This window comes from Peromyscus maniculatus, chromosome 22 (genome assembly GCF_049852395.1).
Source record: "Peromyscus maniculatus bairdii isolate BWxNUB_F1_BW_parent chromosome 22, HU_Pman_BW_mat_3.1, whole genome shotgun sequence".
In the NCBI taxonomy this organism is placed as follows: domain Eukaryota; kingdom Metazoa; phylum Chordata; class Mammalia; order Rodentia; family Cricetidae; genus Peromyscus; species Peromyscus maniculatus.
In genome coordinates, this window is record NC_134873.1 from 24,704,787 (window position 1) to 24,776,875 (window position 72,089).

General features: G+C 39.5%; 2 long non-coding RNA genes across 2 annotated transcripts; both read left to right on the forward strand.

The window, feature by feature from the left end:
* The first annotated feature begins 37,156 nt into the window (after positions 1-37,156).
* On the forward strand, positions 37,157-39,536 carry LOC121825159 (uncharacterized). The gene is made up of 3 exons (XR_006067299.2): positions 37,157-37,368; positions 38,019-38,133; positions 38,804-39,536. It is a non-coding gene; the product is annotated as an uncharacterized LOC121825159 (long non-coding RNA).
* A 4,840-nt stretch (positions 39,537-44,376) lies between these two features.
* Positions 44,377-49,259, forward strand: LOC121825087 (uncharacterized). The gene is made up of 3 exons (XR_006067175.2): positions 44,377-44,616; positions 48,519-48,565; positions 48,985-49,259. It is a non-coding gene; the product is annotated as an uncharacterized LOC121825087 (long non-coding RNA).
* The last annotated feature ends 22,830 nt before the right edge of the window (positions 49,260-72,089 follow it).

A 72,089-nucleotide genomic window follows, 5' to 3' on the forward strand; every position in this document is an offset into this window, starting at 1 on the left:
TGATCTTTTATAGATGCCTTGGTGGACTAAATCAGGAGATAAGGCAGAATTCCAACATGATCAATGTTGGTATTACACGTAAGTCTTTCTGCTCAAAGAAAAGTAAGATTTTTACAGTATACAGAATATAATCATCTTCTATTTTTTTAATAATCTATGTTCATTACATTACTGCATTATAAATGTATTTAAAGTTCTTTTTCTTCTTTTATCATTGTATTATATTTGAATATCTTAAGTATGTATATTAACACCTTACTCATCTGCAAATCACCCAGCTAAAAATGCCACTGTATATGGAAGAAGATACAATTTCTGCTTTTGGTAATGTAGCTAGAGGATGCATTTTCTTTAAGGACAAATTAATTATATGCTTGCCTATCTGTAGCATTTAGTATTCCATACCAGAGGTAATTGTTTCCTTAAAATGAAAAGGATTTGCTGCAAAACTATATCTAAGCTTGTTTGTTCTCTCCTTTGGACTTTTGCTTGTCTATCACATAAAAAGGATCAGTCTTTTTCTGAGAAATAAAACACATCTCAATAATCTACACTGAGGGTAACCCTACATATAGAGTCATTGGCAAATGTCATTCAGAAGGTCCACAACATCTTTCGAACCTCAACAAAATGGATATCCTAAATAGTCTCCCCAGAAGTTCAATTTCTCTAGCACAAAATGAGAGATTTCAATGACATAATCTTAAATCCACTTTCAGTCCTAATATTTTGACACGGTCTTTTATTATTCATTTGGATTCTGTAAGATCCAATCTTACAATCTTCTTAGCCATTGTTCTACTTATGTGAAGAGACACTATGACCATGGCAAGTTTTATAAAAAGAAATCATTTAACTGGAGGCTTGTTACATTTCAAAGCTTTATAATTCATTATCAACATGGCATTTGAGCAGTAGCTGAGAGCTACATCCAGATCTTCAGGCAAAAGGCAAAGAGAGGAAAGGAGGGAGGGAGGGGGTGAGGGCATGAGAGAGAGAGAGAGAGAGGGAGAGAGAGAGAGAGAGATTGGGCTTTTGAAATGTTAAAGCCTACTTCCAGTAACAGGCTTCCTCCAACAAGGCCACACTTACTCCAACAAGGTCATACCTAATCCTTCTCAATAGTGCCACTTCCTGGTGACTAAATAGTGCTGGAGTCCTAGGAAGGCTCCAACAGCAAAGCCCCCTTTTCTTACAAAGGTCTGTATACAGAAGATAAGGGGGTCAGCTGTTTGTGAAGGCAGAGAACTTCAGAGATGGGTCTATCAAGGTCACCAAAGTTTCTAGGCAGATAAAGATCTGCCTATAGGTCCTGAAACAGAGTCAGTCCTTACTGAGGAAAATTCCTCCTTCTCTTCTCCTTCTCTTCTCTCCTAAACCTTCCAGTTTACACTAACTTCATCGCACATAATCTGTTTTTGTATTCACTTTATATTTTCATGTACTCCCTAAAATTCCAACTTAGGTACTCATCCATGGGAGCCATTGGATTCCGGCATGCACCTCATGACTATTAAGAGCATGGGACATAAAATATTCTAAGCCAGGGCTGGAGAAATGGCTCAGTGGTTAAGAGTACTGACTATTCTTCCAGAAGACCTGGGTTCAATTCCTAGTACCCACATGGCAGCTCACAACTGTCTGTAACTCCAGTTCTAGGGTACCAAAACACCAATGTACATGAAATAAAGAAAGATATTCTAAGCAGATTCCTGACTCTGGTCAGAGAGAAGGATGCATACACCTTCAGTGCTCAGAAAATAGACTGAAATTTCCTGTCTCCTTGCACACATAAAACAAAACTAGCAGTTTCTTTACCTTCAGACCACAGGGTAGATTTTGTGATAGTCCCCCTGCATCTGTGTCTTGTCTTGTAGCATCCACCATGCTGGAGCAGAGCTTTGCCGGTCTGCATTCCACATGTGCCCTCTATCAAGGAGGTAGGGCTCATAACACTCAGCAATGTCTTATGAGGCTTTTTCTAAAGACCGTGCACATCCCAAAATTAGCAGAGGCAAATCTGCTTCTCATTATCCTGATAGTCAATGATTTATACTCTCATACTGGGGGGAGGGGAAGAGTTCTGAAGAAGGCCAGCCATGTGGCATGTTATTAACCCTTCTCAGAGAATGTGCTTCCAGCCTTCTCTGGAGTCAGTTAGGTCACCCTTCGGAGCCTCCCAGCCTAGGGAACTGCTCCCTTTCTTGGGTAAACACATTTGTTTCATTTTCTTGAACTCCTGACACCGTGACTATAGGTATCGATGGAAACACACTCCCCAGCCCACCGCTTAGCAACCTAAACCATCTTCCTCTACTGAGTCTCATTATATGAGCTTTACTTCCCCCCCCCATTACTGAAAAATGTCTAAGACTTTCTCTTATTCATGCACCCATTCAAGAATCAGTCAGCTGGAGCTGGTGGATGGCTTGTTTGGTAGCGATTGCCATGCAAGCACCAGACCCTGAGTTCAGATCCCCAGAAGACATGTAAAAGGCTCTGTATTGTAGAGTAATCCTGTAATCTCAACAAAGGGGGGTGGAAACAAGAGGACTCCTGATTCATATTGGGTCACCATTTATCCGAATCAGTGAACTTCAGATCTAGTGATGGACTCCATGGAAGATATACTATGTCAACTTCTGGTCTTCATAAGCACAGGCAGTCACACACCCACATATTACATGCATGAGAACATACATACAAATACAAGTACTCAAAATTAGTTGAGTGACACATAGGTAGTCTCTTTAATGAAAAAAAATTCTCATAACAGGAATCTGTCATTTAAAAATGCTACCTATTCTACATGTCAGAAAGTATTTCCTATTATAAAATGTCTGTCTTGAGGTTTTAAGGATATCAGGAAGCATAGGATATTTGTGGGGGATAAATATGTATGAGAGAAAGATTTGGAAACAGAGATTGGGGTAATTAGGAGAGAGCTAAGGAAAGATTGTTTTTCCTCAGTGTACATTAGCCAAAACACAGAACATAGAGGATTTTTGTGTAACTTAAAAATCTTATAGTGACACAGGTATGGAGACTCCTGCTCATTTCAGATGCAAATCAAGGTAGTTTGGAGTATTCATCAACAATAAGATCCTTGGAAAATAAAGCTCTTTTGATGATGAACAAATCATCTCTTGCTCACTAGGGGTTTAACAGGACTTTTGGCCCTGAGAACACCTCAGATACTAGAAGCCACCATGATGTGGCTTCTATGTAGTGTTGGATCCAGGGAAAGAAACTGTGTAAATGAAACCTCTAGAGCCTGCTGGATTAGGGTTCAGTGATTGACCCAAACTTGCCCAACTTCAGGCCTCCCCTGTAGGCGTGGCAGTTGCCAGAGTCTCAGTGGGGGTTGGAACTTCCAGATCCAAACTGGAATGGCTACCCACTACAGTTGACGCTACCACAGACACTTTGGAGACTCAGTATAATAGGAACAGGGATGCACGGGAGCTTTACCAATCTCAGCAGCCTCTGCTACATGGTTTCTACAGTGACCCCTGCTGTTCAGTTGCATCAGCATGGGGAACCTCACAGTGTCTGTATGACATGGGATATGGTTATGCTTATGTGTGAGTGCCAGACTTTGACTATGTGGGAGCATGGAAAGACACTTAAAGCCTTCTAAAGAAGTAGCCTAGGGACTTGTTCACTTGGATACATATAGCAGTATCATGAGCAAATTTTGGTCTGTCCATATTACTACTGTTATGGCTCTACCCTTGATCCTAGAATCCACAGAACAGTTGTTATTATAGTCAGTCATAAGCAAACAGGTACAGCTTTTGAAGATCTTCATTATGGCAGTTGGCCTGGTAGTAGTAATATTCTTCCCAACAGAAGTGATACCATCTTCCAGTATAAACGTGAGTCTTTTAATTAATAAGATAAGGAAAGAATAAGCAAGACTCATCTATCAGATGGCATGCAGTCACCCACAAAATCCTAGACAAAGAAATAAGAGCAGGAGGCTGAGAAAATAGATCTCATGTTTACTTAGGCATTCAAAACCCTGAGTATTGCTCTTTGGATACTATTGCCTAAATTTACAATGACAACACATTAATACCTAAAGTGGTAAATTGAGAGATTCTAGTTGTATTTTATTTCTTCTATTAATATCACAATTTACTACAGACCAGTGCCTTCAATTTTACATATTTGCTTTCTTGCAATGTAGGAAGTCAGAAATCTAAGCTCAAAGTAATCACGAAGATGTTGATGAATTCCATCTCTATCTTTCTAGTTTATTGAGACTGCATGTTCCTTGGCCTGTATCTTCTTTCCTCCATATTCACCATGGGCAGTGGAAGGGGGAGCCCCTGACACACACACACAGCAAGTCGGGACTTTTGTGTTTCCTTTTCCATTTTAAAAACTTTTGTGGGTATATCAGATCCATTTTTAAAAAGCCAGAATAATCTCACTTGTTTAAAATCAGAGGATTAACAATCTTAACTCTATCTTATAGCTCTTTCCTGTGACTCCTAATATATCCATGGGTTTCAAGAATGAGGACATGAATATCTTCAAGAGTGGAGAAGATATTCCTTTGATTCCAACTAAGCATTTATTTCATGAGGTTAGACATTAGATACACAAAAGAAATAAATCTCAAAGCCTTCCTAGTCTAGTGGATAGGCAAAACAGAATAGATTAATGTGTGAGAGAATAAGGAACAGCTTAAAATTAGATCACTAATTACAACCCCTGTTGGATACAGATGACACACTGGAAGGGTTTCTTCTGGAAGGTGATTTTTGGTGTTTGTCCATCATAAAGCAATAGGGATCTACCAAGAAGAGGGAATTCTAGCTTCCCCACTTTCCTAACTTGCCCAAATATAGCAATGTTCCTTCTGTAAGAGGACTGATGAAATCTGATAACTACAGGACGCAATTAATAGTAGCAGAATGGGGAACTTATATGCATTTGCTAGATCTTGTTGACAGCCTAGCCATCAAAATTGCAGTGATGAGCGACACACACATAAGCCTCCTATCATTTTGGTGCTTACAGGTCTGCAGCGGAAGCATGGAGACACGCATGTGCAAAACTACTCCTTGTACATGAGGCTTGTGAATCTGTCCAGACAGATGATACTTTTCAGATCCCAAAGCCTACAGGAAGAGAACAAATCTTCCATCTCCCCAAATTCCTGATGAACAACAGACACTCCTGAACAGTGTCATCACAAACCAAAGTGATGGAAAATCTGTAGTTCAACAACTTGGGTGTAGTTCTGGCAAAAGAGAATCTAGGCTGTGACAGAGCTCCTAGAATTGACAGACACCACTGTCATACCCTGTCTGTGACCTCAGATCCTGACATGGCACCTCCCCAGGAAACAGCCAGCTATTGGCCCTGGTCCTGCTGCCGGTACTAATTGCTATTCCACAGCTAAGGAGTGCTACATGCTCTTACAAGTTGCTCCAGAAGGCTGGGCATTGTTCTCACCTTGTTTGTATTAGAAAAATATTCCATAAATGGCTTTTAACCAAAGTCTCATTTTTCTAGACTATAAGCATTGACAATTAAGAAAATTCTGTAGGGCTTCAAAGCCTATTTCCTATAGGAAAAAAAAAGCACATTACAAAGAAAAGTCACAGTGAGAATAATAAGAATGATAATTCCTTTAGTCTAATGAATCTTTATACTTTAAGATGATTAATTAATCTTTCAAGAGAGGTGTTATGTGTATGTATATTTAAAACATGAGAATATGGAGGCATAGTGAGATGGAGGCTGTGGCCAGACAATGCTTCAGAGAGACAGGTATTTGATACCCTCAAAACCTACTCTCACATCTCAGCTCTGAGAGAGCCTGTGGCTCCTTCTACAGCACCAAGGTCCTTTCCCCCAGGCCTTCGGGGCACTCTTAGAGTAATGGACATGTGTACAATTCATATCTTATTGTGTGTACCATCCTAGAATTAGGCATCTTCAAGGCCCAGCTTTATGCTTGTCTCTAGATGGTGGATCCTTCTCCTTCTAAACCAGGAGAGCACTATCTCTGTCTGTGTTTCTGCATTGCCGTTTTTTTTTTTTAGGGATGAATAGAACCTTGCCTTTCCAATTGTGGTTTCTCCATGAAGATTGTGGCTACATTTGACTTGTTTATCCTTACGGCCTTTCCAAGTTATAGCATAACATAGGTGCTTCATAAAAATTAAAGTACACATACATGACTCACCTGAAGACAATATTCATACCTTACAATTGTTGGTAATCCAGTGTTATTTACTCAGAATCTGTTTTGTATATTTTGAATGAGTGAATGAACATGGATGCAAATGAGTAAATGTCCAATCTAGGGAGTGGCAAATTAAATAAATGAGACATGCAGATTTTCTTGAGATTAAGGATTCAGCCAGGAGTTGCTCCTGTGATCAAGAACAGCTTGATATATTTATTTAAGAAGGCTCCAGCTACTGAGGTCACTGGAATTTAATCATGAGCATGTCCCTCCATTTGATACATTTACTTATCAGTGCTCTGGAATACTGAGATTCACACCTGTGTTGTAGAAATTTTGTGTATGAATGGAAGATATTTGCATATCAAAAGAGCCTACAATTGTTTTTGCTTGATAACATCTACTATTATATACCCAATAACCAGGTATACTTGCAGCAAGGAAAATGGGAAATAAAAATAACAAGTTCTTGGAAGTCCATTAATCTCTACTCTAAGCCAGCTTTCCCTTTACTTCCAAGATGATCATGGATGAGCAACTTGAACTCACCACATACCAACATCTGTACTTTGAAAGAATGTTCATGCTGTCAAACTCTTGGGATTATTATAAACACTAAAGGAATGGTGCATGGAGCCACAGGGCTCTATGCCTGGGAGAAAGGAGACATAGAAGAAGCCTTTAGCTCAAGAGTCTTTGAGTTTATGTTGCTATGACATCACTGGTTTCATGACTCTTTTGTTACTGAACGGGGACCTATTTCCAAAAATGAGTTATAAACCTCCTTGTCTAATGCTAATGGCATTGGAATGTAGACAAGAATGCCATATGCTTATACTTTGCCCTCTAATATATAGAAAATAACTGGTACTCAGCATTTCCATTGAGTTAGTAGGAAGGGGGTGAGTATAAAGAGAAGAATTTCAGAAAACTTCTTGTGAAGCTGCTCTCTTCTAAGTAATATGGGCCCCAACGTGGGGGAAACAGATGCTTTTCCCACAGCAATGGTGTTCAGTTGTACTGAATACAATTCAGAAATATGAATTATTATGTATTATAATCATAAAGGATAGCACATTCATACTGATGGGTCAGCCTCTGCTAAATAACAATACGTATTTCTACAACAGAGGCCCTTAAGTTATTCTAACACACACAGAGAGAGCAAGGCCTTGGGATATATAGGGAAATTAATATTCTATTTTTAGCTTGGTTGATGAAAACAAGACCCTTCCCCTCTAGAGAATGGGGAGAACTGGGCCACAGAATGCGAATGTTTTTGAGGTCTTCCACAGAATGTAAATCTTTTTCAAGATCTTGATTTGTGCCAGGGTCGTGCCTCAGGTTCCTGCTCTGTTTTCTGCTCTTGGCTCTTCACAGGCTTCTAGAGTAAAGTAACGAGGCTGGCACAGAAGGACATCCCTGGCATCAAATGGCTCTTATGAAACAGCACACTGATGAGTTAAACGAAACGATTCAGAAAAGTACCGATTAAATTTCCCTTTAAATACTCAGGGGTTTAGCAATTAAGCAAAACTGCTTTGGCATAATGCAGTCTGGATTTTAACAAGCCCAAAATGTTTGAAAAAAAATTGTTCAAGATGTTTTGACAAACAGAAAATGTCACTAGGTCCTTCCCTTTCTCCAGACTTCTCCCTTCCTCTGTAGGAGAAAGCAGAATCGGAGTGACCAGCTAATGTTGTAAGGAGTTCTCTCTCCCACAAAACAGAATAACCCATAGCCACTGTTTTAATGTTCACCAGCTCCTTTGTTTGGCTGAAAAGTAATGGGACTAGATTGCTTCATTTTAGAAATGACATAAAATTAAACGGAGCGACTACGGATAGTTCTAAATGAGGACCTTAAATACCGTAGTCTTATTTTTAAACAAAACCAATTATACTTATGTAACCTGATTCTGCAATGATCCCTGGCCTGTGCAGAGCTTGTGTTAGTCATGAGATGCCCCTTCCACTTTGTGTATTGTCCATCCCCTCCAGACCTGACAAGTCACCACCCCTAGTGATCTAGGACCCTGACCTCACTTGCCTCCTCAAATACATGGTCATACTAGGTAGAAAATAGAAAGAGGCCGGAGAAAGCAGTGATGGGACAGAAGAATAATGGGCCACGACAGAGGTCTTGGCTTTGGCCTCAAACCACTGCCTCCTGGTTATGTTATCAGGACAAGGCTGTGCAAAGATAAAAACAATAGCTTCCCTCAGGGATCCCTTCTGACCCAGACAGCACAAAAAAGAGCCCCTGAGTCAAGACTAGGTTTGAACATTCTGAGGTACAGCCATGAGATGCAGTACGTAGACCTCCACAGATGGAGAGTATAGGTTTTGTTATTTTGGCTCTGGGTTTAAATGTTTTATAATTTTCTTAATTCTTTCATAGTTTCATACACATAAGTGAAGGATTTTTAAATTATTTTCATGCTACTATTACCCTCTTTGATGTCCCCCTCCTCCTCCCATTGAAACCCCATCTTTCCCACAAATCCTTACATTTTCATGGCTTCTGTGTGTAGTCAGGTGCACACAAATGCAGGAGCCTGCAGAGGCCAGAAGAGGGTGTGTGATCCCCTGAAGCTAGAGTTACAAGCAGTTGTGAGATCTTGATATGGGTACCAGAAACCAAACTCAGGTCCTCTGCAACAGCAGTATGAACTCTGAATGGCTGAGCTGTCTCCCTGGCTTCTGATTCAAAGTCTTTGTTTAGTCTGTGAGTCACTAATTACAATTGCTTGCGTGAGCACCGGAGGGAGGTTATTACTGGTGCACAGAGTCACTTGTCCTTGGCTGTCCCACTGATGGAAATGACTTCCCCTTACTCAGTAACCATTAAATGGGAAGAGGTCCTCAGGAAGGGATAGGGCCTCACAGCCCCAACCCCAGCACTAATTCAGTACCGAGGACCACAGTCATGTGCAGGTTTTGCACAAGGAACCATAGTCATTGTTAATTAATAAATACAGTGGCTATGCCATGTCCACGACATGTCTTCTTTTGTGGCATGCCCCTTCCCTTCCTCCATCTTATTCACTCTTCTGTCCTCTCTTCACAATGTTTCCTAAGCCTTGGAGGAAGTGATACAGATGTCCCATTTAGATTTGAATGCTCCACTGGAAGACTATGGTTTAAAATTTGCATTGCTAATTTAACTCACAGAATATCCTCTCTCTTTCTCAAGAAAGGAACACACATTTACATGTTCATATATGTGTATATGTATATGCATGTGTGTATGAAAACATAAACAAACATGTTTTTGCTCATGATCATATTTACATAAAATTACATGCACACATACATAAAGATCTAAATCTATCAAAATATGCAGATATATACAAATACACATATGCATTTATTTTTAAGTAGTTTATTTCCTTCATGGAATTAATATTCAAACTAATTAACTAATTTACTTATCCATCTACTTTTCTCAGCATATTGCAGTTTCAAAAGTCAGTTTATGTACTCATACTTGTCTTATTTTCTCTCCACAACTCTACCTTCAAATAAAACTGAAGAAAATGAAAAAATTTCCAGGTGAATCCCTGAAAGTTACACCATTGGTAAGATGCATGGCTGTGGGTCAGTCCAGATCTCTAGTTATTGGTCTCCCAAAATGTTTCCTTGTACCATGTTCGTGGATCTTTTAACCACCCCTCAACTCTCGAAAACCACCAAATGATTTTCAAAAATGGAGGAGGGCCATAGCTCTGGAATCATGCTGTAATGGCAAGCCAATAGGCTCTTCCTGTAGTTCTGATGGCCTTAAGCTATTTGGATAATTTTGAGACTAGCGAGACTCAGCAATTCTTTGGCAACTCAGTAGAACAATTCAGGAGAAAGTTTCCATTGTCTAGTCCCAATTCCCCAAGCTTGTCAGCAAGCAAGCTGGGCTGGTTCAGTTTTTCTCATGGCAATCAGAGTAGACGTCAAGGTTTAAAAGCCAAATTCATGATGGTGAACAAGAAACCACACCTTTTCCCTTGTCGTTTTGGTATGTGCTGCTAAATCTGTAGCCATGAAATCAGGAAGCTGTAAGGCACCAAGGGACAGCAAAGAAGAGTGAGAGTTGATGCCTTTTAGCACATGATCACTAATGCATAGCAAAGCTGTAGATGTAGTTATGAAGAATCACCTTATAGGCCAGATATTTTACCATGCTTTATAATCTATACAAAAATTTCTTTGCATGTCTTTTGCCCCTTGCTTTTCATAAAAAACATGTAAAGAAAGGAGGATGGGAATTGTATTCACACTTTAAAGATGCAGAAAGTGACTGCTCCACACTTGGGAATGGCCTCCACTCAGTTGCTTGGCATGGGGACCTGGTGGGAACCTCCTACAACTGACCCTCCTTCCATCAGCCACATTTCATCCATCTGCTGTCCACTAAAGTCCCATCAAATCCATCCCTTTGTCTACATATCGTCTGCCACAGCTATAGTCAAAATATCTTTTTCGTCTGAATATTAGTAGTAGTACCCTAACCAGCCTTTCCCTGCTGTCTGAGACTCAAATCAGACCTTGTATCACACTGAGCAGCATGGCATGGAGCTTAAACTGAAGATGGGCTCTTCCCTGCTGTCCCCTCTCTGCATCTCACACTGCTCTCCTTCCTTTGCTATTTCCCTTACCATAGCCTGTGCTCTCTCTTCTGTCTCAGGACACTCCCAAAAGTCATTCTCTCTACCAAAATATCATCCCAGCCATTCTTTCCTGACTACTTTTATCTCCTTTCCTATATCTCTTTGGCTTATTTTGATATCTCTTTCCCTGTGTCTGCCCTTTCCTAAGACGGAGCCTTGCACAGTGCAACCTTTACTCAATAAATAAAGACACAGCTCTAGTATAATATCTTTTCAGTAAATAAATAGTCTCCCTAAATATTCCTTTACCAGTTTCTCTACTATCAGTTCAAGGTCTGTCCTAGAAAATACCCACAGTTCTCAAGTAAGTGTGGCTACCACCTCCTTTCCTTTCCCTTGATGGTAGGTAGACATAGATAACCTTTCCATTGCATTCCTGATTTCCTTTCTGATCCCCCACTAAAATGGTCTTATAATCTAGAAAAGAATTAGTTAGCTTCCATCCCTCTTTATCAGTGAACCAAAAGGAGTCTAAGGAGTTGGCTTTGTGGTATCTGTCAAGCCAAAATTCCCATTAGAAAAGCGTTCCTTGAACTGCAGTAACATTGCCATTGCCAAGGTTTTCTGGGCCATCCCTACTTTCTGATTTACCTTTGATGCAAAGTTTGGGAGTCCAAAGCAGCACGAAGGCTTTAGGCCATGTCAGTTCTAGATCCCTACCTGACATGGGTTGAGGACACCAGCTTTCAGACTGCTCTGTGGCACCGAAGAGTTGAGTCCCACAGCAATGCAGATAGAAGCTCTGACTCAAAGCTGAGAACTCTAAGAACATCTTTGTCATTATCCAGAGGTCACAGCACAGTATCCAGGCATAGCCCTCACTGTTCAACCCAGAGTGTCTCACCTTTAGCACTGGCTATATTTGTGACTGTACTGCTGGTCCTTGTGGGAGGCTGTCCTGTACCTTGAGGATTTTAAATAGAATCGTTGGCATTTACACACTAGATGCCAGTAGAAATTCTTTATCATGTCCCTCCAGATGGGAAGACACAAAGTATCTCTAACCATTACTAAATTCTCTTGGAAGGAGGGGAATTAAAATTGCTCCTCGTTGAAAACTATCTGCTTAAAGGGACTTCACACTGCATAAATTAGTTAAACCTTTAGGTATAATTTTCTTCATTTGGCAAAAGCAAACCAAATAAAATTTAATATTTTTAAAAAGTTCATGGGAATATTATGTGTTCCAATTAGGCTAGTATTGGTGCACCTTAGATGACGAAAGAATAAAACCAACTTTACAAAACATTGCATGAGAAGGACAAACAGCCTTTAAGGGGGAAAAGGTTGCATGAGTTCTTCCTTCTGATTTCATACTCAGAATCCCCAATATACACCAAGTTACATATGCAGAAACAGTGACAGACAGGAACCCCATGGAAGCCAGGGGCAGGAATGAAGAGATTTTGCTAAAAACAAATCGAACAAACAAAAAACCTCACAGCTAAATTTCATCTCTTCTGAGACACTCCTTATTCCTGGCTTCTGGACAAGCCACATGTGTACATGTGGGTGTAAGTAATGGGGGAGCTTCTGGGGCAAGAAGCTTTCCCAGAGGACTACTGGAGATGAGTCTTACTTGAGACGGGTTGAATACAATAAGGAGCAGCATCTGTAGCATGGAAAAGGTGAGTGGTAGGGGTGAGTGTAGAAGCAGAGGAGAGCTAAGAATCTCAGCCCTGGCACTTGTTGTATAACCTCTGGCCCTTCAGAAAGTCTTACCTGCTTCATCACATGGATATGGAAGATGTGAGCAGGAGGGTACTGCCAAGCATCCTAGCACAAGGCTAAGACCTTATAGGTATAAACATTGATTATGTTGACTGTGCTCTCCTAACTTAGACTGTTGCTCTTCTCCGCACTATCATTAATACCATTCCAGCCCAGAGTGATTTACTACCTTTAAATTTCCCCTTCCTGGAGCCAGTGGAGTTCATCTCCTGGTCCCCACTAAACTGTGAAGCAGACCGTCAGATGCAGCCTGCTTCTCTCTTAGGAAGGCTTGAGGCCCATTTGTGGGTAAAAATCTGTGTAGTCTCGTGCCTGGACTTCAAAGTGACTTTATCTCTCTTGGCAGGTTAGGCTACTAAGAATACTCAGAATTTTTCTGTCACACCCATTGCCAAGGTTGCAATTTGGGAAAAACAAATAGGGATTTACAGATAGCAACTTTCTTCTTCTTCTATTGATAGCCTGAGATAATTCATGGGTAGGTTTGGACAGATGCAAAAATGTGCATTTACTTTGAATTTGGATCCACTCCTCAGGAATATTAGTCATTTCAGTCTAAAACATAAGCACTTTCCTGTTCACCAGATGGAATGGTGTACTGTGAAATCCCACTACAGCACAGGGAGGGCATTGGAAGGTTGATGTTAAGTCCAAAGTTAAGTCTTGGACTGGTGGGATGAAGTGTGTACCATTATGTATTTTTCTACAAAGCAAGGAATATGATTTTGGGTGGGGCTTACATCCTTGCAGAAACAAGTGAGTAGAAATATTTGTAAACCATGTTTTCTCTGTGGCTTTAACTCACTGTTAGACTCTTCTTTTTCCCCCAGATAATTCTTCCTGTAGAATTGCCTTCCACTGAAGGTCTAAATCAGAGCTTTACATTGATGAAGATATGATTCTGGGCTTTGACACTTCCAGGCCCTCTGCTACCTAAGAGCTTTCTACTGCGTGTGCAGGCCACTGTGGGTGGATTCATTGTGGTGGCAGTGAAAAGATCATTCTGGGGCCAGCTACTGCCATCTGGTAGAAAAGTGAAAAAGAAGAAGACAGGCAAAGCATGAGAACATCAAAGTTACAGCCTTTTATTGTATCACCTTCATTAATGGAATTTAACCAAAAATGCATCTGTTAATTACCATGAAAAGTTCCTGCCAAATGATCACTTCATGTCAGAGACTGTGATCGATACTGGGACAAACTCAAGTTATGATAATGAACCCAGAATCCATCTAAAATTAAATGGATATAATATAGAGAATTTTAGTTCTCATCATTTTTCATGCCAACAGGATAGTTCTTGTCTTAGAGGAAGTTTTTTTTAAAAAAAAAATAAAGAAAAGAATAAAAGAAGACTTCACTGAATGCAAACAAATTTTATAAAGAAGCATTTAACAAATTTCCGGGGATAATGCTGGTCCCTGAAGATGTTACAGTGACAAGTACAGTTTCTCATTCTGGGTAACTAGAAAAGTGGTGTTTGTAGAATAATAAAAGAACAGAACTTCATGAACAAAGGGCTCTAGAGATGATCTTTGAACTCATCAGCACAGACAAGAAGACAGGAAGTGAAGGACATTAGAAGAACAATCCATGGCAAATGCTTCTAAAGAGCAGATGAGACAAAGCTAGATTTAGCTGAGTATTTTCCATGGTTCTGATTTATTCTGAGACACACTCATAATATAATCAAAGGTAATAGGGAGCAGACACGATTGTCCTACTTAACAGATGAGGGAACAAAATCCCAGATAAGATAAAGACATCTTGGGTCTCACACAGCTAATCCCTGGACTTCCACACATGTGCCTCACTATCTATTGCCATATTTACTGAAGAAGTATGAAATTACACTGTCCAAATTCTTCTATTTTCTCTGTTAAAAAAACGTTTTGAAATTTCTAAAATAAGAATTAGGAAGAGTTTCTATTTATGTTATATTCTAAGTGTAAAGTTAAAATATCAAGTTATATTCACTTTCCCAATTGTCAGCATCTATGGCAAATTATTGCCTATTTTTCTGTACTATTTCCAAATTCTTCAAAATAATTTTTAAGTTATTAAAAGCAAACATTGGATACAACTGAAAAAAGAAAGAAAGAAAGAAAGAAAGAAAGAAAGAAAGAAAGAAAGAAAGAAAGAAAGAAAGAAAGAAAGAAAGAGAACAAGAAAACATAACACTAAGGAAAACAGGATCCCTTTTACTGCCTATTAAAGAGGAAGCTCGAGATTTTTATAGCCCAGCTTAGCTCTAACTGGGTGAGCAAATAGCATTGATAACACCATCTTACTCTGTAGGAAGCTTTGTGGAGTGAAATAGTTGTATAAAGATAACTTTTGTGCTCCAAGAAAACTGTCCCATTTTACTGAATTTGTATTTGAAATACAGGTCTACTTTCTTTCCTAGGGCATAGATAATTCAGCAGTCCTTGATGGCTCAAAAATCTTTACTTTCTTACAAACCACTCTTCTATCATTCTATTGTCTACAATAATTGATCATGTGCAGAATATTTTATTAGTAGTACATATTCTTTTCTGGCTTTTGATATAGCATTAGTTATGGGATTGCAGGCAAATCAGATTCAATTTTTGAGTCTCAGAGTATGTGTTATAGATCATGGAGTAGCAAAATGGCAGAGAAGTCTTGGCCACTCTATGGGAAGGATCATATTTCACACGGGAGTGTGGTTGTGAAAGTGTTAAAATTCTTCAGTTGTTTGTGATGTCTGATTCTGACTAGTGGTAGCAGGCACTATTCATGGTAACTTAACCTAGCTACTTGAACCAATGAGGCAAACAACTTTCTCTTGTTTCCTCTATCAGCCACCCAAGGCCTTACCCCAAACCAATTACTTCCAATTTTCCTGTCCTTGATAGGATAATTCTAGATCTACTTTCTTTGCATGTGTCTGCCCCATTGGACATTATATTTTCATTGGCTATTGGATTATACATTTCTGTATTATCGTCAGTCAGTGCCTCCCATATCCAAGGGGATGTCTGCCTCCTGGAAATCCAATTTGGATTATAGGTCCTAACATTCCCATTTGGAGAATGGGCATTCAGACAAAAAAAATCTGGAAATTAAAATTTATCTGTTTTTTAAATACACGTCAGAAAATGGTCCTTGTTGATATTAAGTAAATTGTACAAAGTTCACACCAGTGTGTAGCAGTTCTGGAAAACACAGACAGGAAGCAAATCTTAAGATGGACTTCCTGAGCTGTTCCAGCTCCCAAGGCTTCCTAGAAATAAGCTTAGAAGAAAGTACAAGGGAGAAACTTGCTTGCTTTTGTTCTTTGCCAGTCACGTTGATCTACTTCAGACACAGACTGCTTAGAATGCCCTGGAGAACCTGTCCTCATTCTGAGGTGTGCTTTTGGCTGTTGGAGTAGCATATACCTCTCTTCATATCTGTCTTCTTCTGTGAGAGGAGGCCCATTTTCTTGACTACTACATTCATCAATAACAAGAGTTCACAATACATGACTTGTCTATGCTAGACATTTTCAAGTCAATAGTCAATAATTTTAATCTCCTATGAGTAGAACATTCTTAGGCCTCAGCTTTCAAAGGAAATCAATTTTTATGTCAGTTTCATAACTACTCTAATCGGTGGACATAATGAAAGAACAATAAGTTTGCTTAATAGTTAATCTCCAAACCTATAAGAGAGTTGAGTTAATTTTTTTAAGTAACTAAAAAGACAGTCTAGGATTAAACCAACAGTGCAATTATAATAGTAGTCATTTTAAAAGGGAAAATTGTAAAGCTGTTTCTTATTCTCTAGTGGAGTAAGAAAAAGCCTTCATTTGCAAGTGCAAGCCATTGGATTAACAGAGAAGATGTTTGGAGCCTTTTATTATTTCCTGGGCTCCCTGCTCCATGGGAAGTGTTACCTAAGTGAGGTTTTTGCAGGGCACCTGCCCCACTGATAATGAGACTGGATTGCACTTTGCAACTATCAACAGCATCACAAGCTGTGTACACAGGCTCCTGATAACAAGTGGGAAGAAGAGATGGCAGGGACGGGGGTTGGGTACTTGGAACCGGGAAGGCAGAGGGAGTAAAAATCACTGTCAGATTTCTGCTCCAGAGGGTTGCTCTCTGAAATAGTCTGAGAAGAGCTGCTGATAGGTTGTGCGTGGTACATGCCAGGTAAGAACATTTTCAATAGAATGGCTTCTGGAAGGAAAAATAACACCCTGAGACACTGCTTGGGGCACAGACTACAGATTGAGGCCAGATTATAAAAATGCATTTTGGTTTTTATTTGATAGAAGGCTGGAATCCGCATGTTTGGGAGTCAAACTTGATTATTTTCACCCCCTAGGAGAATATTCTTTCCTTGGCTGTGCATAGTCTGAGGGGGAAAAAAAAAACTGGCTTAGCCATACATGAATTTTTTCCCTGTCTTTAAAAGGCCTCCATGTTTCTTTTGACTCTTAAATTTTCAAAGGGAGGGAAAAGCATGTTCAGTTGCTTAATATTTCTGTATATCTTAAAGGACCCTTCATATTTATCATCAGAGACACACCAAAGCACATTACAAGTAATGTAAGCCAGCTGGTACTTTGCAGGCCAACATCAGTTGATGGTTTAATAGTAAAAACCATCTCTTTGTGAACAGTTTTTGGAGCACATCACTGTGGAATGCATGGCCCCTTTCTGCATTTTTTTTTTTTTAGAAAAGAGCTGTCTCATTAGCTCTTTCCTCACATTTCTGGATACTTCTAGGATACACAAGATCAATCTGGCTCCCTTTGAGAAGGTTTTCAGAGCCACCTCGCCATATTGTAGACATCATAGAAGTTCCTAGCCACTTTAGAAGAGTAGATTCTCCAAATCTGCTCACTGAGATCCTATCTACTAATGTGGCCTGGTTTGGGAAAACCTTTTTGCCTGGACACAAACTGACCTGCGGCCTCTGCTTGGGATTAAGTGGCAGTGATAGATAAAACAGTTCCTTCTCTATCAAAATTCTGGTAGAATCGCAGTTCATGGAGTCATTCATCAAGAGAGGCCATTGTGGATCACCCTTTCTTAGAATCCATCCTATGCTTACAGTCCTTTCTCACTTTCTCTTAATAAATCTAGGTTCTCAGTGCTAAAAAGGAAAAGGAGAGCCACCATAAATCACAGCATAAGCCAAAAGGATCAATATATTGACTGGCACTTCATGCTTTTTTCCTGTTTATGCTTCTTTATACATACTGTCAAGATTCAGTTCAGGGCCAAGTACAAAGACTGTTCCAAGGGATTTATTCTACTCAGTTTTACCCCTTCATATTATCCTGCTTGTTTGTAGGGAATTGCACATAGTTTTATTGCAAGCACATGACCAGGACATAAGATGCTAAGATATAATGACTGTGCTCTCTCTCTCTCTCTCTCTCTCTCTCTCTCTATATATATATATATATATATATATATATATATATATATATATATGTATGTATATAGATATATAATTTTATACACATACACACATTCTCTCTCTCTCTCTCTCACACACACACACACACACACACACACACACACACACACACACACACACTATCCAGCCTGGTGTGTAGAGCAGTTGAATTTCCTGAATATAAAATTTTCCCAGCAAAGTTCACACACACACACACACATACCCCGAAGGTAACTGTGACTGAAAACTTGGATTGAAGACTGTTTGCATTCAGACAAACTTCGGTGGGAAAATTTTATAAGCTCTAAACTCAATTATTGAATTTCATTTTCTCAACCTCCCTGAGGAAGTGGTTACTGTTTTATGACTGATGTGTAAAATGAAGCACAAAGTAGCTAAGATATTAACTGGGAAGCATATCAAGGCTCATCATCCCAATCATACTGACTTTCTTCTCCAAGGAGAAAGCTGGGGTGGGGCATGTATAATATCTGAAAAATGTGCTGAAACAGTAAATCCATACAATTACCTGCCCCACCATCTGACCTCTGAGGTGAGAGAAGTATTTTAAGGACAAGGTTAGCACCTGGCCCATCACTGAGGATTTTATTGTTTGAATTTAGACCTCCCTTCTAAAGGAGAGGGGCTTAAACTCTCAGAGGTCCAAGAACCTCTCCGGTTCCTGATGACCACAAATGTCCGAGCAGGGGAGATGAACAAAACCCCACCAGCAAAGGAAAAAGATGATTCATGGTCACGTGATGGTTTCCATTGCTGCAGCTGGAGAGAGCCAGCGCTCTCGCCAACATCCGCTGACGTCTCCCTTTGCCAACCCCCCAAAATAGAAACCCCTGAGAAAAAACAGGAGCATCCCTCAGAAACACAAGAAGTCTGTCTGAGATTCGGTTACATGTAAAGATTGACTTCTGCTGGCTTTGTGCTTACAGAATTCCCACCGAGCCGCTCGCCTGCCTCTGAGTCACTCAGAAGCCAGCCTCCCTCTTTGGGTGAGTTTTCTCTTAGAAGAACTTTTATTACTTTGAACAAATGTTTTTTTCTTAATTTTTTAAAAGAATTCGAGATACACACTGACTTTATATATTTCTGGGATATAGTGAGACATTTCAGAACATACGCACAGTGGAAATACAACAATTAGACGAGGATTTTTGTCACTCCATCTCTCCCACCGCTCGTCATTTCTTTGTGTTGAAAATAAGGACATCTTTCTCACTGCTAGTTTTTCTGGAACATATAATTAATTTTTGTTTCTATTCTAGATAAAGAGTTATGAGCACAGAACTCATATTTGGACAAATAGTACCATTTTCCATCTTATGCTCCCACATACTTTATTTCATTTACATGAAGTCATTCTAGGGACTAAGGGCTATTCATTCCCTTAAATCAACTTGCTCACCAAAGTCAAAACCCCAAGCAGAGATGATGGCATTTCTGGCTTGTTTGCTATTTCAAGTGACATTTTTTTTTTCAGCTTCTTGCTCCCTTGCTGTGCAAACATAGTTATGCATGAAATAAAGAAAAAAAATTAAACAGCAGTTAGTGGTTGGATGTTATTTCCAGTTTGGAACCACTGTCCAGGCAACTATAGAAAACGCTTCCCTCTGTTATTACAAAATAGCAGTTTGTGGATGGTGAGAAGAAAACACAACTGCATTTTCTTTTAACTTCAAATACAGAAGCTAGTGTATCTATCATTACCGCCACGGCACAATACATTATGGAGAAGGTCACCGTAACTTTAGAGGGGTTATTTCCAGCCATGTCTCTCATCCTTTCAAAATGGTTATACCCGGACCGAACTGATGCCAAACCCTCCCCTAAGGAAAACACACCAAGTTGAACCGAGCTAATTAGAGAGAGTGAGATAGAACTGAAAGGTCACCGTAGTGAGTAGGTTTTGTCATAAGCACCCAGTACGGCAGGCCAAGCCAGCCCTGCTTCTCCCTTCAGTTACACTTTATGTGCAAAAAGAATTTTTGTCGTCACCTTTTAGTACTTTTAATGATGATGATAAACATAATATCAATAGGATAGATAATACGTACTAAAGACTAACTACCCTTCAGGGAATGTTATGATTTAAAACACATGACAATCCTATGGAGGAATGGTTGGATAGTTTGTGTTTTAGTTACATGTTTAGCTGAGCTATCTTCATATGAAACTTACGTTATGGTGGGACCCGAGTTTATAAGTCGTCACATCTTTCAAATATGCCTTCTAAGTTAGTCCTCATTCAGTGCATAAAGCAACTGTCTGGAGGAGACATACATGTCCCCAAATCCTGGGAGGTATGATGATAGTATCTGCTCTAAAATAGCCAATAAAATCACATCAACACAGTGAATATGCCAAAAGAGAAATCAAAACATCAAGGAGCTTCTCAAGACTACCTTGTAACTTGACCTTAAAAAAAAAAAAAAAAAAAAACACAAGTTGACTAATATTTTCAAATGGCAGTGCCTTCACGATTTGTAATTGAGTTAAAACTGTATTTCTGAGATAAAAGCTTAATAAATAATGATATAAATAAGGGTCACAGTTTGAAGACCCTGTCTCTGGAACATTTATCTTCACCTAGTATTCCTTAGCAGATAGAAGACCTGATCTTGAGTCAGCCCTATGGCACTGCTCTAACTGCATGGCCTACCACCCATGATAACACTCAGATCTTCATAGCCACAGAATATCCATCACCATTCAGAAGGTCCCTTGGATACTTCAGGGCTGTAGATGTAAAAATAACTAACTTTTGTCCCTGTCTGCCCTCCCTGATGTGAGGTAAAGTTCTCAAAGAGAAGAGAAGATAAAAAAGGGGTATAAATCCTGTTGAGTTTGTGAAATACCTAGAGCTCTAAACCACAATGTCTGAAGAAGAGCTTGCAAGAAAAATAAAATGGGAAGGATATGTAGAAGAGAACACTAAGAATGATGCTTGCTTTTAAAGATCTTGGGCCAGAATGAGATGAGCATGAATGCATTTTGTTTAGTACGGGACAAAAGACATGTGTGGACTTGCTGTACAAACCTCTCAGCATCTGACTGGACTCTGCAATGCCAAGTAACTAGGGTGACTGACAATGGAATGTCCTCTTTGAAAAACCAGATGCCTATTGTGACCAGATGGTGAAAAATAGGATTGTATTACCTTGTCGTTCTCTCTTGTATGCCTGCGCTCTCTCTCTCTCTCTCTCTCTCTCTCTCTCTCTCTCTCTCTCTCTCTCTCTCTCTCTCTCTCTCTCTCTGTCTCTCCCATCTGTACCATGAAGCACCATATTAGTTCATTGGAAGCAGAGAGGTTCTCTGCTCCCATGGACATCATTTGTATTTATATTTATATGGCAAACGGTTGAGAAAGTTTCTACACACAGGTTCTCAAGCTCCTTGCTTCTACTTACTCCTTTATCCACAGCTCCTTCTCATCAGTCAATCCTCAACAAAATCCATTAACAACAACTTATACAGGAAGCTTTTTCTTGTAAAGATCAAAAATAATATTTGTACTGTTATCCATAATGTATAGAGCAACAGAAAGTAATAAAATGATATTAATACATAAGTATGAGGACTTGAGTTCAGATCCCTAGCATCTACATATGAAGTCAGGCATGGTGGTATGCATCTGTGATCTTCATGCGGGCGGAGTTGGAGAGACTGGTGAATACCTGGAGGTCACTGACTAGCCAGGCTAGTCTATTGGTGATCATCAGGTTCAGTGAGTGAGATAATTATGTTGAGAGAGCTAGAAAACAATGTATGTTCATTTCTTCACACACAGGTATGTGCACACCTCCACGAACCACATGCTTGCATGCATGCTCATACACACACACACACACACACACACACACACACACACACACACACACACACACTTCACATGCTCCTAAATATGAAGAGATAAAACTACATCAGAAAGAAGCAGGAAGGAAAGCAAAAACTCTCCCAAGAAAGTGGAAATAAGGATGGTGGGCTAGAGAATAAACAAAATTGAATTTCTAAATGAGTTTAAAGTACAATGGAATACAAAAATATGCATCACTGGTGTTCCAAGAGAACAGCAATAAATATTCAACAATGTACTGTAAGAAAGTGTCCCTAGAACTTAGGTAGGAGAAAACGAAAACAGATTCATCTCAGAGTGCATCTTAGTATGCCAGGAGGTCTTGAGTGAAAGGTTCCAGAGGCACGTCTAACAAATTACAATCTATGAACTAGCAAAAGCGAATACTGATCATTCATTTGTCCACTGGTCTTCTGAATAGATGTGTTCTGATGTGTCCTTAAGGCGGCTCTTCCTCACACTGTCAGTCTTCGTTTGGCACAGTGACTTCCTCAGCGATGCTTCCTTTATGATCCTGTCTTGAATTGAGGGCAAGGATCATGATGTGGAGTTCACCAGTCAGTCAATCTCCTGTTTCCCCTGAGGAAGCAACTAGTGGCCAAAGCTACAAAGACTCTCTATTTGGCGGTGGCAATAGCTGCGGGCTGAAAGGTCTAACCTCTGAAACTGATACTTGGTTGAGGTCTAGGAGTAGCGGTGACGAAAACTGTAGTGTCTAGTACTTGCTAACAACAACTACAATTTCTTTTTTGGGTGGAAGGGGATTGTCTTAATTTGTTTTTATTTTGGGTGCTCAGGTGTACAGGGTTGAGATATAGTAATTATGTGCCTAAGATGATAATGATTGGTTCGTGTATGGCAACCTTTTTCAAATCTTTCATTCTTGACTTCCCAAATTACTTCTTTCACCATGTAAATAAAATTATAAGCATATCTATATTGGTATGCATGTAGTCTTGAAAAAAATTAAATACATAAATCTCCGTCTATTCAGTCTGCTTACATTTGCTTTGGGAACATGTAATTTTAATTAACAAAAAAGTTTAGAGTTGCAGAACTCACCCTGTCTTATTATGCTGTGTCAATGTTAGGTTCTGCATCTGTCCGTGATGCTGTTCATACATCTGCTTTTGGGGTGTTGCCTGTGTTTTCTGTCTTCTGCTTCACAAGACTGGGTGCTATACACACACCAGTTTCACAGACCTCTTTTTCTAAGAATGGACAAGTGAATTTCTGTCTCTTCTATACAACACAATAGTAATTCCATGTCCACGCTTCTGCCATCCTCTGTGAATCTGTGTGAGGATTTCATTCAGATATGTGCCCAGCCCATGTTGCTGAATCATGGAGTAGCCATAGTGTTAACATAACTGAAAAGTCGCAGTCTCATTCAGAACACCACAAGAAGAAAGTAGAATGGGTTGACTGCTGCCAGAAACATGGCTGTCAAATTTTCCAGTTTTCACTAATCTGACATGTGTGAAGTGATATTCCATCCCTGTGTTTTTCCAATAAGCAATGATATTGGGCATCTGTTTATGAACATATTATGTCAATGGGCTACTTTCCTGTGGAATTCTCTTATTTCATTGATTTGAAGAACCTCCTCATATATCCTCGATACCCATTCTTCTATTTAAAGATATTGTAAGTATCTTTTCTGAGTGTGTCTCTAAATTCAGCCTGTAATGTTTTTCATTAAACAGAAGTATGAGTATTTGCTGCGTCCTTCTTTCCCCGTATTTTGTTTTCTGTATTTTGTGTTTGTATTTCCTAAGTAGGACAATCTTAAAAGCATCATATCTGTAGTTTTCATTTTCATATCCTTCTACTTTTTAACACAGTTTCTTAACTTTGAACACCTTAATAACAAGCTGCATTTTATGTCATAAAGTATGCCTTTCCCAACATTATTTTGTAGTCATTCTTTGCCTAATGAGTTTGGTTAGCATATTTATTGAAGACTAAATTCTCACTTCTATTTAAGTCTTGTGAGGAATTATGTGCTATGGGTCTATTTTCCTGTTCTTATATTAGTTTGACACCTTGATGATTTTCACTTGATCTTAGCCAAAAGGCCAAGAAGCGATTCCTTGATGATTTTCATGATTTATTCATATGCCAACACATATCTAAACCCTTAAGTCAAAGGTGTGCATTTATCCTATGTCAATTAAACCTCAGTATGACTATTAAAAGACTAACTTATCAAATTCAATGTTGTCCTTTTAAAGGACAACATTTAATCATTGTTTAGTCTAAGAATGCAAACTGGACTACTAGTGTGTTCTATTAATATAACTTAGCAACTATAATAAAGTGAAAATGATATTAATTACTCAATATGAATAAATGGAAAATTTTATATCAATAGAAGATATTTTATGGAAATCAGTAACATTTGGAAAGGCTATGTTGACCTATAAATTGTTATTTAATAATTCTTTGAATTTTTCTATACCTTGAAAAACTATGTGGAAAATATAATTTAAAATAGCATATTATTTATAATAGTAACAAATAAATGCCTATAATGTAAACTTAAAACTACATGATTCCACAGAGATGTTCAATCATTAAAGGAAAATAAAAAAAATTGTGTGATAGAAAGAAATTCACTCCTTTTATATAAAATAATAATTATTAAAGTCAATCCTTTCTGAATGAATATATAAAATCAATGCAGTGTACTAATATGATAGTTTATTTTGATGAAATTATGCTTTAACACATGGTTTTTTTCAGAAATAGTATTTCTGGAATAATGAAGATGGTTAAAAACCTGAACTTGCCCCTTTTAGTGAGGTGTGAAGCAGGGGAATTTAATCAAACACCATTCACTGAAGAAAACCTCACTTGGATTGCTATACTGAATGCCTGTTACATTTTTATGAGAAGTAAGTTGTTTGCATATGTGATCATCTGTCATGGACTTGGCTGGGCTCAATTTGTTTGTCTGTCTTTATGCCATTGCAAAAACACATGAAGAAGGCAGCTTTGTGGTAAGCTATGAAATGAGGTATTTTTATTCTCCAGCGTCCGTTTTCTTTTTAAAAAGTTGGCCTCCTCTATGTCCTTCTGAATTTTACCTTTAATCTTCAGAATCAGTTTGTTAGTTTTACAATAAAAGGTTTTTTTTTTTTTTCAGATTTGGGTTGAGTTGTGTTGCAATTATACTTCAAGGTCAGGAAGACTGGACATCTTAATGATTTGTATCTTTACTCATTAACATATTTTGCTCTGTTAATTTGGGTCTCAGATGAACAGTTTTGTGGTTTGCGATGAAAATGGCTTGAATTGTTTTGCAAGCTTTGTAACTTCTTAGGTCATTTTGATACTATTTTAAATGGTATGTATTAGTTTCAGTTGTGATTGTTTATTACTGCAAGTATGTGTAAATACAACTGATACCTGGGTACTGATAGTTGGCCTTGAAATCACATTGCTTTTTGTTAGAAAGCCTAGGAACTTCCTTTTTGAAAGGAAGTCTATGAGACTTTGAATGAAGATAAGTATGGTGTCTATGAATAACAACACTTCTAATTCGTCCTTTCTCTTCTTGTTCTCAGTTCACTGCTGGGTAGAACGTACAGCTCAGGAGCAAGAATGAGAGCAGGCAGGTTGTCTTGTTCTCGGAAAAATCAGAAAAGCAGCATTTGAGCCTCATTCCTTCAAGGATGAAAGTGGCTATCAGTTTTTCTCAGAGTCCTTTGTTCGAAAGAAGTTCCACTTTACTGCTTGTGTGCTGTGGGATGTTTCCTTTACTTGTTCATTTTTAATTGGAAATGAATGTTGGATTTTGTCAAAGCATGTTCTGCATTTTTCATAAACACAGATCCTGCTTTAGCAAATAATAAGTATGTGTACCAAGATGTCAAAACAATGTTTTTTTTTTCTGAAGTAAAACATTGTATGAGTGAATATGTATATGCTGCTTTTTTGTTATTTTTTCCATCAGTATTTGGTACTTCCCCCTTTTTTACCTTTTTCTTTCATTTTTTCCTGTTTCCTGAAAAACTGTAGAAAATAAAATATATCTTCATTAAATTTAAGATAATATACTATAACTTAGTTTTTCTGGTTGTTGAAATTACCTGTGGCACATACATGTGTTTTCTTAAGTATTTTCCTTATTCTATCTGACCAAAAACTTATTTCTTCTCAATGAAAAAAAGTATTTTTTGTATTTTCTTTATCCTATACCATAAAATATTTCCTAATATATCTTTGAAGAGAAAGTAAAATGGCATTTGAACTCAATAAATAAATAATAATGTGTCTAATACATAACATTGCCATAGTTATCTCCTCGTCAATAGAAAAATTAAGTTAGATCCTTATTTATTCCACATAAAAATAAATTTCATATGGGTTAGAGATCTAAGCTTTAAAGACATAAAATATAATACTCAAACTAAAAGCATTTAGGAGAATATTGATATTTCAGGGCAGAGAATGCCTTTCAGCTAAACAGGAAACAGAAACCATAAATGAAATTATGGTAGATTTCTTGCATTCCATGAAATTTTCTAGAAAACATTACTCAATTTATTTGCTTCATATTTTTCCATGCATATTACTTACATTTTGTAAGATATTGCTGTCTTTCTCTTATTCTTGCTATATCAGCTATTGCCCATGTGATCTGTTTTCTTTGTACTTCTCAATTAATTTCAACTCATGGTGTAACTCTATTTTCTATTTACTGACCCATTTTTAAAACTTTGTACAAGTGTTGTTGTTTATGTGTAGTCTGGTAACTTAGCTGTCAGTGTTCTAGATTGGAATTCATTTGTTGATATAGCTTGAAAGGCTTTCTTTTACAATTCAAGAATCCAAATATTGGAGCAGAGATTTTTTTTATTCTAGTTTGATTTCCATTTTCTAAAATAAATGCACTTTTGCTTATTCAGATTTTTCCTGCTTATTTTTGCATGTGAGTTCCAGAGTATTAGGAAAAGAATGAAAGAAATGGGGTGTGTATGTTTGTTACTTTGAAGTCGTTCTAATGTTATTTTTGACTTGAAGAGTCTTATCTTTTCATATATCTGATCATTCATTTTTCTTTTACTATTTTCTCTTTATTTTTAATTTTGTTTAAAGTTTCATGAGTACTGTATCTACTACTCCTCTCCCAAATCTCCCTCAGTAAGGATGTTTTAGGTCATGAGCACCAGGAAGACCACTCTTTCATGAGCACCTTCATCAGTTTCGGTTATTTATACATCAGTTTTGCAACTGCTAATGATGAACTGGCCCTCTTCTCCCTCTTCCTCAACATATTAGAAGGTACATCTTTTTGTAAGTTTATATTCTAATGTAGCAAATATGCGACTGGAATGTGTAAGTTGGAGAGTTAGTAAACACTGCAATTCCCAATGGGCATTATTTCCATGATAGAAATAAGCTCATAGTCATACATGGGGATAGTGAGGGATACTTTATTTTTTTTAACCTCAAGAAATGAGGATTCAAGCCAGGCAGTGGAGGCACACGCCTTTAATCCCAGCACTCAGGAGGTAGAGACAGGCAGAACTCTGTGAGGTCCAGGCCAGCCTGGTCTACAGAGCAAGATCCATGACAGGCACCAAAACTACACAGAGAAACCCTGTCTCCAAAAAAAAAGAAAGAAAGAAAGAAAAGAAAAGAAAAAGAGAAAAGAAAAAGAAATGAGGATTCATTTTTAGAGCAACTATTACCAATGAAAGAGCATGGAATGATGGAATTTTTGCTCCATCAACCTTTCTTTCTTTCTTTCTTTCTTTCTTTCTTTCTTTCTTTCTTTCTTTCTTTCTTTCTTTCTTTTCCTTTCCTTTCCTTTCCTTTCCTTTCATTTTATTTCATTTCATTTCCTTTTTTGCAACAGTAAGGACAGAAACCAAATGCTAGCAAGTCTCATTCTTTGAGGTCAACTCATCAGGATGGTTCTTTTTTAGAAGCAGAGTTTGAAATTTAAAAAAATCTATATCTAGCAATAAAAATAATTTTGTGCAAATTGAAATGGCTCTACCATCACTTAAAATTGGAGGAAACAGAACATTTAAGCTTTACATAAAACCCTACCTAGAGTTCCACTATAAAGCATTCGTGTCTGTCTATAACACCAGACCACGGTGGATATCAACAATCACAGTTCCTGGCAATGTAGGCTGAAGCTACAACACTTGTAAAATGGGCTATAAGATAGACTTCTCTGTTGAGGTTGGCTCTTATTCTTTGTTATTTGGAATCAGCAGGATTTGACTAAATACTTGGAAATATATAGGGAAGTCCATATGTCACAAAGTTAAGAAACTGAAGAATCCCAATTTCTCACAATTTCTTGCTTAGCTGTCAAGACTGAAAAGTAGCAGCAATCTTGCTATGAAGGTCTGAAGGAAACACCTGCTGCAAAAATAGGGCTGTCAGAAATGGTAAGTGGGAGGTGAGAAGAGAAAAGGAAAATGGGATTCTGCCTTATAATACTAAGATGAATGGGATCAACATATTAAGTAGGTTATGGTTTTACAGTGTATACAATACATATCTTCCTTCCAATATTGTCCCTTCCTACCTTATAAATTTATTTCCTTTAAGCTTCTACTGGGGCCTCTAGTCATGAATAGAGAATCTTTTCTCATTTATGTTCAAAGCACCGCAAATTTCACAGACAGATGAATGTTGACATGTTAGTAGATACAAAGTGCTCTATGACCAACAAAGTTTGGAAATTTTTGTTAAATTAATAAAAAATCTATTTATTATGAAATTTCATTGAGTTTTCTGTATGTCCAGGTACACTCTAAAACTCTGAAGTGTGTGTGATGATTTGCAAATGTATTTGTCTCTGAATACATTAGTTTAACAATTCTTAGGGTCTGAGATCCCAAGCAAGATACTCTGTGATTTATGCACTGGACTATCAAGAGAGAGAGAAGCTTGAGATTAAAGTGTGGAAAGTGAAATTTGCCATACACATAGCCTACTGCAAGGACTGCTACAGCTTGTCAATTAGGACCATAAGTCTCCAACTGGAAGGGAGGACCAGCTTTGTTGTTTGTTTCCTTCACTTTACTAATTCATCTCTAATCAAATTTTCATAAAACGCAGTACAAATATATTAGTCAGAAAACCAGGAAACAGACATAAAATGCCACAAATGTTACAGAACTCTGTCAAATTGCTATTTGATGCTTCTAAGTCCAGACTCCTAGTTCCCAGGCTTTATTTTTGCAACCCCAGATGGGATGGATCACTAGCACTGTCCAATAGCACCAGTACACAATACGTTCCCAAATTAGGGTGTGTACATGCAAGCTGCATATACTGCAAAGTACAGTTTCAACTTTTGATAAAATATATCATATTCTTCTTCTCTCCCCACTGATAGAAAGGATATGAGAATCATGGATACATCTTTTCTATGTAATGTACTTTTATTTTGAAAACTGTAATCAATAATGTCTCAGTATGGCTACCACAAAAACAAAATCTTTTTGTGTCCTATGTTTATGTTCATAGGACCCTCAAGATGGACACCAACCTCTGATTTTGATACCACCTTCTGACTTTCTGTTATGCTAGTCAGGGTTCTGTTTTCTGGCCACTTGGTAGATTATCTTGTCACCACTGATTTCCAGATCTCCAAATGTCCAAACAGGAATCACTGCTGGTCATTTGATGTGGCCACCCTGAAAACAACACTGTGCTAAATGTGAGCAGCTGGTGTTCAAAATTGCAATCAGACTTCCTTCCCGAACTTTTTTTTTTTTCTGTGTGAAAGAGAAGTGAGCAAATGTTTGTGTGTGTATTTAGATGCTCATAAATATCTCTCTTGGGAGACATTTCATACCTTTGTAAACTCACTCACTTCATCAGACCTTTCTATTCTTTTATTACTAGCCCTTTAGAGGAATTTGTAGACCCATCCTTAATGCTAATCAGAGACCTAGGGACTCTACTTCTTTGGTCCCCCAAGTGGTAGGATGCTATGTCTCTCAAAAGAGCTGTTCTTTATCTTTATTTTGTCTTTTTGTGCTGATGATCAACAATTGAGTGTGATTCTTGGTCCCTTTAAACTCCTCTATCCACGCCTCCTGCAAGTTGTTACTATTTACTCTTTCTTTTCTTTTCAAAAACAATTGTCAATATTTTTAATTTTTCCATTGCTATTTTAAGTATAATTGACAACTGTACTGGGTTAATTTAACTTGTACACATGATAATTTATTCACACGTATTTTATGAACGACTGTTACTCTCAATAGTTAATACATCTTTCACTCTACATAGTTATCTTTGTATTGTCTGTCTTCTCTTTTGTGATGAGAACACTTCATCAAAACTATACAATTCTCTTGCTCCTTTCTTCATAGCCATCTATAGCCAATAGCGCCTCAGCTAGGTGTAGGACTTATGAGCCCCTTCCTCATCCATGCTAGGATTTTGGCTGGCTTGGTCTTGTGTAAGAATTATGGCTTCTAAGAGTTCAGTGCACTATATGCCTGTCATGTCCAACATGTCCAACTGTGTTGCTATAGATGTTCGTTGACTTTAGCTCTTACATTCTCTTTACCTCCTCTTCTACAATGATCCTTATGGCTCAAGGGGAGGGTTACAATTAGAGTTGTTGACAAGTGAGGTCCTCTTATAGACTCCAAATATTACAGGCTGCTGCCAGTGCTCTTGGTTATACTCCGGGACTAAGACTCTATGGCCAAAGACATCACATTGTTGAATCACAGAACGTGGAGAAATCAAGCTGGTACTGACATGAAAACTTCATCCCTGCTGGCTAGCCTTCACACCGCCAGAGGATAAACATAATCACCATTCTTACCCAGCTGTGAATCCTGGCCAGACACGCCCACTTGTGCAATAGTGGCACAAGCACCATGGAAGTCACAAACAACTCACTTATTTGTTACATTTAATAGCATCACCATTTGTTGGACCAAGAACATGTGAATAGATGGGTCATAGGCCATAGGAGAGAAACCATTAGTATAGTTCTTCTAAATGGATACATACTAAACTGACTCCTAAGGATTTACTGCTATACCCATAGATTAATGTATCTCTCAACCCTCATGAGAGAAATTTCCATTTACAGTAGATGGTAAATAACACAGAGACACACAATGAGCCAAGGACAGTCTTTCTCTGCATGTTGATCAGTTGTGGTTCTCTGTATTAATAACTGAATACTACAAAAAAGAAGCTCCTTTGATGCAGGTTCAGAGATGTACAGATCTGCAGCTATAAATATAAGAACTCAGAAGGCAGCTCAGTTACTATACCCATCCAGTAGATAAATAGTATTGTGTCAACTTGTAACTAGATAAGTCATATGCCCTAGAGAAGTATCTAATGTTTTCCATTTTTCTTCATAACCTGAGACCATATAGTATTTTTTTATTTCTTTACTCTTAATGCAGACTGTCTTTGATTATACATCTCAACATTTCTGCATTAGTGACAAGACATCTGGTAGGTCTAGGGATATTCAATTAATAGCCATCTGTAGAAGAACGTATGAGCTACTAGATCATAGTTTAAATCTAAAAATTGAAAAAAAAGTCCCAAGAACTATGAATAGCCAAATACCGATACTCTCCAAAAATTGTTGATTTTCCCAAATATTGAAAAGAAATATGAAAATTACTTGTTTGTACTCTTGTTTGGATTTTTTCACTTGGTGCACCATTCCTATGAGTTAATTGAAGGAATCTAAACACTCTGGGGAGGTCAGGACAATCAGTTTCTGCTTTCTTTGTTTTGTGAGAAGATTTCATGTCAGTGTTTTCAAAATAATATGGTATTCATTGCCTCTGGAAACACATCATCCTTATGTTGAAAATGTAATTGCAGGGAGAAGAACAGATAATCATACATCAATGTAGGGCTAAGTCGTGTTTCTTTTAGAAGTCTTAAGTGAGTTGAGAAATCTTTAAAGCAATGAACAGTAATGAGAAAGTACCAGGTATTCCTTGCTCATATTTCACTCTTTTCTCATCCGTAGCTTCAAATGGCACTTGCTAGTAGTCATTTCACTACATTAACAATGACAAACACAGGGTCATAAAGAGGACGATGGGAAATGGAAATACTGATAATGCTTCTTAACAATTATTCTATATTTTTGCAGTGTGAAATATAGCTGTCAATTCTACTGAGAACATAAACTTTTCAAGAAAAGAAGCTGTGTTAGTTTTCTTACTCACTCTGGAGATCTAGTTTTGTTACTTTGTGTGGCCTTATTAAGGTAAACAATGCATCAAAAATCACTCTTCACAATTCCTATCAGAGGACCACAAACTCTAGACTCACTACCCACCCAAAGAACCATACCAACTTATAAAGAACAAGACAGGGGCTAGAGAAATGGCTCAGAGGTTAAGAGCTCCGACTGCTCTTCCACAGGTACTGAGTTCAATTCCCAGCAACCACATGGTGGATCACAACCATCTGTAATGAGATCTGGTACTCTCTTCTGTGTACATAATAAATAAATAAATCTTTAAAAAAAAAAAAGAACAAGACAGAATACTGCTGCCAACAAAACTATACCAAATTTGCTTTTCCTAATCAATATAAAATTATAAACATTCCTCAATGATCTGCAATAGACAGTCAAATAGGAACCATACAAAGGGATATGGCTGTTTTCTGCTACCTACACAGAGCTCATAGACAATAACAGAGCTTCAAGATCTAGCCATGCCACAGATTTTAAGTAGAAGACACTTTGATTCTTTGGCTCATGGAAGGTCAAATGTATCTCCCTGTCCAAAGAACAACTGTTGGTCTTCTAATAGTTCAAAGGAAAATTGAACTGTAGATAGCTCTTGTATGATGCCTGGCTTAACCACCCCCGCCCCCTGTTTCTTGCCTGAGATGTGTTAAAATACTTTGAAACTACAGTAAACCAATGAGAGTAGTTACTCACATTCAAGGACAAGGTACGAAAATCCAGTGTGTTTGTGAGTGTGGGGGGGGTATGCGCGTGCGCACATGCATATATGTGCCCACATGTGGACATGAGGAGGGAAGAGGAAATAATGGGGTTACCGGGTTGGTTTGTATTTCTCAGTGAATTATGGCCAGCTACCCAGCAGTCTGACCAACTAATGTGCATCTCATTTAATGTAATAATATACATTAAGACCTGTCAAGCCCTATTGTGGAAAATGAAGAACTGCACATTGTACCACTTCATATGGAAGTCTGCATATGGAACCCTTTAAGGGTTCTTAAGAGACCCATTGGGGTTTCTAATTATTGTGAAACATCTCCTGGAATCCAGGGAGAGAGGGCTCTTGGCAGAATTGCTTCTGCCATTTCAAATGTTCACTGTGAAAATAATTAGATGATGAGATTTAGACAGAAACCGCTAACGAATATTTTCTTAAGTCTCCTTTTTTTCTCCCTTTTTAATGTACAGAAAATGAAACTCTGAAATCAGCAAGCACAAAAGGAAAACAATATGGTGCAATGCATTCTGGGGGTGGGGCTGGGGCCTCTCCTTTTTTTCTGACTTTAATGCTTGGCTTCCTGCGGTTACAGTGGGGGGGATTTTTTTCATTTTTTGAACATTATACAATCCTGTTGAAAATTGGAGCGAGGGTTGTTTTTTTAAACTTCTGTTCTGACTTTCTAAAGTTGAGCAAGTCTCCATTGTTCCCCGAAGATTACACCCGTTCCTTCAGAGGGAACCCTGACATTAGAGAAACGTGCTTTAATCAAGCCTTAAAGTTATCTCCCCCCCACACCCACCCACCCACACCAAGCCCAAGCCGAACCAGAGAAACCTGTCCTCTGTAACTACAAGCCGAGCTAGCATGAATCCAATTAGGAGCCATCACTTGTACCCATGACATAGAACATATTTGTTCAATTAAAACAAACAAATACGATTAGGAGTTTACAAAGCCATGCTTAGGGGAAGATGGACATTTCAAAAGAAATGCAGGGTTAAGAAGGACGTGGTTGTGATAAAAGTAAGTTGCATGAAATGAGAAAGGTGAACTTAACAAATGGCGACACCGGAGTCAGATCCCATCCACAACCAACAGTGTCTTGGCTTGGTCACATCGAGTTTGATCGCTGCTCCCTGGAGCAGGCGGGCTTCATACACATGCAGCTGAAGGCTGCCCTCGGGATCCGAGATTTGGTTCTTCTCTTTGAAGATTTACTCCATCTTAATTCACAGACTCGGGGGAAAGGGTAGCACAAGCCTTGATGCTAGTTTCTCCCAATGCAAGCTGCTCCTATCCAAGGTCCTTACATTTCTTTTACTGTACTCCAGATTAAGGGAGGATCTCTGTACCCTAAAGACCTTCAGCACTGGACTGTGGAGAGACTGTGCCCTGTGCCAACACATTTTCTCCAGTCACCTCTAGGTCTACATTCATCAGATGCCTGAGGATTCACTCCTCAAGCTTAATTCACAACTAGTGCGGAGATTTGTTTTAGCCCTTTACTTGGTCAAAATGCATTTTTATCAGTATATTTTAAATGTGGGGTTTTATTCAAATAATAACTAAAATATAATTATATCACTTTCCCTTCCTCTTTCCAGGCTCCATTCCCCAATGCTCCCTCCCTTCAAATTCTCCCATGACCTGCTCTCACTTTCTATTTTTCTTGATTATTCTCATTCTCATTCTCTCTCTCTCTCTCTCTCTCTCTCTCTCTCTCTCTCTCTCTCTCTCTCTCTCTCTCTCTCAGAAACACACTTGCAACTTGTTGATTCTGTATAATATTGCTTGTATATATATGATTTCAGCACTAACTATTTAATGTTGGATTACCAAGTAGGGGGCCACCATTGCACCTTTAGGGATATCTTGCCATATCACAACCATTGTTGTGGTTCATAGCCTTTATTGCTGGGAAGTACTATTGATTTCTTCCCTTCCTTGACAACTTACATATAACCTTCTGGTATGAACATAATATCAGGACATATGAACATGAACACCTTCTGGTATTACCACAGGCAGGAGGCGTTTAGGTCAATGCAGTTCAAATTCACTAAGGGTGTAGTTTCTTCATCAATAGGGACTTACTCTCAACCTCTGAGAAGCGATTGTTACTGGCTTTGATCAAAATGCTCTTTGATACTAGTCCAGTGCCTAGTACAGTTTAGGCTTCCAATTAATATTAATATTGGTCTTTTCCTACCAGACTTTTCATAATCATCTAGGATGGCCTGTGCCAGATGTCTAATAAGCAGTATTTCAGGTGTAGTACTAAAATTAAAACAAAGGCTGTTTGTAGGGAATTGTTTATTATGAGGATAGAAATGTTAAGGAATACCCAGAACAATATTAATATGGGCTTAGCTAATGCTTGCCATGTGCACATTTATCATGTATCTATTAAAATTTGTTAATACTGTCAACCACACAGAAACGACTTTGCAGCTCTGAGGTGCCATTTTGTGTGTATTTGTATACATATGGAACAAAGGGAAAGTGTTAGTTTCATAAAACCTACCACCAGTCCTCTATGTTTCTGTCTCCCTCAGGATGTCAGGTATCATGACCAATGCATATTTGATCCTATACTTCCTGGCCAGAGGTCTTCACTGAGTTACTGTTTCTGAATTTATGAGGAATTCAGCATCAACAAAGGCATATTAAATACCTACTAAAAGCACCTACTTATAGGTGCTGAGTGGTAGACAAAATAGATGATACCCTTGACCTCATAGAGACTAAAGACTACTGTGGAGAATCAGACAAAGTGTGTATGTCTTTATGTGCATGCATATACATGGTGGTAAGTCCTTTGGAAAATAAGAGGATAATTGTGTAATGAGTACACAATATGGCATGATTACTGAGCACCTGTTATGTGCTCTATGTTATCTAGCCACTATCCCTGTACAGAATAATATGCAAATCACTGTTATTGAGACCTGGTGGACTCGTAAAAGAAAAGGGACATGGTAAAATATAGAGCATGCTAGATGATAACGTGCCAAGAGGGGGAAAGGAAGATAAGATGGGTGTACAATAGGAGAGTTATGTCGGGAGCACTTTCAGTAGACTAGATGCAAAGGTCAACGTCTGTAAATGATGAGAAGGCATGGGCTGGCAGAAGTACAGAGGGTTATCTTCAGATAGGTTTGGATGCCAGTCGTTTAGATGGCAAAACAATGTCTGTCCACTTTCCTGATTGAAACACACCTTGGTTGTTTGTGCTAGGAGAGGTGACTATGGGATCGAGCCATCTCCCTGCTGCTCTATGGCGTCTTTTGTTTCTAGCCTGATAAAGCCCATTTTGTCTTCCTTTCATAACATCATTATGCCTTTCAGGAACCAGGAATTCTTTTTGTATTTTGACATTTTTATCTCAAATGTCTTCAGCTTTTGTTGGTATAGAGTCCCCATATTTTAATAGCAATAAAACATTTTAAACGCAAAACACAAATTGGATCAGTTGCCCAATGCAATATTGAACTGTGCTATATCTTATTCAATCCTAAAGGCAATTTTGCAAGCAAGATTTTTACCAGAAGTTCAGTTTATAAGTGTGAAAGTTGAGAATCTGAACTGCTAAGTGCATCCATCATCACATACTGGTCATGAGATTGCATGTAATTTAGTAAATGCCAGCATATTTCTGATGCCAAATCTATGTCCCTATCCCACCCTCAACTCCATTCCGCAGTCTAGCGATAGAGACCTCTAATACATCCCAATATCTAACTTCCTTTTTATTTCTTAGTAGCAAAATAACCATATTATATGACATAGAGACATAACCACCATGTGAAATTTTTTTTCCAGAGTAACTTGTTAAGGAGTCATCCATGTGATTGGAGCAGCAGTCTCTGTGTGGAGAGAGCTAGAGTGCTATTTTGGGGGTCGGACTCCATTAAGAGATTATAGGATTCTGTGTGTTCACTGCTTTCTCTTCCTTCTCTGCAATGCAGATTTGATAGCAAGACTTCCAGCTGCCATCTCGTGATCTTGAGGATGGATGCCATGTGCTAAGGATAGCGGAACCGAAAGATGAAAGCATCCCGGTACATCGATGATAGCATATGTCTGTCACACTCTCCCTGGCCTGTCTCCCTCCTGACTTCTGATCAACAGAAAAGTAATAGCCCTGCTAACTTAAGACACTCCTATCTCACATCATTCTTAGCAATAGTCAGATGCAAGTTTTAACTCATACAACCCTTTCTGATGTATAATATGGAATGATAAGATGTGACAGACCTGTTTTTGCCAGGTCACATTTGTGTAGTAATTATGAAAAACTCTTTGCTTCAAAGGGAAAGAAACTTTTATGTGGAATGCAGTGTTTGGCACATGGAACATATTCATGGAAAACCATATTGAATAAATGGAGTAATAATGTTCTGTCAAACCAGATTTCTAAATGATTGACCTCAGCATGAAAGTGTGCTCACTGGGGTCTAATTCCTGACTGGAAAATATATCCAAGACATCTCGTCTGGACATGACCAAGATATTTTGTCTAGAGGTAAGAATGACCTCTCTTCTGTGGTGAGCTTTGCCTTTTAATTGTCTTTATAGTCTTTACTTCTCCACTCTTGCTATCCTTGTTCTGAGAGAAGGAATTCTTCTGTGATTCAAATTTCAACACTCCTGGCACTACTGAAAGATCCATGTCTAGGCATAGTTTTCATTGGTTTTTGTTTTCAGGAGTCACAAAAACAGTACTTATTTTATTGCCCATATAGTTTCCTTTAAGTGAAAAGAAGTCATAATGCCTCAGTGGTCACAAGCAATTTTTGTACCAAACAAACTAACTTAATAATACCTCCTTTGCTCTATTTGGGTCCAAACTGATCTATATTATTACTATGTCTGTCCATGTGGCCTGCAGCTCCTGCTGAAATTTCATAACTGTTTCAGTAAATTCAGTTCTGATGACATGGCCTGTAAGAGATAAAACAGAGAACAGCATGGCTTCACATCCTGAGAGCAGAGGAGCTTCTCAAAGACTTAAAATCGGGGATCTATTCATCCTCCAGATATCAGACATTCTTCATAAAGGACTGTAGCTCAGTTCAGTTTTTCCAAAAGTAACTGCTCTTACATTTGCCAAAACTGTCAACTGTATGCCTCGGATTATTGCTCGATAAACACCAGATCTCCGTGTGTTTTCAGGTGCTATCCAGTCCTGTTTTCTTCCAAGAGAATCAATAATATGTTCCATGAAGACCAGAATCTATGGGTCTCTGGCATTGAATATCACATGGCACTTCTGACCTCAGACTCACAGGTGAATATGGAAGGCAGAAGCAGGTCTGTTTGTATTTCCTATGACCTATCTCTTAAAACAATCCCTGGTCTATTTCCCAATCCAATCATACTCAATTGAAGTCGATAAATTTTGGAAAACTAATTATTTAAAATACAGTTGTAGGTGAGGTAAGGGTTGTAAAACTTAACCAGAAGAAGATCCTATTTTTCAAAATGGACTTTAAAATGTATCTTTGTGAACTATTTCATGTGTTCTTATTTCCATTGCAAACCAGGTATGTTCCTGCATACCTCTCAACTAAGATATTCTAGAACTGTACCTGTAGCATTCTAGAATTCAGCATTATTTTGTTCAAGATAAGTTAATAGAACTGTAAGAAATATTTATGCTTCTGACCCTGTGGTAACTCCAACAGGAAAACATATTCCCTGCCCTCTAGACACTATGAGGTTAAGAAAACAAAGCACATGTAATCCTATCAGGTATCAATTCGACTACTTAAAAAAGCAGATGACTTGGAAGGACCCGCAAAGCAGCAAGACACTCTGACGTTGCATGTAGAAGGGGCCTCCACTGAGTTTCTTCTAGGAAGGCCTAAGTCTGTTAAGAATAGTGACCTACAAGCCCAAAGTGATGAGTTAGCATTGCATAGAAGCAGTTAATACAGTGCTACTTCCTGCTTTTCCAGCCTTTCCTTGGAAGCTGTCATGGCTCATATGAATCTTGAATCAACTCAAAAACACATCTCTGGAAATTGCTGTGAGAAGGATTCCTAGACGAAGGTGAGATGAAAAGACCACTCTGTCTATGGGCAGCACTGTTCTGGGGTACCGGCTGTGGAATAGGAATGGAGAGGACTGGTTGAGCACTTACAGCCTTCCCTACTTCCTGATCTCCGATGCAACGTGACCAGCTGCATCCTTGATGCTCCTACCATCAAGTCTTCTCCTTCATGACAGACTGCATGCTTTCCAACTGGACGCGAAATACAAATGGTATTTTTGTCACAAAACCCAGAACAAGGATTTGACCAAGAAGACATCTCACACAATCCAACTTCAGCCAGTAAGCTGAGTGAGGCCAATAGGAAAATAGATGTTTTTCAAAAAGCTTGCATGTCATTACTCATCGCCTTTTTCATCTTTTGCTGATCTTGAAATATGATGTTGAGGGAAGGAGGGGCAGTCAGCATGATGTAGACATGAGAGCTGGAGCACTTGGAGATCAAATGTCCATCAGCATATGGTATATGAGATCACCACAGAGTGGCTTGCCATTCTTCACTTGGCTGTCATCCCAACATCATGTCATGGTGTATTCCCTCAGATCATGATCTCCTTTAGAAATCAAGAACTCGACCCCTGAGCTTCTAACTTTGTTAGAAAATAAGTCTGTTCTGGAATAAACCACCACTGCCCACACATTCTGTTACTTGTGTAATAAAGCCTTCTTTTGTGTGTGTACATGTAATGTGATGAGTGTGTGATGAGTGTGCCTCTGCATTTACATTTTTTATATGTATGGGATCACATGTGTTTGCATACATGTGGAGGCAGGAGTTTGACATCAGGTGTCTTTTTTGATAACTCATCAACCTATATATTGGAATAGGGTCTCTTGTTTGAGCCCAGAGCTCACCAATTCAGGTAGTCTAGTTAACTGCCTCACTATCATTCACTGGGATTACAGGTGAGCACTAAGCCCACCCAGTATTTATGTGGAACTGAGGAGCTAACCCCCAGTCTTCACCTGACACACACACAGCTAGGACTTTACTCACTGGGATATCTCTTTGACCCTAATAATAGCTTGCTAATTGCCACAATGTGGTGGATTATTTGGTCCAGAACAGGCGGTGAGGAGTAAACTTCTTTAGCATCATGGTCAACAATGATTTACTTTAACACTTGCCATCCACATCCATACCTACCATGAATGCCTCAACTATCTTCATTAAGTGGAGAAAAAATAATACTTCTTGCTAACCATATGGCCATGCTGTAACCCCAATACCCCAGAAGCTAAGAAAGGATTTTCATGAATTTGGGCCATATTGGATTATATAGTGAGCTCCAGGTTAGTATGGGCTACAACATATGACCCTGTCTCGAGGAACAAGAAGAATATCCAAGTTTTGAATCACTTTGCCTCTTTCAATGAGTGAGAGAGAAGTTTTATTGGGATATCCAAGTAGTATAACACCATTATCTTCCATGTCCTAGTAGCCTGTGGTCAAGGGAACAAGAAGTCAGTGGGTACGTTGAGCTGAGCCCTTATTAGCTCATGCCAAGATGCCCAGAAGTAAATGTGCTCACTGTGACTTTTTCGATTGGCAATGCAAAATAATACTTTTTTATATTTCTCTCTAAGAGTACAGATTTGTACTCTGAACTCCCACAGTTGTGGAGCTAGCCACCTTCTAATAGAAATGTACTTTAAACTGAGTTACACTGCTCTGCCCTCATCTGGTAGCAATTGTCAGGTACGAGAAAGAGTCATTGATAGGACCTTAAGGAACATCTTCCTATTGGCTGTGCTTGTAAGTCCCCATTGTACACATGGCAGTGACTTGCTACAGTGTGAACTTCAGGGAATCTGACCGAGAGCAAAACTCACACCTATATCAACACTCTTCGTGTTGTACTCATTAGAAGGAGACATTCTCAATCACCTTACCTAACTACTATTTCATGTTTCTATTTTCCATTTATTAGGCTAATGTATATCTTATTATTTAATTTTAGGAAAGAATCTGGGACACTGTTTGTTATAGACCAACCTGAACTACTGACTGCAGCCACATGGCTTTGGGTCCAAAGTTCTCCCAATCTTTAATATTCAAATAACTCTGCAGTTTTTGTATGAGTTTTGTGGGACTGTGACCAAAATATCTGACAAATAAACATAAAATGGAATTATTTGTTTTGCCTCACGGTTTTAGAGATTTAAACCCATGGTCAGATGGCTCCATTAATTTGGGTCTGAAGAATGGGAAAACATCATGGCAGCAAGAATATGTGGAAGAGGAAGCTATTTTTTTTTCTTGGTAGTCAGGATACAGATTGAAAGATGAAGAGGAGGGATCAGGGACTAACTATGACTAATATTTCCTCCAACTAGATCCCACTGCCTAAAGCCTCCACCACTGGAAAATATCTTTACCAACTGGAGACCAAGCATTCAACACTGGAAGTCACGCTCCATGTTCAAATCCTAACAGTCACATACGCAGATGCTATTTTATTTGTTTTTAAAATAGCAAACAAATAGAACATGCTTAGTCAGGAGAAATGAAGAAGAGAGAGGACATTGTACCTTTTCCGCTCAGACTAAGACCTAATTCTCTGGAGGCAGAATTAGGAGTAAAGGCATTAAATCCATAAGGTTCTAGATAAATTCTAGAAAACACTGCAAAAATGTTGATTAGAGCAACAGTCATTATAGGGAATGCTTGAATGGTCAATTCCCTGATACATATACAGTCAAGGGCAATGCTCTGATAGCAACGAACTATGATAGCACTATGTACTAACAGTATCAAAGGGCCATACACATATTATCCACATGTCAAATAGTGGAGTCTCTGTTTTGAACACTTTAGATCTCCTCTACAACTATTTTGGTCACAGTTTTAAGATGAAGAAAGATGAGACCACTTGTCTCAATGTACCTAGGATACATGAATTTCAAAACTAGGAATATGAACCATAGAATCCACTACTGAGCAATACCAGCTCCCAAATGAAAACATAGAGGAATGAGTACATCAAGAAATGTCAAAAAAATTCAATCACATTCCTAAAAAATAATTTCTTTTGAAATTACAATTACACTGTTTCCTATTTTTCTTTTCTTCCTTCCAACCCTTTCCATGCAGTTTTCTTGCGCTCTCTCTCTCTCTCTCTCTCTCTCTCTCTCTCTCTCTCTCTCTCTCTCTCTCTCTCTCCCTCCCTCCCTCCCTCCCTCCCTCCCTCCCTCTTCCTCTCTCTCTCCTTCTCTCTCTACTCAGGGCTACTGAAGTCGTGGATCTTGGAGGTGAACCCACAACCACCACTTGACTAAACCAGTATAATTCCTAACTACATTCTAAATATTTATCCTTGTACCCACAGATAAATGTAGTTCTCACCCCTCATCAAAGAAACTTCTCTTTGCAACAGATGGAGACCATTACAGAAACCACAACCGATCAAAATGCAGAGAACAAGAGATCACGTGGTGCCCAGTCTCAACTGATACATCTACAACACCATCACATTTAAAAGATCATGGCAAGTCAATTTACCTTATATATCTCTCTTCAGTCCATGAAGGGGAGTTAACATCATTCATTCCATACTTTCTTTTACCAGACACACAGGACCAAAAGTATGATCTTAAAGCCATCTCCCTCCCACCCAACTTCACCACAAGGGAATCCCTTTCCTTTGGTTAAAACATCTCTGCATCTCCTTGGCATATCCTTAGAGATAAAAATGGCAGTTTATAGTTTTGGCATCCAGATAGCTTAAGTCTCTGCATCCATTATATTGTAATACATCTAGAACTTCCAAAAGAGGATGCTCATTTTTTTAGTTTGTGACTATTGTTGCTTCTAGGCTGAGAACTCTTAGTGAATTTTCTGAGCACTGCTTCTTCATGTTTTCTGACTGTTTGGACTCTGTATATGGAACCTAAATTATGGACTAACTACAATTCTAAATACTGAGAGGTGGCTTTTGACATTTGGAAGTGTATAAATAGACAAGGAGAGAAAATTCACAAACAGGCAATGTTGTTGTATAAGTTGGAGGTCTGATGGCAAGTCCTGTAGAACAGGTAGAAACTGTAGGAGGCTAATATCTCCAGAAGAGAGGCTTGTCACTATGACTCAGGGAGGCCTGTGATGCTGTCTGGTACGGGAAGTGAGGGTGGACAATAATGTGAACACTATAGGGATTTCCCACATTATCAGTCCATTATTCAGTGACTGATAATGTGGGAAATAAGAAACTCTTGAAATGTTTCTGAATTCTTTAAAATTTTTTCTTTTTGATTCATATACAATACATTGTGATCATATACCTTCCACTAATTCAACTCCTCCACAATCCTCTCTGTTGAAATGTAATGGTGATTTTAAAAGTCAGGTTCACATTCTAGAATTCCACAGCAGAGAGAATGAAAAAAAAGATTGATAATTGGGTAGCAGGATGGGAATGAAGTAAGGAAACCAGTGTGTGGAGTTTTAGTGAGCTGGGCTAATAAAATGACAGTGCAGAGGACGAGATGTGCCTGGATTTAAGAACCGTGTGAGGCTCTGTAGTGTCTCTTCATTCTTATCTGTCCTTTTGAGGCTTGTCTATATTCAGGAACCTGTTAGTCAATGCTGATTATGCCTGGTCTTTACTAGAATGAGTATTTAATCTGTTCCATGAACCTTTCTCAACCCACTTAGATGCATCACATGCCCAACGTTGCTACTGTAGGAGGCATTCATTAGTTTCTACACTAATCTTGAAATGACAGACAAGTTGAGGTTATTCTATCTTTTATTGGTCCACAGTTGCAATGCCAGAAAGCCAAAAAATGATCATAAAACCCAAATCTCTCCACAGGTTTGAGAAAGTCAGGTTGGCTGTAGAATGGGACCTGAATTGATGTGAAATCTTAATGGGGATACTTGAGCATATTGTCACAGAAATATTAATATCTTGGCTCGTAAGGTGCTGAGACAGCATGTCTTGTGTGTCCCTCTGGCACTACATTGCTAATCGGGATCATTGTCCCGTATTTATGTCAACCCTTATGGCTGTAGTACTCTAAAATCAGTGACCCCTTTTAACAAGTAGTAGTTCATCAGCTATTTCCATCAGTTGTGCTGCACAGCTCAAAGCTGCATCCTCCAAAGCTCTGCCAGGGATTCCATGAAGACAGCAGCTGCTGAGTGTACAGTCCACAGAGATAGCTCTGCCAATTAACAAAATTTATATATGCAATTTCAAAGACCTCTTTAACCTTTGCACTGATATTTCAAAGCAACAGTTTATTCAATTAAAAGGAAACATTTAAAAAACAGATAATATTTTTTACAGTATCTTAGCAACAGGTGATTGAAGCCATGCCTAGTATGAAAGACTTGAGGCGCTGCCAGAAGGGCCACATACTAGCGTTATCTTCCTTTTTAACAAATGGAATAAATCTAATATTGTTTTGGACAAGCTGTGCTGCATTACATCATAGTGTGAAACCCTGACAACAGAACTGTGATGGGAAGAACACTCAGAAGGTGAAGGTGGAGTCCCACAGACCCTTGCAGCTTTTCATGGGGAAAGGAAATGCTCCGCGCATCCCCATGTCTCGGCTGCCACTTCAGTGCCTGAGATGAATTCATTGTCACAATATAGGTAGTTCAGAGCTCAGCTGTCTAGCTGGAAACCTCTGAGGCAGAGAGCTCTGTCCTCACTTCCGTCACTCATTTGAGAATTCTTCATTGCAGAAAGTTATACCTCTGGATTACAGGTGGAAAATATTTATTTCATTTTAGGGAACTAAGCAGGGGGTAGAATCAGTTTGGGTTCTTACAATTGTTCTCTGAACCCTGGATACAAACCTCTCTATTTGGTTTAGGATCTAGAATAAACAAAGAATTTTTTTTAAAGCAAACGTTAAGAAAACAAACAACCCAATTAAATATTGGTGCCTGGTACTGAAGAGCGCTATTAAAAGAAGAAATACAAATAACTAAGAAAAGTGTTTTGAATGTTCAGCAGCCTTAGCCAGCAGCGAAGTGCACATTGAAATTATTTTGACTTTTATCTTTTCCCTTTCAGAATGGCTAATACAAAAAATAATAATAATAACCACAAATGCTAGCATGGATGTAGGGAAAGAAGAACACTTATTTACGGGTGGTAGGAGCACAAACTGGAACAGCCAGTATGGAAATCAGTGTGGAGATTACTCAAAAAGCTAGAAGTAAAGTGAACATGTTACTTAGTTATACCATTCCTGGGCATGTGCCCAAAGAACCCTATGTCCTGCTGTGAAGAAAACTTGTCTATCCATGTTCACTACCACCCTTGAATTAGCCAGGAAATGGAAATAGCTTAGATATTCACCCCCAATGAATAGACAAGAAATATTTACTGCACATACACAATGGAATGTTACTCAACTGTAAAAGGAAGTGAAACTTGCAAGTAAATGGATGGAGCTAAAAATAATTATTTGAGCAATAATGAAGATCCAGGAAGACAAACAACACATTTTCTTTCATATGCTGATACTAGCATTGACTGTTTAGATATGTGTGTTTATGTTGGAGTACCCATAGAAGCCAAGAAACTACTAAAGGACTGCAAGAGAATTTCAAGAGAAGGGAATAGAATGCAGGTAGTATAAATATGGAAAAGAGAGTAATGGAACAGGAAGAGTTAAATGGGTTGGGGAACTGGGGACCAATGTAGATTATGGAATAAAGAGAAGGACAATGAAATAAGGACTTTTTAAAATGCCATATAGAACCATGCTATAGAAACGTCACAGATACACATGTGTACATAAATAAAATCAAAAGAATTTGAGTAGACTATTTGGGAGTGGAGAGAGGAGGGGGAGAGAGGAAGAAAGACAGAGAGGAGAAGGAAGGAAAAAAGGAAGGAAGGAAGAAGGAGAAGAAGGTAAGGAAGAGGAAGGGAAAGGGGAGGGGAAGGGGAGGGGGGAAGGGAGAGGAAGGGGAGGAGAAGGGGGAGGGAGGGGGAAGGAAGGGGAAGGAGGAGGGAAGAGGGAGGGGAAAGGGGAAGTAAGGGAGGAGAAGGGAAAGGGAAGGGGGAGGGAGGGGGAAAGAAGGGGGAGGAAAGAAGGGAGGGAGAGGGGGAAGGGGGAGTCGAGGGGGAGGGGGAAAGGGAAGAGGAGGGGTGAGGGGAAGGAAAGAAAAAGAAAAGGAAAGGAAAGGAAAGAAGCCCAGTGTCAGATATGGTTACCTCTTCTTGGAGTTGTTGGTAAGTGTGGTATTTCCATAGGTTCTTTCCCTAAACACTAAAATCTGCTGCTATTATTTTGTCTCTGAACATTAAAAAAACTGCTGCTATTACTCTTGACTACCCTCTAGAACTTGATGACAAGACCTTACTGTTTAACAAATTTAAGGCATAGGACATAATTTAAACCAAGCTGATCCAGACTAGGAAGCTTCATCCATACTAGCTAGTTTCTATAGTGCTGGAAGTTGCTATGGTACTCCCGGAGAGAAAGGTCATCATCTTCTCATCCAAATATAAAGCTAAAATAATGACCTGTCTGGCAAGATATGCCCACCAATGCAATAGTGGGATGAATGTATTAAATATTACAATGTGAAATGATGTTAACCATGTTTCTGCCTAAAGTTCACTCTCTAAGATGGAACTCATGCCTAGTACCATCAGTGGGCTATTTCACAAGGGGGAACTTAATACTGTTACTCAGTTAAGTGGACATTATAATAAACTGCTCCCTTAAGTTTTTATCTTTATAGTCACAGACCATTGGATCCCCCAACTCTCATTAGAGAAGCTTCTTTTACAGTACATGGTGATTAATACAAAGATCAATAGCTGATCAACATGCAGAGATCAAGAAACTAAGGAGTACTTGACTCTAAACAGAACATCTATACCACATCTTCCCTTGGAACCTAAGATTCAGGGATAATCTCATACGAGGGGACAGAAAGAGTATAAGATATAGCAGAGTGGATATCTGCAGCAAAACAGTATTTGCTGGATGTGACAGGGACTTTATATACGTGAACTCACAGTGACTGTGACTGTATGCAGAAGACCTGAACAAGATCAAGACATAGAACATTCCTAAGATGGGCAGGGGAGAGACTCATGAAGTTCTATGCCTAGCTGTGGAGTATTTTTTAGCAATTGATAGCTGATGGGAGGGGGAGAGTCAGTTTTCTTCAGGGATGTGGCCCTTGAAAGATTCCATGTGCTCCAATAGATGACCCCATACTCATGCACAGGCAGGCATCACTGAGTGGACTTAGGGTTGCGTTTTAAGAGCACATGAACTCTCTAAGGAAATTAAGTGGGCGATGTGAGAGACACAGAAATAGAGGGAATGGAGAATGGGGAATGTATTTAATCAAATCACATTATTCACATGTAAACCATTCCCAGACAATAAAAAAGCTGCTGACATAAAAGTTAAAATAAAATAAATCACCCTTTCCATCGGTCATGGGACAAGTAGCAAGCCTGATACTCATTTCACAGTATAAGCCATGAATTCATACAAGCAAAGAGAGAGGAACAGTTTCTGGGTAGCAAGTGTGTTAGTAAAGGCTACTCAGTTTCTTTTAAAAAAAAATCACTTTCTCCATTGGGTATTTTCATGAAAGTTGGTGAAAGAAGAGATTATCAGTAAAAAAAACAAACAAACAAACATATTTTTAAAAATTATCAATGAAAGTCTCTATATACTCTCCAGAACATCTTCAGTCAATAACAGTTATCGAATCTACATTTCCCATAGCTCCCTAGTATATGGAACAACTTCATATATTCCTTGAATGAATGAGATTATACACATTGAAAAGCTGTGATAGCATGGTTATATATTTGTGGGCAGCATATTGTAGTAATTATTACTATAAATATTGGATGATAATTGTAATCTCATAAGGTCTGTTAACATCATTCTTGACTCAATTAAGCTAAACCCAAACGAGACCACCCAGTGAAACAGCAAATGAATTAAAACGTGCCTCCGATTTGATTCTCTCCGTGATCAGAGGAAATCTAGGTCTTTTATTTTTAGTTGGTTACCCGGAAAATAATTACCATTTTTCAGAGTTCTAATTTCTGTTAGGCATTAGGCTAGATACAAAAGACACAAAAGGATAGAGTGTGATTTCCGTATTCAAGAGCTATGCAAGCCAGAAGGAGAAAAACACATGTAAATGATAACCAGGACACTGCATGCAAAGAGACAGTGCATAACATGATGGGAACATGAAGGGGGTCTACCACTGTGATGGGTGAAAGATGATGTTGCCTCAGAGAACCAATGCAAAAGTCAGCTGGATATCAGAAGAAAGACAGGTATAAAGATCAGAGAATTTGTTATCAATATGACTACAGTGTCACATCAGGTATGAATGGATTTTTCTCACATTGTTACTGAGAGAATCACTTTTTCTTGGAATGGATGGAGTCAATGAAGGAAGAATATTTACCTTTCCTTTTCTTCTGCTCAGTTTCCCCATTGATAGAAACCTGTGTATTCCTCAACCCCAAACCCCAGGGACTAGTCTGCCTCTTTCTGACCATGGGTGTGATGACTGAAAGTATTCCTTGAGGTTTGATGCAGGTGGACTCTGAAACAGCTGTCATCACTGTTGGACCAACTCAATTTCATCCTCTGAATTTCAGTCTAGAAAGAACAAAAGGCCAAGGCCAAGACCAAGATGGAGAGACAGGTACAACACAGAGGATATAGGATAGAGCAGGGACTGTATTATCTAGAGTCTAGAGGGGGAAATGACCTATTAGAAGTTTGCAGAGAACATCTGCCCTTATTATGTCTTGAGAGCTGAGAGAATATTTTCCCAAAGGAAATCTCCTGCCTTTCAAAGGTTGACGCTAACAGGACTTGAGTCCCAACCAGTGCATCTAGAGATGGGGGAAGAAGTGAATTGCTAATGAGAATAGATTTCCTCTCTGATGGCTATAGACAGGATACAGAAAACAAGAACAGTAGCTGGAGATGTTTCTTCTCTTGTACCTGAGAGGTGCCCAGGGAAAGGTTCCTTTCTCTTCTCTACCTGTTCTCACACACATGCACCCACCTCTCTTGTGTTGAATCATCTCTCCCCAATAGTGTCCTTATATATTTCAGGAGGACAGAGGAAAAAGTTACCACTGAAGTGCTCACATCTCACAGTGACAGACCGACAAAAGAAGTGAAAAAAGACTGCGTGGTGACCAGTGCTCAGCTGAAATCATCTACAGGGAGGGAACATGTAGAAGAAAGGAATCTCAGTTCGGGGGAGAGGGCTAGAAAGGAGGGACAGTGTAGCCAGTAATGGTGAGCTACAAAACACACTTTGGAAGTGTCATAAAGTTTCTAACGTATTATTCGTTGACTTAAAGTATCTAACAAAAAGTGTGCGTGTGTGTGTGTGTGTGTGTGTGTGTGTGTGTGTGTTCCTGCCACTTATTTTGTGGGAAATAATGTAAGATCAAGTGTGTCAGAGTAATTTAATACTCTAAACAATACTTTAAGGGACTGTATAGGCAACCCATACTGAATTGTTCTTGAGAAAGATTAGATTCAGAATTCAAGGATGTAGTATCATTTTATAAGAACTGTTAGTCTCTCTTTGCTCAATCATTTCTCCATTTTCTTCTAAAAGATAACTGCTGTCATACAGAAGTATATTTCCATAAACCAAAATATAATAATTGAGGGATTAGTCAAAAAGAAAGAACCATGTTCAAAAGGGGGACACAGAGAGGGGAAGATTATTTTCCCAAGGGGACAAAAAAAATGTTCCTTGCAGCAGGCAGGGATGCTATGTCGCTTAAGCCTTGGGAACGAAAGCTCAGTGGGTCATAAACAAACAAAAAAATATGAAAAAGGATCCCATCAATGAGGCATCATGGCCAAGCAGAAGAGGGAGAGGTCATGTTCTATGCAGGAATTGGATGAGAGGCTCAGGTCAGCTAGGAGACCAGATGGCTAACAGGATGGCAGTATAGAGAAACTGGCTTCTGCAACCTTCCAGACAAATTGGCATGTGCCCTCCCCCACATCCCCCCCAGGCCAGGAAACCTCACCCAGCCCGGACACGGACAGGATTGAAAGATTGATAGCTCTTTCTCGATTCCAGCACTTCCACACAATCAAAAAAGGGTAGGCTTAGTAGCACTACTCCAAAAGGAAAGGATGGAGTCTTTGCTCTTGGAACACCGTCCCCCACCACCACCACCCCCGATATCACACCCAGACAGCCATCTGCTGGAGGACTCTTTCTCACCTCAGCTCACCTTGGGGTCAGCCCACCAGAAATGTGCTTGGCGTTATAGCACAGCCGGCAGGAGATAACTCCCCCTTCGCCTTTGATCTACAGGCATGGTGACTGTCAGGCTGTACATTTCTACAAGTGATGAAAACACTAACAATAGCCCAGCCCCAAACCTTAACCCTGAACCATGAAGTTGATAATATTCTCCAGAGTGATCCAGGGTAGTCTGGAGCCTCAGTCCTTTGCTATTGTTTTGAGGCAAGACTTACAAGCCACATGTCTGGGTTTTGCCACACTGGTGGTGCTGGGGATTTTTCTTCTTTGTGGGGAGATGCCACATTCAAATAAGAGCCGTTCTACACACAGGGTCTGAAAAGCTAGAGAATGTTTGCTATTAAACGCAGGCTGCCTGGCCCACACAAAGCAACAGATGATCTGCCCCTAAGGAGGGAAGGAAACTGGGGAAGATGTCTCTAGGCCTTGGCACAGCACAAGTTTTGTGGGCCTTGGTGACATATAGGTGCTTTGTACTGTAGCACATTTGTTATGCTGTTTAAACATGCATATGCTGGATACACAAAGCTAATATCTGGAACAATAAGGTAATCCTATATGCTTTGCAATGAAAAACACGAGCAGGGGGCTACTTGCTGCCAGAGTTCTGCCATTCTTGCTTAATTCTGTCTTTTAGTTATGTGATATGTTTGAAGGCATACTCAGTTAAAACTGTATGGAGAAAATGAGCTGCAAGCATATCCACTCTGTCTTTGAGAATCAGGAGGCCCATTAAGCATAGTTCCAATTAGAACTCAAAGAAACATCAAGGGGGAAGATAGAGCTCTCTCATACATGCATCCTTGGGCTAGCAGCTAACTAGTCTCCACTTCCACTAGCCCAGGCTTGCTGCCTCCAAAAGCAGCTTAAGGTGCAGAAATGTGGGGTGACATGAGAATAGAGAGTGATAGAACTTTACTTTCCCAATAGTCTTAGACACTTTCTCTTCCAGGGCAGACAGAAAGACTCTTGAGCAGGCAAGAAACAGAAATTCTTCCTGGCCTATGGACCATGGTGTTTGGTGGTTTCAGTTGATATGGGGAAATAACCAAGTGAAAGATGAAGTTGGTGGGATGCAGCTGCAGAGAAAGCTAGCAAGTCTGAAGACAAGCAGGTGCCTGCCAGAGCAGAAGATAAGAGCTGTTCACCCTCAAGTGATGCCTGGTGTGAGTATGGGAAGCTGCAAGCCCACACAGGCTCTGTAGATGGCCACTGCTCATCTGTCGGTGCCTTATAGTTGAAGGCTTTCTGCTGCCCAAGAGAAGCAGTGTAGGCTAATGAAAAGATCCAAGATCTTGAGCTTGTTATAAAAAAATCAATATTTATATAAAATTGTCATGGTGTTGGACATAAGCTGGGATTCTAAAGAAAGAAGCAGCTGTGTCGAAATAAATGGAGACTCCTAAAGAAATAACATTCAAGAGCTGGGTAAGAGAGTCGGGAGAAAGCAGCAGGACAATAAGAATAATTAGAACAAAGTATGACCCATATGTATGGAAATGTAATACCTTAAAAATAAACGAATAAAATCCCAGTGTGGGGGGAGAGGAGGAAAAGGAAGAGAAGGAGAAGTAGGAGGAGGATAAGGGAGAATGGGGGAGGGGGAAGAGATGGCAATTACCTTCTAAATTATTTGAAGATGGATTCTACCACTCACCTAATAGACAAAACCCCACTGATTTCTTCTCCTTCCAAAGCCATACTTTTAGCCAATGGTATTTCCTCATTTAATTGAGATAGGTTTCATCTCAGTGGCCACATCAGAATCTGGTCTTTGGGGCTCATCTCCTCACTCATTCTCTCTGAGAATTCTTGCCTGGTGCTCGAGGACAGAAAGCCCAACCCTCCTCCATGCTTCTCACATCACAGGTTGTGCAGGACTTTTCTCTGATTCCATGTAATCTTGTCTCCTCTTTCCTCTAATGGTCTGTAGGTCTTTGAGATTCATGTCTTATTTTCTTCTGTGTACCCTACCCACGACTAGTGGAGAATGATACAAAGTAGACACTTCAAATGCAGCTGGTGAAAAGATATATACATTAATAAATTAATAGTATTAGAGCAATGATTCTGAACCTGTGGGGCATAACCCTTTTGCAAGGGTCACCTAAGACCATCTGCATCTCAGATACTTAATTATGACTCATAACAATAGCAAAAATACAGTTATGAAACAGCAATGCAAATAATTTTTGATTGAGGGGGTCGCCACAACATGAGGAACTATATTAAGGGGTCACAGCATTAGGAAGGTTGAGAACCACTGTATTAGAGGAATAGGCTTTTCCTTCACCTTCCAGCTAGAGTTCAAATGCTTTTAAGTCATGAACAGGCCTCCCAACTCTTACTGATCACATGAAATTACACACAAAGGAAGGCCTCGGTAAATAAACTACATTCCAAAGACATTCGCTTCTCTGGATGTCTACTCTACAGACTCAGAATCATAGCAAGGGTCTACTGTTCAGCTTAGAAAGAATCAGTCCTCTGCTTTAGAACCCAGTATGATGAACCTATTCAGAAACCAGGACTTACAGTGAGGGCAGAATTCTCATTCTTTTCTTTCAACATCTCAGGCATCATCTGGTTGGGACTGTCATGAGCTACTTCTACCCTAGAACAAAGCATGATTCAAATTCAGCTCATATTCCCCCCTCCACATCCTCAAGAGGCTAAGGTTTTCAGAAAAATGTCAACACCTGTCTGTATTCCAAGAAAGCATAAGGCACATGTCTAGGTGACAACTATGGTTGGTGTCTATGTTGGGGCTTGTGGAAGACCTCGTGTCTGTCTCAGAAAAACTGAGATGCACATGACAATATCCTGTCTTGTTGTTCATAAAACTCTAAAACCTCGCCTGTGAGTGTGGTCTCATCTAAAGGAGATGGAAAATGGAAGATACACAGACTTTGAAGGTATTAAAGGAGTGATTTGTAACAGAAGGCAGGAATACCAGTCATTCATTTAGGGGACCTGCCCTCACTTTCTTGGAAAAATGTCTGGGAATGGAGAATCTTAAGAAGTGATGACATTTTTTGGTCCATTTTTCATCTATCTTCTAGACATTTTAAACTCACCATGGTCATGACATGGAATTCTATCTTAGTCTAACTGTGGTTTGGATGGCTGTGTGATTCTGTAGAACCCTAGCATTGTTTTCCAGTCTATTGGTCTGGAGTTGCTTGCTTTACGACAGGAGAATCAGGATTGTAGCAAGCCCTGCTATAGACTGGCAAAGCTAAACAAGTAGATAAATGAACCGTTATCCTGAGTTTACTCATATACCTACGGCAGGTGGTTTTACATTTCCAACCAGGTGGAGCTACTAATATTTCACTGCATTTTTAGAAAAAAATACTGTCTCAACTAGCAGCATGGGCAACACCTCAGATGGCTGAAGGGACAGAATCTTAGGGTCAATAGAAGTTTTCTCTCTGATATATAAGCTGGCTTTCTAAAGTAGATAATTACGATCTATTTTCCCAACCTGCCAACCAAGTATGTCCTTCCTCCTTTCTCCTGCTATTTTTCTTCCTCCTTCTAAGAAATGCAAGGCAGAGAAAGCATGAGTGTTGAGTGGCTGAAACCACCCTATATAGAAGTAAAGAGCCCCCACCTTCCAATGGTAGTATTCATAATCACACAGAGATCACACACAGTCATGGGCTAAGGTTGCCAACTGCTCACAAACTGGGAGACGAGTGAGTCCTACCTGTTAGTGACACTGCAGCATAATCATAAAATAACAACCAGGAGAAATTACATTGCTGTCAGGCGTATCTGTAAAAGCTATGATAAATAGAATGCAGGTAGGGCTCTTTTTCAGCAATGAGATCTCTGTACTCTATGATGGGAGCAAAAAACAATTACAACAGAGTTGATAAAAATTTATTCAGGATCTTAACAGCTGCTATGAGCCAATTACAGAAACAGTTGTCTAATGTCTCAGAAATTCCATAGCTAAAAAAAATCAAAAGATATGTACTTTTAGGTGATTGCATTGGTTTTACTCTAAGAATTAGCCTAAGACTTAATTAAAGCTGTTTCCAAGAGTCCATTTAACAAATGCATAATTAATATATAGTTCAGATACATGTTCACTTTTTCATTCAGAATTGATGAAATTTGTTTTTTCTCACAGAAGTTAATTATAATTTTAATTATTCAAGTTTTTCTTGTTTTTACTGCATTGTCTCTTAAAATAAATAAAATTGACTCATGATTTCGGTTAGTTAAATAAATAAATTCTGCTAAAGTTTAAATTATCATCCATCTTAGCCAAAGGGTAATCTATTATATTAGCAGTCACTGAGTGATTATTTATTCTCTTAAAGGGTAACTAAAGGAGATTAATATTCTGATAAGTTTGTCACTAATTCCTGAAGTGTGCCTGGCTTTCTTTCATCATATAATGTGTGAGACATGTATTCCATTATAATTACAATTAATGTTAATGCCTTCTAAATTATATTTAATGGAAAGATTATTATTTTAAATGCAAATAATTTCTCTCCCATATGTTTTGAATGATTTCACTGAGAGGGAACATGGTTCAGTTAATGCTGAGGAAAGAACCGTTATTCAATCAATGCTATACAGGGGAGAAAGCGAAACTGTTATTTTCCTTCTTCTAACTGAGTTACACCTTTTTAACTCAAGTCCTGATGATCTTAGGTAACTGTGGGGGGCAGGGAGGAGGGGAGTGAAGGGAGAAAGAAAGGGACGATAAGAGTTGAGGTTAGCCAAACACTCCACATGCTCTAGACACCTGGCAAGGATGATTTAAAGATTACTTCTTTTAATTATCCTAATAACCCTATGAAGTAGATTCATTTCCTACTTTACGCAACAACAAAATACGTCTCCTAGAATTTAAGTCCCTTGAGAAATTTTATACCACAAGGGATGTAAGGAAGTGAAGTTAACCCTTGATCTACCCAGTTTAAATCACCCACTCCCAAAACCACTGCTGTTGCTTCTCATTCCACCCAGCAATGAGAGCTGCTGGCACTGTGTGGACTATCGAGATTATACTAAGAGTAGACTTGAGGCAGGTGATGGCGACCCAGTCAACCAACCATGAAATCTTCTCATCTCTCTATAATTTTTTTTAAGTGACATGGGTTTCCCCTAAGTATTTTAGTGCCTGGCAGCAAGGTGACAGAACTTTCCAGTATCCAAAGTCCACACAAAGAATTGTCATGCTGTGGCATAACCACAGGATATAAGATAAAAGACCTGGGTTTGAAAGTTGTCTATGAAATGGACAGCTGTTGGGGGGTGGGGAGGAGAGGAGTCCTTATGCATTTCAAACATGCAACACATAAATGTGCAGGGGGCGAGGAGGAAGGGAGAGAGAGAACTGGAGAGAGAAAGAGACATAGATAGACAATAGGCCCAGGAAAAGTAGAGCTTACATTTGGATTGAATGATTCTGCCTTTGTATATATTTAGAGAAGCTACTTCTCCAATCCAAGCCTCAGTTCTCCACCTATAAATAGGAAAATTAGGTTTGATCCATGGTTCTCATCTTGGGGACTCGTTAGAAATCTAAATTTGTGGGCCCTGTGTCAGACGCACTCTCATCTACATGGGTTTCAGTGAAACTCCAAAGGAGGATGAGGCCCCACAAGAAACACAGAGCTGTCTCAGTGGGCTTTGTAAATTTCTTCCGCACATGAAACTTTAACTCATTTGAAGGTCACATGTCTATCAAGGGGAGACACCCTTAGATATTCTGTGGACTCTCAGGGAAGAAGAGAAAAATGAATGGTAAGAAAGGCAGGCATGGCGGAAGCAGTGTGGGTGACAGCCACCCCTCCCCGCCCCCAGGGACTATGGGAACACAGGGCGGCGTTTCAACCAGAATGAAGGGATTTTAGCTGAATCCTGGAAAAGGAAAAGGAATCCAGGAATAAGTCAAATGACCATAGGAGGTTTCCTGTGAAGAGACTTTTCAAATCTGGGCATTAAATCCCACAAAGGAAGCATGAATTTTTATTCAAATATTCACAGCAAAATGTCCGAGTTCACACTGGCTCTGAAATGTCAAGACAGCTCATCTTTGGACTGCAAAGTGCAGTAAAGGAACTGCTAGGGACTATGAATTCCTCTCCCCACTCCACCTTCTTATTTAGGAATAAAGCCTAATCCTTCCAGTTTGGGGGATGGGGGTGGGTAGTCCTTCAGTAGTCAGTGAGGCCACAGTGGCAGAGAGCTGGGGCCCCGGCAGTCACCAGTGAGCCTATTAAATGTATCGTATGTCATCTGTACCTCCTTTATCCTTCTCACTTTGGACCTCACAGGCTGATAAGAAGGGGAAAGCGTTATAACCCAGAAGTAAAACTGTTGCGTGATTATAACCCTGACAGTCTCCCTCTAATGAGCTTCCCTGCAGATAGGGAGAGGGAGAGGGCTTTGATCTCCTGGAGCAGGAGGCTGGAGAGATCACTGTTTGGAGTAGAGCCCTCTGATGGGGTCCAGGCTCCCAGTAATCAAAGTCACAAGCTACCATCTGAGTCATTTGTGAACCACAGATAAGATTAGCTACTCACTTGACAGATCAGCCACCACCATCAATGGGGGCTAATTGTATCTGAAATATGACCAGGGATGTGTCAGCTCCTGGAGACAAGCATTTCCTTCATCCTGTGTTTAAAGTAAGGACAACATTTGGGGGAGTGGAAACCTGATCAAAACACAACACACACACACACAGCATTTTTCTCTCTTTATTCCCAGCCATAAGAGAAGAAAGAATTGCAAGGTTCCTTTGAAACAGACATCATTCTGTATTTTTGGTTATTTTGTTGTTTTTTTTTTTTAACCGAGGCCCTGCCTTGTAGTGTCAGAGAATAGGTACTTTCTAAGAGGAATGCTGCAGATCCAGAAATAATTACACCATGGAATGACTTCATAGCTTCATAGTTATAACAGGCTTTGGAAAATCATGTGCAGAAAAGACCGGCTTTGAAATTCTAGAATGTTGTGTGCTGTAGCAAAGGAAAGGATGATTGGTCATTTGGAACTTGAAGGCATTTTTAAGGGTTGCGTTTTTTGCCTCCAAAGCTATTTTAACTGACATCTTTACTTTCTTAGAATTTATTCCCATGCTAGTAGAATTTGAGCTCAACATGAATCATGATCAAGCAACTTTCACAGAGCCAGCCCTTGGGTGAATGAAGAATTTTATTGTTCCATTAACTCCTCAACTAGAGAATGCTGTTTCTATGCTACTTAAGAGATCATCCATCCTCCTGTACTCCCTGGACAAGGGGTAGGAGGAGAGGTAGAAAGCCAAGTTACTAGTCCTTTAGGGACATTTGCGTGTATGGTTTTCCACCACATTAGCATTCTTCTTTTGTGAAGGAGAGAACCCACAGACTTACTCCCACTTCAGCTTTCTGGAACTGTGGGTCTCTCTATTTCCAGCTTCATCCACTATAGCTCTTAAATTGCTAGGTTGTCCCAGTGCCGAGGCAGCTAGTAAAAGCTGCCTGAAAATGGCAAGGGATGCTAAGAGGTACCTCATTACAGCTCTCAAAATACATAGACCCATAGACCAAGAATAGCACTGCACACTTGAGGTAAGAAAAATAGGATAGGACAGACAATAGCAGCAAAGTCTTCCACCCCGTGCAAAGGCTAGAGAATGTTCCATTGCTTCCTTACCACTTCTCAAGCTGTGATAGACTTTGGCTGACCATCTCTTGCTTCGCAGCATGGTCTAGCATCCCATGCTTCTGACCTATGTATTGTTGAAGGTAGTAACCACAGGGGAAGAGCTCCAGTAAGACCTTCCTTGGTCTGTCTCTACATTGGAAGGGCATTATAACTCCCTTCAAAGACACCAGGCATACACAAAGTGTTTTTATACCATTACCCATTTAATCTTCACCAATGGCCTTGAAGATTCAAAATTGATAGAACCAAGACAAAGAAATGATAATCCTCTTGCCCTAGGAACATAGCCAGTACTAGATCTATTTGATGGCAGAATCTTCAATTTAAAGTACTATAAAAATAGATCCTTTGGAATATTGTTTCAGTGTTTTAAGTTGGTAGAAAAATATTTGGGTGGACCTTAACCCTTGTTGCTATCTTATCACAATGAGGGAAATCCCAAGGCTTCCACTTTTAAAACTACTCGTCTAGTTGAACTTAGTAAAGGCACAGCTTAGGTAAATATGACTATGTGCACCCTTTTCTGGCTCTATAGTCACTTGAAGGAGCGCAGGGCTCTTAATCCTAAATCCTGTCCTTTGTTTGTTCTATCTTTGATTCAAAGCATAAGATGACTCAACACTACACCTGTTGGACATCAAGGAAAAGTCAATACAGCATGTCAGGAGAAGCCCTCCCATCTGCAGGAATGTGACACAAACCGTGAAGAACCATGTGCTAGTGCTACTTTGTGATCATGAAGAATTAATTGTGAGCTTGCTTTCTGGAACATTCCATGAAGCAGAGTTAATCATTCCTAAAGGACATTAGATGGCTTAGGGTTGTGTTATGAGACCCAGTTATTCACACCAGACATTAAGCCCCGAGGTTTAAAAATCATAATTCTTTGCTAGGGCATGTCTGAACTTCAGCAAATGGTCAATGATATCAGGACACCCAAATATAGGAATACAACTGAAAACCTCTAAATTCCACATATTGTGCCTTCCACTTCCTTCAGGTAGGCAGAAAGCACTCTGACCTGGAGTGAGGAAAGAGATTTGCTTGCTAAGGCTGGGCAATATTGCTACTGTTTCCAGGACTTCCCTAGCCTCCTGCTCCACTTGGGCAGTTAAGGGTCTTCAGATAATTGGCCTAGAGTTTATAATCTCATTCTGACCTTTCTTTTTCTATCTGGGACTGATCTGGGAGAATCATCCTCATCTATTCCCAAGCAGTTCTTTAAAATGCACTTTGATTCTATTTTCCTAATCCTTTCAGTGGATGCCATGTGTTGTGAGCTCAGGGAAGCAGGTGGGGCCAGTCTCTAGCCATCACAGAGGTACAGTTGAGAATCAGACTTACCTAGGAATTAAAATGTCCCAGGATTCCAACACTGCCTCAAAAGTCTGAAGGTAGAGGTGCAAATTCTAGCTTGGACAACTGCCTCAATTTTGTAAGAAGAATAAAAATCTTTTCTTCATGTTTCCTGGATCTCACTCCCTACCTTTTAAAAATGAGATGACCCTTCAGTTTTTATTTAAAGTCTATGCAATGTTCTGTCTCTCCACTTTGTCTCCTTAGAGTACTCTGGAGGAGGCTAACTCACCATTAGCACTGAATGGATGAGTGTAGAAAGGTAACTACAGAATACCTGACACTAGCTTTTAGATATGCCAAAGAAGATAAAAACAAACCAAAATATCTGTCACAGATTGGAGATTTACAGAGACATGATGTCTACATGCAAAGAGGGAACCTAATTGGATTATGTAACAGATAAGGGTCATTGATGCAAATGTGAAATGTCATTACCTTCAAAGGCTAGTATGACAAATTACAATACTAGGTAATTTATAAAAAGAATGCATCTATTACTTACAGTTCTGGCAGCTGGGAAATCCAAACTCAAGACACCAGCAGATTCCATCTCTTCTCATAGATGGCAGATACCTTCATTGTCCTCACATAACAAAAAAGAAAAAAAGGAATATAAGCTCCAAGAAGTCTCTTATATGAGGGCACCAATACTATTTATAAAAACCATTCTCAGCAAGCCATGGTGGCACACACCTCTAATCCCAGCACTCGGGAGGCACAGACAGGTGGATCTTTGTGAGTGCAAGGCCAGCCTGGTCTATAGAGTGAGATCCAGGACAGGCACTAAAACTACACAGAAAAACCTGTCTCAAAAAACACAAATAAAAACATTCTCACAAGCTCCCTAAGCTTCCACTTCGTAGTACTACTGCCTTGGGAACTAGGTTTCAAAGTAGAAATTTTGGATAGAAACATAGATTCAAATTACAACACGAGGCAATCTCTATGTCTGCCATTGAAGAACTGTGATACAATTACTTTGTTGCATATATCATGGATACGTAAGACATTAACATTCAAGTTGGCGCAGTGAATATAGTAACATTCTATTATAGTACCTTTGCAATGTTCCCTTCACTGAAAAGACATTCCTAAATGAGAATTACAAAAATGCAAATGTACATTTTTTCCCCAGAAAGTGGGACTTTCTCAAAGATAAGAACAGTCTTTTTCTTAGAGAAAACTACCCAGAGGTAGGTCATAGTAAGTTCTCAAGTCATTCTGAGCAGAATTAAGATTCCCCCGGCCCCGAATTATTCATAGACAATTTTTGACTTGCAACTCAGCAATATGCAACTTCAGCTCTCTTGTAAGGATTGAAAAATAACAAATGTGGTGTTTCTGCAACTAAGAGAGAGAGAGAGAGAGAGAGAGAGAGAGAGAGAGAGAGAGAGAGAGATCTGAAAAATGCCATTGTTTCCTTGACACCAAGAAAAGAAAGCTCTTATGTTCAAGTTGTCAGACTGAATCAGAAAAAAAACAAACAAAACACAACAACAACAAAAAAAAAAAAGGAAGGTAACACAACAAAGGATCAGGGGATCCTTGGAAAAAACTACCATGGTTGCTATTTGAATTGAGCCAGAATCTCTGGATAACAGTGACCATGAAAGCAAATGAAGAAGAACAAAAAAGTGGAGTTTTCAATTTGTTTTCAGTAATACCTGACTTGCCCTCACCAAAATGTCATCCTGGGGAGTTAATTAAACAGCCACCCTGGCCTATCCTGAGATGTGAGGGGACTCATGACAGGCTGAACAAATGGTCCAGGAAAGGTGTGGGCTGTTTGACCTGATTGAGGAGCTTGAGTTTTTCACCCCCGAGTCTCCCGCCATCTGGAAGTGACTTTGTGGAATGTGGGATGGCTGCCTCTATGCCCTTATCTGCTGATAAGATTCTTAGCCTCAAACACGAATATTCAAAAGGCAGGGAGCAAGTATTTTAGACTTTAAACAGCTTGCAAACCCTCCCTCCAAAGTTCATGTTGTACTAAGGCATGGGAAGGAAGTAAACTTACTTCACATGTCTTTGCGCTCTCTGCATCTAGGATGTTTGATGTCAGAATGAACAAAGACTAAAAAAGCTTGCCTAAAGGGAAACTAGAGTCATGATGAGTCTCCAAAGCCGGGCATCTTTAAAAAGAGACATCGATGCTGAGAAGGTTTAATGAACTATAGTGTTCACAGTTAAGGAACAATAGCAACTTTTGCAATTGCCTGGTCATCAAGTTGATTTCCAGGAAACAAATTATTTAAGGATGTCAACTTAGAATAGGCTACCAGAACATCACTATCTGAGATTTCAAGTAATTATTAGAAAAACTTGGTTTCTGGGAATGAAAGAAATATGGATTCTGTTCAGAGAGAGACAGAGACAGAGAAAGTGTGTGTGTGTGTGTGTGTGTGTGTGTGTGTGTGTGTGTGTGTGTGTGTGTGTGTAAGAGAGAGACAGACAGAGTGTGTGTGTGTGAGTTGTGTGTATTATATAAATTGACCCCACTTTGTCCGAGGGTTTTTTTCGTGCTAGGCAAATGCTCTGCCAATCACTAAGCACCAGTGCAATCCTGCCCTTTTTCCCTTTAAAGGTGGAAATTGAGAGCAGACTTAGGTTGCGTGCAGCTGCTGTCATGGAGTATGTGTTATGTACCAGGCACAAGGCTATGGTGAGTGTATAGTTGGATTTAGACTATGTGTGTCAAGGCAAAGAGGGGATTCTATGAAGCTAGTCATGCTTGGGTGAAACAGATAGACCACATGCAGAACTTAAGGGGTGAAGCAGTTTCAAAAACACTTTCCAGGGTCTATGAGATGGCTCCATGGGTAAAAGCATTTGCTGTGCAAGCCTAATGTCCTTAATTCAACTCCTGGAACCCAAATAAAGGTGCACAAAACAGGACCAACCCTACAAAGTTAGCCTCTGACACCCTTGCCTGAACCATGGTACAGTTACACACATTGCCTACACATAACAATAGAGTTTTTTTAATCATCATAACTCTGCCACGTGATCATCCAGTGTCCTATTTAAAGCCCCTACTATGATGAAGGCACAAAGTAGAAACTCCAATTATCAAGCCATTTAATTCATGAAAGCCTAATTCTCAAGGAGTGTACACTCATGAACATGGACAGAAGAGCAGAAAAATTACAGAACATAGTGACTTGGGCCCTAAAAACAGAAACCCAGATTCTGCCATGAGGCCAGATACAGGAAACACTGATCAGGAAGGTATCTCATGTTAAAATTAAAATTCTTTCTCCTTTTTGACTCATCCCACCTCAGGCTGATATTTAAGCTCGAAGAGGGAGGAAACCTTCACTGTTTGCAAAGTTGGAAATATATAATGGTAAACTTGATCAAAATATTCCTTTTTGGTCGCAGAAGTTTATGCTCTTTGGATGACTTATTTTTAGCCACAGGAAAAAACACCATATAATTGTATTTACTTATTACAAATATCTCTCAAAGTGCTGAACTGTACCAGACTCCTATGTCCCAGGTGCTAGGAAACATGACCCCTTCAATCTTAACTCTTTTAAAAGAGCCGATTCTGCTCTTTTATAGAACATAATTGGTTTCATAGGAGAAAACTGATTTGAGTTCTCCATGACAAAAAGCAAAGAGAAAAAATTTTACCTACATAATGCCAGTTGAGTCTGAATTAGTGTCCGAGGGCATTAGAACTAATTGCAGAGCGGCACAAAGATAAGGGACACACTGTTTGACAAAATAATCCCATGAGCATTCTAGCTTTGGCCAGAGCAAACTGATGAAGTATCTTTATATACATCTGTGGTACTAATATACTGGCTCATGTGAATCCAAACCCAAGAAACAAACAGGCAAACATAGCAGCCCTGAAAGATAAACCATGATAGACTGGTGTTGAAATGCATGCTTTGTTTGAAAATACTAGAGTTCTTTAGAGGCCCCTTCTATAATTTCACATAGTACCCAATCAACACTGTTGCCTGAATTTGTTATTGCATATATTTCATTCTCAAAATGCACCAAATGTATCTCCTCAGAAATCTCTGCAGAAACATCACCTCTGTTGATTTAACCATCACAACGCTCCCGGATTCTGTTTTTCTGGCCAAGTGAGGAAAAGTCCTCTTGCTTCCAGAGGTCACACACTATCTTGATTTAGCAGGTTGGGCCCCTGAATCACTCCTCTTCTCAGTAGCAAAGAATGTAGGCTACGAAGGATTAATTACCAAAGCCAGTAATCCTGACTCCGGCCTCCAAAAATATGGGGAAAGTCCAACAAAAATCTTGAAAGTGATTTGCAACATTCTGTTCCAATCAGTCTCATGAGTAATGCCACTTTGACACCTCTTACCCATGTAAACAGAATTATCTCACACACATCAGCTATTCTTTCTGAACCTTCTCCTTTTCACCCCGAGGCTCAATTTTCCCTCCCCTGAAAGAAGATCAACATAGTTTTACTAATAGCTTCTACCTCACGCTCTCTCGTGAAATGAATACCCTCCAAAGCTAGGAAGGCCAGTAGCTTGTTTTATGACAAGTCATGTGTACTCCCACAGGTCTGGGCAAAAATTAATTATGTATTTTGGTCTCCAGCCCAGGGGACATAGAAACTCTTGGCAAAATCTCCTGAGTCGGATCAAACCTGGCACCTCCTGTCATTTCACATCAGTGAGATCTCAGTTTACTCTGAGGTAACCAGAGTGGAAATTCCTGGTTGACCATTAAAAGGCTTAAGCAGGTAGCACTTTCTTGAAGTTACTTTGATTTAGACTCAGCCGGCTAAACCTCAGCCACAGACCACACATCTGCCCATCATGGTAGAAAAGTTGTCTGTCTTCCTGTCCTTTCATACCCACAGATTCCACAACCAGCCACAGACCAAAAACATCTAAAATCTTGGGTCTGTGCTGAACAAATAGAGATATTTCTTGCCATTATCCCTTATACAGTATAGAATAGCAACTATTTGCATACTATTTACATTGTATTTGATATTATAATGTAGAAATAATTTAAAGAACATGAGAGTGTGGGGGGTATATGAAATGCTATAGTATTTTTATATAGTTTTCTGTCACAAACATGAGCATCTGTGGATTTGGGCAATTGAATGAGGGCCTGGAACCAGTCCTCTGCAGATTCCAAGGAGGACTGTAATTCTATGAATGAACATACTTGAAAACTCCTTATAAACATGTATTCAGTGATTGACCACTGAATATAAACAAAAGCCATTATCGATTTTTGTATGTATATACACACATCTATATAAAATACCATACATGACTTTGAAAATCATTTTGTGTGTATGTTCAGTATGTATAAATAATTGATGTAAAATATTCGAGTTTGATATTGACCATGTAAGACTCTTTTGTTCAGAATGCTAAAGGATCATCATACATCCAATAAAAATTCAAATTACTGAAAAATTACTCGGAAATAGGGATAATGATACCCCATAAAACGCATAAACAAGTATTGTGTACAGCTTGGTCCCTTAAACCACATATTAATGTGGGTCATAGATAAAATTAAAGCCCTAATAACTGAGAAAATATGTTAAAACAGCTTATATTGCAATAAATATCATTATTTAAAAGTACTAAAACCATGGAGTTTATTGTGCACACGTACCCAACATGGGTTACGTGGGGAAATTCTTTTTCTCTCAAAAATAGCCATCAAGGTTTGTTGGTTTGTTTTTTTTAAAAAAACAGTATTGTAACATAAGGGCTTAACATGCTGTAGATGTGGAAAATTGCACACACACACACACACACATCCATTGTCCAGCTTGTAGTATTGAAGGTGCACATCCTGAGTCAATGAGAAGGAAGGCAATTGTGATCACCTTGTATGTGTTTTGGTATTCTCTTAGTGTCTAGGAACTGACACTGAATGATTATTGTTGCAGGTGCATTCATGTTCTATCTGGACTCAACATCCTATAAACCTAAGATTGTCTGTCACTCATTCCTCTGGATAAGTTCAGATAGGATGGTATATTCAAAGAGGCAGAATGGGAATGTAGTGGGTTCTGGGGTGTGATCCCGTCCTAATGTGCATTATATACACTGCTTAGGAGAATGGGTGACAGCATGCCCTTAATTCTCTTGTGGAATCCCCACATCTTCAAAGACCCTTGGGCTTCAGGAGATAATCCTGTTACTCATAGGAATGTGGGAAAGATTCTGAACCAGCCAATCACAGCCTAGAACTTAAAGGATTGAACACCGTATCCTCCTCCTCCCTCAACACTAACTTCTCCAACTCCAATGGCATTCCTATGCTTCTGCCATGACACCGAGCACATGAAGTGCTGACACTGATTGAAGCACTAGGAACACAATGAACGAGACAAGCCCTGTCTCTCCAGTAGCACATACAGACTGGAGTGTTGGGGTGGATTACAGTGGAAGCCAGTAAGCAGACAGCATTGCACAAACAGCGACATTTAGCAGGGAATACCAATTGGAAATCAGACTGAGTGGAAGTAATGTCATCATTGCAGAGGTGGCTTCTAAAGCAAAAACTTTACCTAAATAGCAGTCATCACAAATGCAAAGTCTCTCTGGTAGGGGCAATTCTGCCTTGCTCAAGGAATAGCCAAAACCTCATTTGACTGACAGGTAGTGGATGGAGTAGTTTTGAAGCATAACTATGATAGGTAGAATTCTTTGATGGCTCCTGAAATGTTCTACTTCTGCCCAAGTATACAACCTGCATGTATAACCACAGGAACTGTGGATATGAAAGGCTGTATTCCTTCCCTCTATTCCCTGCTTATGACACAATGGAAGATGATCTAGAGGGCCCTGGGCTGAACTCATGAGACTTTAAACTGGACAGTCTCCTTCAACTGGTGACAGAAGAGGAATAGACATCCCGAGCCCAAGGAAGATTCAATACAGCCTCACTGATGTGAAGATGCAGACTACATGGCAAGGAAAATAAGTATGAACAACCTAGAGTCATTGGGTGTATCCCAGTGGCTGATAGACAGCAAGCAAGGAAATGGTCCTCAAGTGTCTCCATCCTACAAGCTCTAAGAAGTGAATTTTTCAAGTAACAACATGAGTTTGGAAAAATTTTTTCTGTGGAGGCTACAGAGAGAACTCAATCCTACTGGATTGTGATACACTGAAGAGAATCTACCTATATTGCAAGGAACTACTATCCCTCTGGTCAGGAGAGCTAGTGGTAAGCAGCTGTGTGATGCTTGTGGGTTTGTGGCAATTTGTTCTACAGCAAGAACCTGTAGTGATGAAGGCAGAAGACAGTCTGGAGCAAATAGTGTAAGGCTACAAATGTCAAGATAAAAGCCTGGGAAGAAACTTTCTCAGGTGCTATGAACAATGGGTAGAGAATGTAGAGCCAGGTTGTAGTTCCCCCAAAGCACTTAGGTATCTGGAGGAGAAAACACAGGACAGCAAGGAAAGGCGTCATCAGGAAAGACCAGGATGGGCTGCAGCAAGCATGAGAATAAAACCCATGTCATCTGGGGACATCAAGTGCTCTTAACTGCTGAGCCATCTCTCAAGCCTTCTGCTTAATATCTTAGTGCTGACCCTTTGCCTGTCAACCCCACATTAACTTTTCTTTTTTAATGTTCATATAGGTTTTGTCTGCATGTTTGTGTACCACATGTGTCTGGTGCTCTCATAGACCTGAAGAGGGTATTGGAACCCTGGGATAGTTTTGAGTCACCACGTGGGTGCTGAGAATTGTACCCAGATCCTTGGGCAAAGCAGCTGATGCTGATGCTCTTAACTGCTCACCATCCATCCACAGGCACTCCATTCACTTTTAAAATCAAATGCTAAACTTGTTTATTCCAACAAGGTCTTCTTCCGGGTCATCCATCTAAAATGGTGATCTTCTCTCCAAACTTATATCAGATTACTCTGTCTATGGTATAGTTGATACCAGACAATCAAAGAAATTGGGGGATCCTATTTCATAATGTCTCTGTGATGAGGAAAGTGAACGACTTTCCTATTGGTCTGAGATTCAGCATTAGCAGTTCCACATTCTGAGACCTGGCCCCATGCCACAGGACCACATTTCCAATCCCTTACCACTTATTTAAGCACAACTCATATGAATAGGAGGTGTTCACTACAGACTTTCAAATTTTGGTATTTTACTACATCTAAAGTTCACAGCTGTCATGTGACTGAAAATCTGGAAGAAAAGGAATTATTCCCTATATCACATCACTCACTTTTCTTCCATATATAGCATTTGAGATAACCAATAGGAAGATTGTCTGGATTATTTTTCTTTAACAGCTAAATACTGTCCATTCCTGTTTATTTATTTATCTGTTGTTTACTGGTTTTGCTATGATTTCATCTTTAATTTCTGCTTGCTTGTAAAGTTCAACTGTATGATTTGGTTTTTAGTTTTTGTTTGTTTTAAAAGGGTAACAGTGCTGTAGTCCCTTGAATAAACTGTATTTCTGTTCTCAGTTTGGTACGTAATAAGTGGGCAGTAATTCACGGTGCAAGTCTGAGAACGGGCTTAATCCCTTTGCAGTCTGGGTAGAGGAGTTTCCGCTGTTGGTTCAAATGCTCAGTGAACCACATAACCAGCTTCAGGTGCAGTTTAATCTCTTGGCCACTGTTTATTTGTCAAAGGCCTTGCTGTGCACTCCTGTAGGTCAAAGGGCACCGAAATGAGAGGTGGCAGAGAGGTCAGACCCAGGGGAACTGTGAAATAGCCAGAGCCCCAATCAGTTTGACCATTAGCTCCCTGTGTGGCCTGGGGTGGTCCCAGACTTCCGTGGGCTTCAGCTTCTACTTCTGAGTGCTCAGGACATCAATCCAGAGCATCTCTCTAGGCTCCCCGGCCCCCAGTCTGGTGCCACATAGAGAGAGTGAACACTGGGAAGAAAAAAAACACCTCTAGTACAACTTGCAGAAGCACTTCCTCCTTCTGGACATCACTCAGCACATTCTGGAACCTTTGATACTTGTCAATGTTGACTAGGCTGGGCTCATTGCTAATCGCTTGAGTGCACATGCCAATTAATCTTGACATTCTCTCACAGACCTTCCTGTCATTGCTAATTTTAAAGGATCCAAATTATGGTGCAGAGTTTTTGTTTCCTCAAGTGACATGATTAGAAAGTTACAAAGCTGATTGTCTCCTATTATGTTGGCTTATTCTAGCTGCTACTGGGATGGGTAAAATGCTATTGGAACGGCATTTCAGAGTACACCAGAATCTTAAAATTATATGAAGATGTATATTTACAATGCCAACCATACACTACCTGCCTTACATACCTCAGCAGAGTAGGTCTATGTAATTCGCACAAACATCTTACAAAGACATTATTTCTAATTCCACTTTTCTAATTCTGGTGCTACAAGAGTAATTTACCCAAAATCTAATAGCTAAAAAATGATGAAACAGTCCTTAGGCCTCTACATGACACTAATCCTCTTGTTGGTCTCTGTGGGACACAAACACTATGTGTTCTATGTGGGGCAGAGACATGGGAGTAGGCATCAGAGCCTAAAGGATGCCAAGATCTAGGTTAGCAAAGTTGTGAACCAATAGCCTGTAAAAGGCCTGGATTCGCCTCCAGATGTACAGGTTGGGACTTGTTTTTCCAAAAGGTGTTATGCTGTCAGGAGATTTTCAGATTACCTAAAATTTTCAGGTTACCTCCTTTCCAACCCAAATCGATACCTTTTCTTTCTCTCTCATTAGAAAACAAATGGGCATCTAAAAAATAATACTAAAATACAATAAAAACAAAAACTGGAACAGGACAAAGCAAACAGAAGAAAAAAGGCAAAGAAAATGCATAGGAAATACATGCAGACGCAAAGATATACACATTTGCACACAGGGAAATCCCATATAAAGACAAAACTGGAAACCACTATATATATATGTGCATGTGTATGTATGTGTGTGTGTGTGTATACGTATATATGTATATATATACATATATATATATACATATATATATGGTGAGATATACAGGTATCTCTATCTTTTATATATAAAGCTGATATGCGTGTGTGTATGTATGTATATGAAAAAGACTTGTAAAGTTAAAAAAAAAAGTCCTGAAAAGGCATTGAGACAAAGAACCTCCAAAAATGTCATTGAGTTCCTTTTGTGTTGGCCATCTACTGCTAGGCATGAGGCCTGCCATTAAGAGTGGCTTGTATACCCAGTGAGACAGTTGGAAAGAACTGATGTTTCCTTTGTAAGTGGTTATCCACTGGAGATAGCTTCTGGGTTAGGGGTGGGGGCTTGTGTTTATTTCCCCTCTCCATACTGGAACCCCATTGAGCTTAGACCCATGCAGGCCCTGTGCATGCTGCCACAGTCTCTGTGGGTTCGTATGTGGGTCAGTCCTGCTCTGTTTGGAAGGCCTTGTTTCCTTGGTGTCCTCCATGCCCTCTAGCTCTTATAATTTTTCTGCCTCCTCTCCCACAAGGCTTTCCCTGAGGCAAGGGATTTAATAGATACATCCCATTCAGGGCCGAGTGTTCCAAGGTCTCTCCCTCTCTGAACATTGTCTGCCTAAGGCTATTTGTTTCTATCTTCTGCAAGGGTAAGTCTCTCTGATGACAAGCAAGGCATTGATCTATGTGTATAACAGAAGGTTTTTAGGGGTCTTTTTATTGCTTTGTTCCTTTAGTGGAACAGTTGTATTTGGTTTTTCCCTAGGACCATTGCCCATCTAGTGTCAAGTTCTTGTCCACCCAAGCAGTATTGGGTATGGGTTCCATCTCATGGAACTGGCCTTAAATCCAATCTGATACTGGTTGGTCACTTCCACAAGTTTTGTGACAATATGGCACGAGCATATCGAGAATTGATAGCTGGGTTGGTGTGTACATACTGGAAACAGACTAGATGTCTGTTAATGGACAGATAAAATGTGGTACATCTACACAATGGAATATTGCTTATCTGTTAAATAAATGAACTCATGAAATTTGCAGATTGGAGCTAGAAAAAAAAATCATCCTGAATGAGGTAACCCAGACCCCAAAAGACAAATGTGGTTTATATTCACTTATATGTGGATGTTACATGTTGAACCTTCAATAAACAGGATACAATCTATATAAGCACAGAAGTTAGGTATAAAGTAAAGGACTAGGAGGGAGGGATCTCCCTAGGAGGCGGTAAGATAGTTATGGGTAGATGGGGCAGGCCAGGAGGAGACTAGAGGGGAAGAATCCAATGGGAATTAGGAGTGAAGAGGGATGTAGGAGAGAGGATACAGGAGGGACAGCTAACACTAAGGGCAATTTGGGAGTCTTACGGAAACCTACTGCAGTCGAAGTTTCTTAAAATATGGACATGTATGAAAGGTAGCTAAATAAAATCATCAGATAAAGAGGCCGATGGAACCCCAACTAGACATTTCTCTCCACCAGAAATCAACAACTTCTGGTGACAGAAATTGTTCATATCTAATCCAGTCCTTGGCCAAAAGGATCCCATGGAAACCCCCAAACAACCCAGGCTACTACCAAGGTTTTTGGTTGCTCTCTAAAGACTGATGGTAAGGCCCAATTGCTGAGACAGCATCTATACAACTCACTGAACATGGGGAAATCAAGCTGGTGCTGACCTAGTGCCTTTGTTCCTACTGACTAGTGTTCAAGGTCCTAGAAGACACTCTGTACTCCAAGCCCAAAATGTAACCATTGAAATGCACTAGAATTGAAAATGTTTTAAATGCCTATATATCAGAGCAACAAAGTGTGTAAGTATTTGTTGCAAATATACAGCTGAGTGGGTTGTCCAAACAGAAAAATGACTTTGTACTACGATTGGATCAGAATTTTGTTTTTCTTCACCGTCCAATCCAAATCCCCCACTCTTTCCACACACTGGGGAAAGAAAAGCTCAGCTTGAGAGGAAGGTAAATCAAGGATGGATGTGGTTATATTGTGTTCCCCAAAATATTGTGCACCCTAATAATCTTATCTGGGGTCAGAGAACAGAACAGCCACTAGATATAGAGGCCAGAAAATGGTGGCACATACACCTTTAATCCTACCACTTGGGAGGCAGAGATCCATCTGGATCTCTGTGAGTTTAAAGCCACACTGGAAACAGCCAGGCATGGTGACTCACATCTTTAATCCCAGGGAGTAATGGCAGAAAGCAGAAAGGTATATAAGGTGTGAAGAGCAGAAACTAGAAGCTTTTAGCTGGTTAAGCTTTCAGGCTTTTGAGAAGCAGTTCAGCTGAGGTTCATTTGGAATGAGGACACAGAGGCTTCCAGTCTGAGGAAACAGGATCAGCTGAGGAACTGGCGAGGTAAGGTTGGCTGTGGCTTGTTCTGCTTCTTTGACCTTCCAGCATTCACCCGAATACCAGGCTTCATGTTTGACTTTATTAATAAGGCCATTTAAGATTCCTGCTACAGATGGATGAGTGCCTTTGTTTTGCTTTCTGTTCTTGAGCTCTTCATGTACTTCATCCAGTGTAAGCAGAAGCCTGTCTTCCACAGGCCACAAAGAGAGGGCCTAAGAAACACTTCTGGAATTACACTTGTCCTTTGTCCAGTGCAAAACTGGTAACTTCTCACATAATAAAAGATACAGCTGGACTAGTTTTCTATCCCAGGTGACATGCTGTAGGTAGGTCGTCACTTTGTGGGCATTAAGCCAGCAGAACATTCTAGAATTCCCTAGAAAGACTAGATATCCTATTACTTAGGAAGTAAGTGCTTTTGTTGGGGGTAGGGAGCAAAGCATATTTACACAATTGAGACTGCGGCTATTTAAAACGGGAGGAAGCTATATTTTTCCCAAATGGGGCATTTTGAATATTATTATTATTTTTTTTTTTTTTTTTTTTTTTTCATCACAGGCAATTTATTTTGTTCTATTCA